Here is a 72,089-nt window from a genome sequence, read left to right as displayed (position 1 = left end):
AAAAGTGAACTGGAAAATTTTTAGTATATTTTGAATTATTATACATGAACTTATTTATAGGTTTTACAGGATGACTATCAATATTGAAATAATATTACAATAGAAATTACAATCAATTCGGATTACAAAATTACCATTGGATGTGCTTTAGTGAATACATCAACAATTTGATTAACCGATAAAGTGGAGACAAGACGAATGGTGTCGCGAAACACATGAGAGTGTATGAAATGGCCATTTATATCAATATGCTTGATGCGCTCATGCAAAACATTATTATGTGCTATTTGGATAGCATTACATCTGTCGCAATAAAGTACTATTTCATTGTTATGACAGACACCCCATTTCCTCTAATAACCATCGCAACCACAATAATTCTGCTGCCGTGTACTAGATTGAGCAACAATAGTATGTTTCTTGCTAGTTGATCTCATATAACATGTATGGAGGATAAAAAATCATTAATAGATTGACCTGTCTACTAATGCATGCGATGCAGATTCCCTATCAGCTAATACTTATGGGTAATATGTGAAGTAGAATATCGGCTGGTGTGCAGATCCTGCGCTTCATTTGCCGTATTAAGACGATCGAACCGAAGTATGATAGAAGGAATCTAAGTGTTCCAAAACCACACAAGGATTTGATGATTCTTGCTATCCCAGTCCTCTAAACCTTCATTAAAATTCTTGGGCCCATAAAATATAATTAGATCATTTAAAAATGGTCCAAATGGGTATTGAAACTTCCAATTTTTTTTTTCATAATATGCAATACACTAGTATAAACTCAGTAGATTCCATAATAAGTTCGAAGAAAACCAATACTTGCAAAGCTGATATGGAGAAAATAAGGCCAAAAATAGATTCAAGACGTAGAAATACCTAAGGAACCGATCTGAAAACACCAAGAAAAACTGGTCGAGTTGGTAAAAAAAGTAGGTGAACCGGTTTGACAAGCACCGCATGAGTCAACCGCTGTCAACGCGGGTCAACAGTGGTCAGCCCAATCAACAGTCACAGTTAGAGGATAACGTGGCTGAAACATGGCGCTGACGTGGAGGATCACATCACCTGCTAAGTGGGCGCGACGGACAACGTGAGAGGCACGTGACGCGTGAATTTCACTCGCAGAGGGGGCTGGTGGCACGTGGAGGCGCGTTCAACGTCAGACGGCGACGATCTTCCCAGATCTTGACTCATCGGAGGATGAAGAAGCGGATGGTGGTGTTGATATGCCGAAATAGGATACCCAAGGTCTCAAAATAGCACTGGAAGTTGTCGAGGTCGGTGAATTCAAGACATGCCGGTGTGTGCCAGAGCGTGAGGGCGTGTGCGGTGGCGTACGGTGATGAAATTTCAGGGTCCGGCTCTTTTGAAGGCGGTGAGTCTGATGATGGTGTCGATTTTGCGAAAGCACCAACCAAAAGCAACATTCAAGAGCAGCGGGTTTGACTAAACACGGATACCAACGCGGCTGACGTAATGTTGCTGCAGCCACTGCCTTGTTATAGACTCAGTGGATGCTTCCTCATTTTATAATGGCTCGGATTCCATATGAAGAATAATGCAAAAAGGTAAATTAAAGAATTTTCTGCATATTTTGATATATTATACATGAGCCTATTTATAAGCTTTATAGAATGACTATTTATTGTAACTTAATATTACAATAGAAATTATAATCCATTAGAATGATGAGGTTAAGATTTGAGAGATGCACAAAATTAAGTAATGCATTTCTGACCGCGACAGTGAGGTCTTATTTTCTTCAAACCTGGGTTGAAGGTAAATCCTTCCACCCGGATCCCTAGTTGGTCATTTGCAGAAAGATTGGCCCTCTTATGCGTAATAGATTAAAAGACAACATAATAATTCAAACGTGACACATCACTCTTTACTGCGAACGATATTGAGTGTATATTAATTTTCTAAGGACAAAATTAGGCGAGTCTATTGTCAGGAGTTTGGTTAAGATATCTCCAAAAAGCTTCCCATACATGGCTAATTGCTGATGCGACCCCATCGTCCGACAATTATGGCCAAATCGATGTACTCTTTTCCGCTGTCCAATGGAACAGAGAGTTATTTCCCAATGAAGACAAGTAGAAAGCACCGTGTTGAGCTGGAAAGAGACCATCCATGTGTTTCACGATGGCGCAAGCCACAAAACAGATTGTGGATATTTTGGGGATAATTATCTCCAAAATGTGTAACAGAGCTCTTCATTTATCCAATTAAATCTTGAAATATTTTAGAAAATATTAAAGCTAAGTCCGATTTACTAACTTTGTTAGTTAAATTTGACGGGAAATAGTGGTAGTGCCATGTGGCAGCATGGCACATATAGGATTTGATCGACTTGATTGAGCATCTACATAAGTTTTAAGACTTTATTTTGATTATTGAAACTACAATTTCAGGATGCATTCATTAACGAAAATCCATGATTTGATATTTTCCTAAAAAGAAAAATATTTTCATAATTAATGAAAATGTTTAAATATATATTTTTATTGATGATAAAAAGGGAGAAGACCATAAAAATCCAAACTATGCCCATTGAGACATATTTAACTTGAACATTTTTTGTGACATCAAAAGTCCCAAATTATGCCCACTATGACATATTTATCATAATTCTTTTCTTTTGACATAAAAAACCCTAAACTTCTATCTATGTGATTCATTTATCCTCCGTCAAAGTTTCTTAGATGATTTTTCAGCTATAATAACGTCGTTTTTATTCCACTTAAGCCTTGAGGGCGCCATGTTAACACTGTTTACTTCTAGCATCTATGTAATCAGATTTTTAACCGTTCTCTTTGACAAATCTTTGACAAAGGATGAATATGTCACACGGGTACTAGTTTGGGATTTTTTATGCCGCTAGAAAAAACAATGAGCATAATTTAAGGCTTTAGGTGGCTTTTGCTGACTTTTTCCCTAAGAAAAATATTTTACATTTACTGATTTTTCTAAAAGATATAAACAATTATTAAAGACATAAGCAATTATTTTCAAAGAACAGTTTTGTAAATTATCACTTTTCTGCTAAACAAACATATCATTCCATTGAATTGCGAGCATAAATCTGAGACTTTTGCTTCGATTGTCTCTCAAATTTGTTCAGTTGACCTCCGATGGTTCTCTGCATGTGTCAAATCACCTTAAGAACTTCTTCCTGTAAAATTGCACCAGGGAATCCCCCAATTCAATCTTACTTGTGAAAAAATTAAAAGATTTAAAATGCGAGTTTGGCCTCGCCCATGGGTTAGCCCGAAGGCAAGGCTTGACCTTGCCAGCCCGGCCCAAAAAGCGTTAGAAAACAACAAACTATAATATTAATTCAATTCTAAACATTTTTTTAGCGAGGTCGAGCCTTGCGAGGCCGTTTTTCATTAGAGGTCCGCCCTCATGGCCTTCGACCTCGCGGCCATCGACAAGGGCCACCCTCGCCAGTGGCTAGGCGAGGCTCGACCCTTACCAGCCCATTTGCTAGCAAGGGTTGCCGGTGACCTCGTCAGCCACAATTAAAAAAGCGAATAAAAAGGAAAGAAAAGAGAAAATAATAAAATAATAAAAATAAACTCATAAAATTATAAAATTTGTCTACGCCAACGCCCCATTAGAGATTTCCAATCAAAATTGGCTAGATGGATTGAATTGGCGTTAATGCAAAATGTTTGGGATTCAATTGGAAAAAAAAAAGACTCAGAATTGAATTGACATAATTACGATAGGTTTAGGCCTTTTTTTTGGTAATTTCCCTGTCGTTTGAGGCAAGGGCAGTTTGAGCTTTTCGACTATGATGTTTCGTGGAAATGCGAGGAGGGTATTTTGGTATTTTCCGAATGCTCTTGCATTTGGGTACACAAACCAAGTTTATGGGCCTACAAATCTGGAAACACCTCCTCCGGATCTTGTCACCGTCGATGATTCACGAGACAGAGCTAAAAGTAAAAATAACAAAGAGCTTAGAAAGAGACAAAGCGGCGCATGAACTCCAAGTGGCCCCCTCGTCGGCCCTGGCAACCGATGGTGGAGCGGCCTAGATCGGTCTAATCATGGTGGCGAAGGAGGTTCGGAGGTGGGTCGCGGGGATGTATAAAATAAGAGGGACACGTAGAGAAAGAAGACAACAAATGCATTTAACATACAACAGATTTGATTGGTACATTTGAAATATGAACATCACCCATATTAATTTTAATTAAGTTGACATGTCCAGGAGAATCATATTTGTATCCAACTAAGTAAAAACTTGCATGGAGAGAAAAACACAGACCTCATATATATATAGCTGTTTAAACAGATGCACCTCCTTGTCCCATTTTATTACCCCCGGCATTGTGTGGCGCTCCACTCTGCTGGCTGTAGCTTCCCTGCGACTGCTTGCTCCGATTATTGAGCTTCCCATAAATCTGGCATATGCACTGACCAATCACTGGCAACGTCCCTGCGATCAGCTTGTAGCGGAACCACACCGACTCGTGTGGCATCACGGCAAAGATCGCCGACGCGTAGGTCACCATCATCGAGGCTGTAGCCACCCATATCTCGAAGTGGAGTGGGTACTTGTAAGTGAGACAGACAATGACAAGTAGAGAAGTGGAGAGCGCGAAAGTGTTGGAGACCAAGAACACATAAAAGGCGATCTGATGAGACGCGTAGATCGCTCTGCCAGCCGAGTGGCCATCTTTGTTGTCTTGCCATATCCCGCCGGGAGGGTTCACGCCTGCCTGGAACGTGACCGCCGCGATCAGGGTAGCGATGATCAGCAGGACATTCCGCACGTCCTCCGGTGATTCGCCTTGGGGATACCGATTGGGGTCGTACTGGAATTTTCGGAACCAGTTTGCTGTTAAGTTTTCTCGGACGGTATTCTTATTGTCATTGCCTTCCTGCATACTTTCAGGCTTGTGTTCGTCCATATTTTTTTTTCTTTTTCAGAGAGAGAAAGAGAGAGAGGGAGAGGGGAGTAAAGAGTGAAGATGCTGGACCGTGTAATATTTCGTTCGTTTTAGTTAATATAGGAATGAGAAGAATCATAAAATTATTGAAGGATGCCTTGAAACTTTTTTCTTGATGTATCCAACAAAAGCGAAGTCCGCGTAGTACTTAGGGGTGTGCAAAAAACCCAGGACCGCCCAGGACCGGACTGGAAACGGTGGTTCCCAAGAGGACCCATCCGGTTCCCGGTTCCAATTTTTTGGAACCGGTGGGTATCGGTCCAGTTCCCGGTTCCAGGTGTGGAACCGCTCACCCGCCCACCCGGACCGGACCAGTAATATAATAATAATATATTTATTTTTTAAAATTTTAATTAAAAAAATCTGACCAAAAAAAATTAAAAAAAGAAAAAGAAAAACGTAACTAGACACTCATAACTCTCTGCTCTCTTATCTCTGGACACTCATTTAATGGGTACCCACTTGATTTATGGATGATGTGGTTAATAGAACTGATCATAGTATAGGAATTATATGGAAAATTATGTTCTTTTCTTTTTGTTCCGTTAATCCGAAGTTGGTCCACATATTTTTTTTTTATTTGTCCCGAAAAACTTGGTGGGACCGGTTCCATGGACCCGCTCGGGAGCCGGACCGGACCGGCGGTCCGATTCCCGGGCGGGTCCATGGAACCGACGGGCGGTCCTCGGTCCCAAAATTGAGGACCAACACTGTGCCGGTTGGTCCTAGGGTTAGGGGTGGACCGGCCCAACCCGGACCATGCTCACCCCTAGTAGTACTCACCTTTGAGAAAAGTCTCTCTTTTTTGGGGTCCTACAGCTTTCATCTTTATTTCAGTCCATGCTATTATTGAGCCCAAGACCTAAGTAAATCCTTAAAAGACTTTATTTCAGTTTTTATTCGGATCTCGAAATTAGAGGGATGTAAAACTTCTAGAGAGTATAATATTTTTCTAGGAAAAACAAAGATACATGAAAATTTAAAAGTACGAGACGTGCGGGTATCGGCAAATTAAAATAAGGAACGCATCCGTAGAGCTTACTCCACATGATGCGGACAGGTCACGGAGGCTCTTGTAGAAATGAAAGCTCCTTTTTTTTCGATGAGATTGAATCTTAATCGAAACACCAAGAATGTAAGGGAAAAGTCTATTTCACCTTTGAGAGAAGTCTCTCTTTTTTGATGTACTACAGCTTTCGTCCTTATTTCAGTCCATGCTATCATTGAGTTCGACGACGAAACAATTCACCCCACTATCCAAGGATAGTACATTTATTTTGGGCTCGGAAATACATTTAAATCTCATTCATTCATACACCAAAGACTATCAATGTTTACACAGCTTAGACCAGTGCAATTGGCTCTTATGATATCCACGAAATTGATCTCCATCGTTTTGATTATAGATACAATCTTTCGTTTGCTTAGGGAAAATATTTTCGGTCCACCTTCTTTAGCCCACTTTCACCCTTAAATTCATGGCCACGCAGATTTACCTTTTCTTCCATTAATTAATAGGGATGTTCCAAGTTCTTGACAAGCGATTGGTGACAATTATCGATGTGCATCAGCATCCATACCGATCTTAATCGTCAATGATGGGTCACGTGCTTAACAATATTCACTACTCTAGTCACGTGTCGACAACCTGGTCATTTTTTGGTGCAAACAATCCTAGCAACCGGTAATAATTTGTTCAATATCCTAGTAATCTATAATAACGGCCAATCCTTTTCTGTAGCGAGTCTAATTTCTGTCCTTCTCGTTCCAGTTCAAATACACCATCACACGGCCTGAAGTTGGATTGAAATAACTCAACGTCAATGTCAAATGTGAACTACAAATAATCTCCGAAAGTACCTAAAGAAATCATGTTCAATTGTTTAACTTTGTTTCTTTTCCAAGTTTCTTTCCTTTGCTCATGAGATTGGAACTAGCAGATTGACAAAAGGAAAAGGGAATATCTATATTCAATCCGAAAATCTACAAAGAGTGAAATATAACTCTACCCTTTTTACATACACTAGCAAAAGTGCACATTTGCCCATTTGCCATTTATATATAAAACATTGGCATTTTGCATAATCGTCTGATTGCGAAGTATTTCAATCTTCAAAGAAGCTATTGACTAAATATGAGAAAATTGCACACATTTATTAAGGGTTAATATCACGAAAAATCTAAAACTGGTACACCTGTAAAAAATTTACCCCAAACTAATTTTTTTATCATAAAAAATCTCAAACTGGTACATCTGTGACATATTTACCCTAAACAAATTTTTTGACCACCAAAAACTCCAAACTTGTACATTTATAACAAATTTACCTTCTGTTAAATTGGATTAATATTACGAAAAATCGCAAAATGGTTCACTTGTGACAGACGGAGGGTAAAATCCCAAACTAGTACACCCGTCAACTATCACGTGTCATCTAACACAGAAATTTGACGATAGAATTTAACGGAAACTAACAGAGGGTAAAATTATCACAGGTGCACCAATTTGGGATTTTTCATGATTAAAAAATTAGTTTATGATAAATTTATTACAAGTGTACTAGTTTTGGATTTTTCGTGGTACTAACCCTAATCGGATTAATATTTCAAGATTTGACTCTCTTTTTTCCGGAAAGTTTCACATTAGATAGTGTGGATCCAAAATTTAAAATTGAAATACACATGAGAGATAAAATATAATTATTAATTTTATGCGGATTTATATCATTAAAAATTTCAAATTGGTGCAAATGATGCATTTACCCAAAATTAATTTTCGTCTCCCAAAAATTTCCAACTAGCATCCCACTAATTTTCATCACATGAAAAATCACAAACCGGTATCTCACGACACATCTACTCAAAATAGATTTTCTAGCAAAAAATCTCAAACTGGTACACCAAATACTACATTCGTTAAAATGCATAGTATCAATGCACGTGGATTTTCCAAGTCTGATATGTCATTCTTTACGTCAGACTCATCTTGCAGTCGTTTGCCACGTGTCGACACATACATATTTCAGTGGAATATTGGACAAAATATTAAAGGATGATAGATTTGGGTCAGGGCACTAGTTTGGGGCTTTTTGTCAAATAAAATTAGTTTTGAGGTAAATATATCACCCAACTATCAATTTCGTATTTTTGTGAGCCGAAAATTAGTTTGGACTAAATATATTATAGATACTCGTTTGGGATATTCAATGGTATTAAACCATTACATATTTTTCTATTGATAGATTATCTATCAAAAAAATTAATTGAGGTTATTTAAGAAGGAGAAAGGAATGTGATCACTTCAAATTTAGAGGCGGCCTCTTAACTTTTTATAACTATAAAGATACAATAGGTAGGTAATAGGTAATGTATCTCGTATGTTTATTTTACCTTTTACATTTATCTTATAAAAAGAAAAAGAATCTGGTTATAGTCAGTACACACGTGGCACGGTATCTTTATATTTATCTTATAAAAAATAAAAGAAACTGATTATAATCCACGGTATCTTTTTCTTTTCTTTTTTTCTTCTATATATCCACGGTATCCTAGGACGCGAATGATAATCATTTTGTTCCAGAAATAGATTTTTCTACTTTTCCATGAACAACTTTCTAAGCCAAAATACGTGTTTGATAATGACACAAACTCGATTCCACGTCTACCCAAGCCTTAGATCTCGGGTTCAGATCTAGCCCAAAGGAGTTACGATCCGAGGCACGAGTCCAGGCTCGTCATCACCATCGTCTTGTTCTTGTCAATGACAGAGGCAAGAGTTTATTAGGGTTGTGCTTTTCTTGAGGCAATCTTATATGATCTTAGGCTTCGTTCGTTTTGTGGAAAATGTGACGTTTCAGGAAAAAAAATTTCAAGAAGCTATTTTCTAGGAAAATGACAATATTTTCCGGTGTTCAGTTGAAATATGAAAAAAAACTGGAAAATATTTTCTGTCATTCGGTATGGAAAATCTGATTTGATTTTCTTCATTGCACTCCTTTTAAAAAAAATTATTTTTATTTTTTTTAAAAATCGAATTTTTAATTATTTTTAATTCTGAATTTTTAATAGTTTTTTGTATTTCTTTTCTTTTATTTTCTTATTCTCTTCTCTCTCTTTTTTTTTTTTTCCTTTTATTCTTCCTCCACTGGTCACCGGCCACAGCAACGGCTGGCGAACGGCCTCAGGGGAGGTCGGTCTTGCTCGCCCGAGGCCGAGCCTCGCCTTGTCGGCCTCAGCAAGGCCTCGCCAGATCCGACGAGGCGAGGCTCGAGCTCGCTGGCCTCAAGCGAGGCCGAGCCTAGCGTCGCCTCGCAAGATCTAGGAAGGCTCAACCTCTCCTCGCTAGATTCGGTAAGGCTTGAGGCCTTGTGATCGGCGACCTCGCCAGAAAAGGAATCGCGAGGCTCGAGGTCTCTAGCGCCGCTCTTGAGCGTCGCTGATCTGTGAGGCGTAAGGCCTTGCTACCGTCTAGCGATGCTTGAGCGTCGCTAATCTGGCAAGCTCGACGGTGAGGCTTGAGCTTGCCTGTGACCGGTCGCCAACCTTCGCCATGGCTGGCGACTAGCCGAAGAAGAAGAAAAAGAAAAAAGGAGGAAAAGAAAAGAAAAGAAAAGAAAAGAAAAGAACGAAAGAATAAAATAAAAAATAAAAAATAGATTTTTAATAAAAAAGAAAATAAAAAAATAAAAAAAAATTAATAATTAAAAAATAAAAAGGTGAAAGAAGGAGGAGGGAAAATGACTTTTGAATATGTTTTTTCCAACGAGGGAAAACGTTTTCTTTGACTTATTTTCCATGAAACGAACGCCGAAAAATTCAAAAAACATTTTTCTAAAAGTTGTTTTCCGCAAGACGAACGGAGTCTTAGTGTGACTAATGACCAATTAGGAATCAGATTGGAGGGAATTACCTTTAACCGAGGTTGAAACATAAAATGACCCCATGCAAGGTCATTTGCGGAAAGATTGGCTTTCTTGTGCGTAAGACGTATTACAGTTCATGCGTAACACATTGCTCTCTCTAACATTAAACAAATCGATTGTATATCTTTTTAATATTCTAATGATAGAATATTTAAATATTAAATAACGTATTTATTTAATAACTTAAACTTTTAGAATAATTAGCAGTGATTCTACAAATTCTCATATGAAATCAAAGCTGGAGGTCCTGATTTTAAATTTTTCAAAGCACCGGCGAAGAAGAAAGAAAAAAACTAGGAAAAGAGAAAAAAGAAAAGAAAAAAAGACAAAAATAATTTAGAATTAAAATTATTTTTGGAGGAAAATATCCTTAATCAACTGGAATATTTGGCCGGCCGGCGATTGACGAGATCAGGCTTTTATTTAAAATCGTCATAAATACTTCAAATCTTTATTTGATATAAAATTTATTTCGAATCTTTATTTAAAAAAATAATAACACTACAAATTCTTATTTGAAACCACACATTGATGCACTCTTTTGCGGATGTCGTCCCTCGGAGCAGAGAGATACTTGTTGAACTGAATTTTCAGGCCAGCATCCATTCTGATGGAATAAAGACAGGTATAAAACAGGACGTGGAAGACAGCGACAGTGACAGTGCCATGTGGCAGTGTGTCACGTGCAGGATTTGGTCGATTTTGTATGAGAAGACTAAATTGAGCATCTGCTGAAATGTTTTCGGATTTACTATTTATCGTGCAAACTGTATATCGTGGGTGCATTCTCTTCATGCAAAATCCATGATTTTGATTTTTTTTGAAGTGGTTATTTGTATCTTTTAAAAAAATTTGTCCGCGGATTGTTTTTCTTGTTAATAATATTTAATGCCTAAACATTTTTGTTCATGACAAAAATATTGTTCATTAGTTCGTTTGCAAGATCCAAACGATCATTTTTAAAAAATATATTTATGCAATTATTTATTTTCTGTGAAACAAATGCATGATAACAATCAATTGCATTTTGAACGTAAATCCAAGATTATTGCTTTAGTTATCCATCGATTGTTCAGTTGACCATTAATAGATATTGGGAGTGGACCTCCAATCAACCGTCGTCTCTAATATCATTTGTTGGCAGTATACAACAAAAACCCAATACCTTCATTCGATGAGATCACCAAGGGAGAGTCCAAGTTCGAGCTGGTCAACATATGTAGTTGGATCCACACTCACTCAAAATATTAAGTCGATCAATTATGGGTTAACTGGATATATTAACTACTCTACATAACCCAAGCTCTCCGATGTCAAGCTTTTTTCTAACACAATTCACACGTACATGTAAACAATTTCTCTTATGCTAGATTTTATAATGAGCATATTATCCACATACAACAGCAAAATAATATAGTAGTCATTAAATTTATTGAAATAATAGCAATGATCCATTTCATTTCTAGTGAATCCATTACCACTCATAAATGTGTCAATTTTCTTGTACTACTCTCAAGGAAGGATTCTTACCAATGTGATTTTTAGGCAGCCTAGGTGTTGTGGTGTAGCAACGCGATACTGATCCTTCATGGTTTGATCTGGAAAAAGAAACCATGGATGAAGGAGAGCGTTGAAAATTCAAATTGAGACAAATTGGTGCAAAAGAATACCTGAATTAAGGAGGAATAGACCTAATATTGAGCTCTCATGTGAGAAAGAAATTGTTGTGATGTACGTATAAGTTGTATTAGGAAAAAGTCTCACATTGAAAAGTTGGTGTTGTGAGGAGTAGTTAATATATCATAATTAGCCCATACCTCATTTGCTTAAACTTTTGAGTAAATGCGGACCCAACTGGATATATTGACTAGCTCTGACTTAGGCTTCCCCTTGACGATCTACCGGATGAAGGTATCGAATTTCTGTTACATGCTCACAAACTCCATATTTTTACAAAATTTGTCAAATATTACCCACCTAGTTTAACACGATTTACCAACTTTTCTCTAATTAAGTTACAACTAAATATCAGGTGCCCAAATCTTATTTAAGTTACTTACCAAAATTTCTCTATTTTTTTTAATTTGCCAAAATCTGTGCAAGTTAAAATTTACCAACCTTAATTAGAGCGACTTATCAACTTTTCTCCAACTAAGTTTACCAAATACTTTTGAGTTACCAACTCTAATTTGAGTAGCTAGTTAATTTTCTTTTAATTACCAAATTTTCTTATATTTCATCAATTTTTTTACCATTATTAACTATGTCTTAAATTTACCAGCTTTTAGACAAAATTCTTTAACTTTGATTTTAGTGACTTATCAACTTTCTTATCAATTCTCATTTGAATCAATTATGCATAAACGTTTGTATTTCTTTTTTAATTTATGAATCTTCTGTTAGGTTAATTGATTAAGAAAATGTTGGCAAGTCACTCAGATAATAGTTTGCAAATAAAAGTGATTTCATATAATTGTAGGGTAGGTGAAAAAGATAAATAAAATTATGTAAAAGACGAGCATTTTTTTATCAGAGATAAAAGAATTTGGAAATTAAAAAAAAATGAGCAGTCGCTAACTAAATCAACTAAGATTTAGTAACAAACTAATTGGAAACTTGATTGAAGAAAAGTTTGCAATCAGTTTAATTAATGTTGGTAATTTCTAGATATGCAATAAATTTATCAGGTTGGTAGCGAGGCAAATAAGAGTTAATAACTCAACCAAAAATTTTGTAATTTTGTATCAACACAAGATAAAACTCAAAGGAAAGTTGGTAAATTAAAACTAGCGACCAAAAAAAAAACAAATAAAGATTAGTAAATTCATATAAGAATCGACAAATTTAAGTGGTTTGTAGTAAGAGAAACAAAGCTTGGTAAACAATAACTAAAGTTGGTAATTAAAAAACCAAAGAAACGTTTCTAAGTAACTCAAATGCGATGGTTACCCCAAACTAATTAGTAATCTAACCAGATTTAAATTAGTAAGTCACTCAATAAAGATTAGGGAATTTATGGAAGAGTTGATAAATTTAAGGTATTGATAAGAAAGATAAATAAAAGTCAGAAAACGATCATAAACTTGGCAATTTACTATTGTCAAATAGCATTGGTAATTTCATAAAAGAATCGATAAGTTACCAATAAGTTACTAAGTAATCAAGTGATTATGTTTTTTTTTTTCAAGTTTACCAACTTTTTCATAATTCTACCAGCAAAGATGCTCATCTAATGGTACAGAATCTTTGCACGGAAATAGTCACTTATTTATTCTAACTTATTTCGTATATCTGATCCATGGTTAAATTCCTACGCCGATTTTAATTAGGCATAATATTTTTGTGGGTGATTTTTCTAGATGTGAAATGAATAATAGTAGTAAATGTAACACCCTAAATTCGACCCACTTTCGTGATCAATGAAATTGATATTATTTCTCATTGCGTTTTAGTAAGTCTCGCCCGGAACTGATCGTTCTCGGGATACTGACCAGTAGGGAATGGCTAACTAGGAAAAATGGTACGTGGACCCAAGAACTCGACCGTGAATTGAATCCGATTCCGAGAAACGACGAGGGAATATTTTGTGCCAATGTGGGCCGATCCAAGGAGAGTGACGGATTCAGTTTGGCCAACGACGTACGATCAGATCGCGGGTGATTCCGCACGACCGAGAGCGAGCGTGGTGAACGACCTTGAACTTACTCCGAACGATCGCGACTCCCGGAACTAGTGATAAATCCTCGTGTTCTCTGGAAAGTCGACATCGTCACGACTCGAGTAACCCTAGGTCAATACGCGTAACCCCTAAACAGCCGCTCGTTAGTGAGAGACGCTAAAACTGCAAATTGAGCGAAATTGATTGTGGAATTGAGTCCGGACTTCGGTGTCGAATTTCGTGGGCATACGCGACTATTTAGCAAGGACGACGTCATTTTTATGTGGCCAATTATATTTGGGATCAATAGAGCCGAAAATTGAAAATTTGACCCGGGACCGGAAAATTACCAAATTGCCCCTGGACCCCTAGCCTTGTATTCCGAATTTTGGGATTATTTGGAGATTATTTTAGAGTTTTATATTGGTTTATCTCAGCCCAATAATGCTGGAATTTTGGACCAAGATGCCCCTAGATTTTTGTTCTAGATTTGGTCCTAGCCTTTGGATTAGGGGCAAGATGGGCAATATGGGAAGTTGATCACCTAACCCACTAAGTCCATCTATGCGTAAGCCTTGCAATGTCTCTCTCTCTCCCTCATTTCCACCCTCACCTCAGCCGGCCATCTCCCCCTCCCACGCCAACTTCCTCTCTTCCTTTTTCCTCTTTGCTTGGCCGTGAGAGGCCCTTCGCCGGAGCACCACCGCCGCGCGCCGTCACCGTCCGCCGCTTGCCCCGCCTAGCACCACCACCATCTCGACCATCCCTCTCTCTCTCTCGTCCGCCACCGACCAGCATTCCCCTCCCCTTCGCCGCCTTGGATCGCCGTTCGCCGGAAAAGTCACGCGCCGCCGCCGTAAACGCCGCCAAGGACCGCCGCTTGCCGCCGCCGCGAGACCACCTTGGACCGCCCATTTTCCCCACTTGTTCAGCCTTGTTAGGAGCTTAAGACTCGGTGAGTACAACCCTAAACCCTAATTAGGCTAATGTACATTTCTAGATGAGTTTTACGGGTTAATTAGGGTAATTTAGGGGTTAACTTGTGGAGGATGTTAGGGGCTGATATTGTGACCAATTTGGGGACTTAGTGTGTTAATTTAATTGAGGTTTGATGGTCTATAGTGTGCTGTATGGTGGCTGAGCATAGGCGCCTTGATTCGGGCTAAAATGTGATTTTGGCGGGTGTAATTTGTGGGCCGAGTGGTGGCTATTTTCATGGTGATTCTTGTGGTCTAATGTGATGATTTGGAAGTGATTTAGTGGCCTAAGGTGGACTGTCCATGGCTGATTTGGTATCGGGTTGATTTGGGCCATAATTGGTTAATCGAGGTTTTAGGGTGAATTGCTTAGGGAATTGTGATCGACCCATGAGGAGGCTGAATTAAGTATAGCTTGATTGTGATTGTGTAATGCCCTATGATGTGCTTGGCGTGGCCAATTCATAAGATGCTTGGTAGACTATCGGCATGAGTAGTTTTGATGTGTTAATTGCGTGAAATTGGGTGTTAAATTACATGTTACGATTGATTTGGACTAATTGGTCTATTGGGCATATTGAGATGTAAGGACCTCGGCCCCACCACGCTTCCACTGCGCCACTCCTTGTATAATATTGTCCGCTTTGGACACTAAGTCCTCACGGTTTTAAAACGCGTTACACAAGGGTTAGGGGCCAAGCCTTATAAACTCACCAAGATCTCACTCCCTAAGCAATGTGGGACAAGAGCAATGCAATCCCCTCGCCATCCGCAAAATCTGCCGGGAGCCGCTCCTTGTCCAAGCCCTCTCTGGCTCCGGCGATCACTCCCTGCCCTCGTCGGACCGGATCATTACATTCTCCCCTCTTTCGAGCATAGCGTCCCCGCTATGGTCCCACATGCGGTCGGGAGTTGGCTCTGATACCATTTGTAAGGACCTCGGCCCCACCACGTTTCCGCTGCGCCACTCCTTGTGTAATATTGTCCGCTTTGGACACTAAGTCCTCACGGTTTTAAAACGCGTTACACAAGGGTTAGGGGCCAAGCTTTATAAACTCACAAAGATCTCACTCCCTAAGCAATGTGGGACAAGAGCAATGCAATCCCCTAGCCATCCACGAAATCTGCCGGGAGCCGCTCCTTGTCCGAGCCCTCTCTGGCTCCGGCGATCACTCCCTGCCCTCGTCGGACCGGATCATTACATTCTCCCCTCTTTAGAGCATAGCGTCCCCGCTATGGTCCCACATGCAGTCGGGAGTTGGCTCTGATACCATTTGTAAGGACCTCGGCCCCACCACGTTTCCGCTGCGCCACTCCTTGTGTAATATTGTCCACTTTGGACACTAAGTCCTCACGGTTTTAAAACGCGTTACACAAGGGTTAGGGGCCAAGCCTTATAAACTCACAAAGATCTCACTCCCTAAGCAATGTGGGACAAGAGCAATGCAATCCCCTCGCCATCCGCGAAATCTGCCGGGAGCCGCTCCTTGTCCGAGCCCTCTCTGGCTCCGGCGATCACTCCCTGCCCTCGTCGGACCGGGTCGTTACATTCTAATCAAACGGGGATGTCACGCCCCGCACCCTACGGCGCGCCACATCCCTCGCAAAGGTCGATTCTGAATGCGACGTCCCAGGACGCGTCGCCGACCCAACGTCCAACACAGCGATTAAAGCACATGCGGAAGTATTAAAACACCCGTACAAAATAATAACACATGACCAAGGATAGCCGCAACAACCAACCACATGAACAAATATACACTTGCATTAATACTGGGAACCATATACAATATTCATATACAGCCTGATCATCAAAAATCAAAAACGGGTCAATGGCCACTACTAACAAAAAGGGGTAAGTGGCCCGGGCGGTCAGGGTTACTAAAGCTAGAAGGGGCTCTGGTCAAAAAGGTACTGGCCTCTCTATCTGGGGTTAAGCCTAAACCTACGGAACCCAATCCGAGTCGGATCCCAATGACTCGAAAGAGCTGTCAGACATCTTAACCTCCGAGTCTAGAGAATCCTGCTCGAACTCGGCCCCAGCTGACTCCTCCTTGGAATCCATCGGCTCGGCCTCGCCCTCCAGCTCCATGTCCTGCTCCATGGGCTTAGGCTCCTCGTCCTCCGAATCCATCGGCTCTGGGTCTGGACCCCCATCCTCCGGCGCACGGTCGGGGCTCGCCAACTCTCCATCGGGACACTGAGGGTCCACATCCCCGCATCGGTGAGCGGAACCTCAAAAGATCGAAGAGGCCCGTAGGTCCCCTCATGGTCCCTGATACACCACGCTATATATCTATGGACCTGGTCAACATCTTCGCCCGCATCCACCCGAACTGTAGACAGATATCTAACGCAAAAATCCCCGTTCCCTGCGGGGTACACCGACTCCTCCCGGTCTATCCGGTAAGGAATCCCAAAACGAATAGGTACGGTCGACATCTCAAGGCCGGGGGTTTGAAAAATTGGTTTTCAACAACAGTGAGAATAAATCTCAGCGAGTAGGTTCCCTAAACCTAAGCTAGGCTAACATGCACCTCCTAATGAGCACTACGCAAGAAACAGATCAAACATAATTGACTCAGGCCCTCGGACCCAAATCCAGTACTTACTTGACCCTGCAGGTTAGGCACATTATAAACAATCGCAATATTGCCACAGAATTCAATCACGGCACATATACGCATATCACTTAGCCACGACGCATGTCATGCATATGATCGTGCTCACACTCATGCTCATGCCTCATCTATGCATTGTCGCACACTTGCATTCTTGCACACTTGCCATTTATCAATTTCTCCTCCGACCCGCATTAAACGCATCAGGTCCGACCGCGTAAAACGCATTAGGTCCATCACTTCGAGATCGATCTCCGGCCCGCGTAAAACGCATCAGGCTCATGACGCAAAACCCGCGTAAAACGCCTCAGGTTGGTCATCTTCCGGTAATCCGGGCATCGTCCCGCGTAACACGCCTCAGGACGGGTTCAATACCCTGCGTAAAACGCCTCAGGGCTTTATGTGATCACACATTCACAATCTCCAATTATCATATGAACCCCGCGTAAAACGCATCAGGGCATTTTAGGTGATCACGCGCTCATGTCATTCGTGCACACTCGTATATGCACATGCCATGCCAATGCTCGAGATGCACACCCATGGCCATAAAGTTCATACTTGGGCACTCACAAATTTCACAATGAGCATTCAATTGCGCAACGCCACTTATTCAATTCACAACACAGCATGCTCAATCCACTTTTCAATATGCCCAACCAACATATTAGCATGACCATGAAAGCAATTCAAAGCACTCTCGCACGGCACATAAATCACACATATAAATCGCACAGTTCGATCAACATGAATCCGCGCCTTCAAGGCCTACTAAGCTACTCCATTCTTAGTCACACTAGGCACATCACACGGCATCCCAAAATTAATCACCACTTAAGACAAATCAGCCACTTAATTCGCCAATCTAACCTCCCCGGTAATTACACAATTAAGCCTCGAATTGAACGATCTTAGTCCAAATCGGTCCCGGTACGGACAGCCACCAAATAGGTCATTCTAGGCCAATAAATATCCTCAATAAACTCCATTTGGCTCCCCAAAACATCACCCAAAACAGCCACCATGAGAACAATGCGAGGCGCGCACAATATTCCACAATTGAACCCGAACTTAACCGAACTCGGGCCAATTCAATCCAATATTTCCAGCCATCACACAGCACATTCTAAGCCGCTAAACCTCGATTAAATTATCACCCTAAGCCACGAAATCAGCCACCATAACAGCCCCTAACAACCTCCACAATTTAACCCCTAAAATACCCTAATTAACCCCTAAAACCCATCTGGAAATGTAAATTAGCCTAATTAGGGTTTAGGGTTGTACTCACTCGGATTCCTATGCTCCAAACTAAGCTGGACAGAGGGCGAGGGCGGCTGAACAGCGGCGGGGCAAGCGGCGGCGATGGGCGGCCTTCACGGAAGCGGCACCGGCAGCGACGGCTTGCGGACGGCGTCCACGGTGGGGGCTGCTCACGTGGCCGAGAGGGGGAAGGAAGAGAGGGAGAGAGAGAGATGGCTGAATGGTGGTGGCGAGGCGAGGCAAACGGCGGCACACGGCGGCGGCGGCACTGGCTCCGGCAAGCGGCGGCGGCGTGAGGCCGGGAGGGGAAGAGCTCGCGGGAGAGGGGAGAGAGGAGAGGGGGAGTGACCGGCTGGCTTGGGGAGGGGGAAATGAGGAAGAGAGAGACAGACTAGAGTGTTTATGCTTGAGTGAGGAAGTGGAGTGGTTGACCAACCAAGCAGGAATGCCCATTTTACCCCTAAACCAAGGGCTAGGATCACATCTAGAATAAACATCTAGGGGCACAATTGACCAACATTTCTAACATTATTGGGCTGAAACAACTAATATAAAACCCTAAAATATTTCCCCAAAATTCGAAACGCTAAAAAGGCCTAGGGGCAAAACGGTAATTTTCCGGTCTTGGGTCAAATTTCCAATTTTCGGCTCCACTGATCCCAAATATGAGTGGCCATATAAAAATGACGTCGTCCTTGCAAAATAGTTGCGTACGCCCACGAAACTCGACACCAAAGTCCGGACTCAATTCCACGATCGATTTAGCTTGATTTGCAGTTTTAGCGTCTCTTACTAACGAGCGGCTGTTTAGGGGTTACGCATATCGACCTAAGGCTACTCGAGTCATGACGGTCTCGATTTCTCAGAGAATGCGAGGATTTATCACTAGTACCAGGGGTCGCGGTCGTTCGGAATAAGTTCGGGATCGTTCGCCGCGCGTACTCTCGGTCGTGCGGAATCACCCGCTATCCGATCGTACGTCGTCGGTCGAACCAAATCCGTCACTCTCCTTGGATCGGCCCATGTCGGCACAAAATATTCCCTCGTCGCTTCTCGGAATCGGACTCGATTCACGGTCGAGTTCTTGGGTCCACGCACCGTTTTCCTAGTTAGCCATTCCCTAATGGTCAGCATCCCGAGAATGATCAGTTCTGGGCGAGACTCACTAAAACGAAATGAGAAATAATCATCTATTTTATTAATCCCAAAAGTGGGTCGAATTCAGGACGTTACATGAGATGTGAATTGAACATGTTGTGGCGTTATTTGAATAAATAGCCAAATCATATTGAGTGCCCAGTGTGAATTTCATGAATGCCGAGTGCGGATATTGTGGCCATGAGTGTGCATCTCGAGCATTGGCATAACATGTGCATATACGAGTATGCACGAATGACATGAGCATGTGATCACCTAAAATGCCTTGATGCGTTTTACGCAGGGTTCGGATAATAATTGGTGATTGTGAATGTGTGATCACATAAAACCCTGATGCATTTTACGCGGGGTATTGAACCCGTCCTGAGGTGTGTTACGCGGGATGATGCCTGGATTACCGGAAGATGGCCAACCTGATGCGTTTTACGCGGATTTGTGTCGTGAGCCTGATGCGTTTTACGCGGGCCAGAGATCGATCTCGAAGTGATGAACCTGATGCGTTTTACGCGGGTCGGACCTGATGCGTTTTACGCGGGTCGGAGGAGAATTGGTAAATTGCAAGTGTGCAAGAGTGCAAGTGTGCGAAAGTGCATTGATGAGACATGAGCCCGAGTATGAGCATGAGCATGAGCATATGCATGACATGCGTTGTGACCAAGTGATGTTATGCATGTGCCACAATTGGGTTCTGTGTTATTATTGTGAATTTATAAAGTGCCTAACCTGCAGGGCCAATTGAGTTTTGGATTTGGGCCCGAGGGCCTAAGTCATTTATATTATGGATTGTGTGTTGTTTAGTGCTCGTCAGGAGGTGCATGTTAGCCTAGTTTAGGTTTATGGGGCCTACTCGCTGAGTTTATTCTCACTGTTGTTTAAACCCAACTTTTCAGACCCCCGACCTTGAGATGGTGGATGCGCCACTTCGTTTTGGGATCTCGTATCGCATAGAGCGATCGGTGACCGAGCACCCCGTAAGGAACAGGGAGGCTTATATTAGGCATTTCGTTATAGTTTGGGTCGACGAGGGCGGGCCACACTTCCGGGCCCATCCTTATCTAGCTTGGTGTTTCCGAGATCAGTTCGGCACGCATGGAACCCTTTGGTCCTTCGACATCCCGTTTGACATTTATGGCCAACCGGATCTGCAGGCTGCCGATGGAGAGGTCGTGAGCCCCGCTGCCACGTCCGAGGAGGATTCCGGCGCCCAGCCAGTCATTATTGAGATGGTTTTCGAGTCCGAGGGAGAGGAGTCGATGGACTGGGAGCTCGACGTCGAGCCGGAGCCGATGCCCATGGAGCAGGAGATAGAGTCGGAGCATGATTCCGGGGCAGAGTCAGCGGATTCCGAGTCCGAGTCGGATTCGATGGATTCTGAGTCTGAGTCGTCGGATGACTCGTCTGAGTCCTCGGGATCCGACCCGGACTGGTTGCCTTAGAGTTTACCCCTAACCATAATTAGGTAGGACCGACACTTTTTGGATAGGTGCCCTTCCTAGGTTTAGTGTTCTGACCACCCGAGCCACATATCCCTTTTTGATGTTAGTGGCCATTGACCCATTTTTTGTTAGCGTAGAGTTTTGTATTGATGGATTTTGTAAATCCTTGTTCATAATGCAAGTATACATATTTGATGGTTGTTGTTCATTGCTATCCTTGGTTATATGATTTTATATTGTACGAGTGTTTGTTACTTCCGCTGTGCATTGTTCTCTGTTGTTTGGGTTTTGGGTCGGCGACGCGTCCTGGGACGTCGCACTTGAATCGACCTCGGAGGGATGATCGCGCGCTCGTATGGTTCGGGGCGTGACAGTCAAATACAGAAAATGCAGAAAATTCTGCTGCAAAACCCCTTATGTTCTCATGGGTAAATTCAAACTTTACATTGATTGAAAACTTGGCACTCTCCGAGGTGGTGGCTTCATTCTCCATAATCCGATCTCTCTCTAGTTCTAGAGTTGGAAGAAACCAAAGTAGGCATGCATACAACATCCCTCAGTCTTAATTAAAATGTGTGTTTGCACTGATTAGTACATTTTATAAATAATGACACAAATGATCCCTGAACTTTGGCTCAACATGCAACTTGATTTTTGAACTTTTAATTTGTTCAAGGTGATCTCTGAACTTTTGGTAAATGTTTAAATTAGTTCACTGACTATATGCAAATATCCAATGTTATTCTTCAATTAATTTAAGTTCAAGGACAATATTGAATATTTTCGTATAACTCAAAGACTAATTTGAACATGTACTAATAGTTCAAGGATCACATTAACAAAATTAAAAGTTCAGTGGCGATATTGCACATTAGGCTAAAGTTCAGGGACTATATTATACAAATTAAAAGTTCAAATATCACATTACATATTAGGTCCAAGTTCAATGACTATTTGTATCATTTTCCCTACGTCTTATCGTTCACCGGCCAATGAACCACATCATGAAAGGCACAGCTATCGAGAGACCAAAGAAGATGTTGCTGACCAAATCGTTGGGACTAAGGGTGTGCATCACAATGTCATATGTACCTATCAGGGCCAACAGCGCGATTCGCAGCTCCCTTCGCATCGGGAATCCCGATGTGAGGATGTCGATCACTTGGAGGGAGGCAAAGAATCCAGCTGTGTTGAAGATCACAAAGCTGATGTACGCTAACTGGTTACTCGATCCCAAAACCGCCTTGCCGGCTTTGGGCGATGCGGTCCCACACTTCGTGGGATCGGTGCTGTTAGTCGAGGGCCCTGAATTGTCCTGCCAACGTCCGCCCGGCGGCTGAAGCACGGCTTGATAGGTAGCAGTTGTGATGAGAGTAGCGACGACCAGCAACACATTCCGTACATCACTCGCGGAGTCCTTTCGTTTGTTGTACTTGAAGTCCTCGAACAATTGGATTCTCTCATAATCGAGCTTCAAGAAACAAGTGCAGTAGTTGGTCCACGTTGATCGGCCGCGATTTCCGCTTGATTGATCGGTTTGGGCTTCGGGGTCTTCAGTCGCCACCATTACCATAGAACTAGAAGGCAATCCCCTTGCTCTCGTGGCTCCAGATCGTGTGAGGATTTCAGCAATTTCCGCATCACCCACTTCATTGTTAACGAGAAATAGGATGTCTAGAGGCGTTAAACCCGCCCCATTTATGGCATTCACTTCGACCAGATCTTTGTCAATTGCATAGCCTGAGAGCAGGAACTCCACTACCTATTCGATGCAATAACATATTTTATTTATCATCCAACATTCTCGTGGTGCAATTTTTCTTGACAGGGTAGCAGAAACATGCATTCGAACCCTAAACATGGATTTTCACACTAACTAGAACTATTATTGATTCTCTTTACAAATATTTTTAATTGTGAGATTTTATGGAAATACTGTCAGCCGTTATAAAACTTAAGCTGCTATCGATTCTCTTTGCAAAAATATTTGTTAATTATTATTGACGATGAAAATATTTTTCGTGAGCTAATTATTTCAAGCGATACAAACAATCATTTTTAAGAAAATATTTTCCAACTCATTTATTTTCCTTGAAACAAACGTTGTCTAATAATTGTATTTGCTTCGCTTGTGAAGAACAAAGGAGAGGAACCGATACGGCGAAATGAAATGGATCACAAGAAGTGGGCACTTGCCTCGTATTGCTTTCTAGCCATCGCGAGGTGCAAGATATGGTTTCCTTGGCTGTCCCGCCAATTCAAGGCGCGCTCTTTGTTCGAACGCTTCAGCTGCTGCACCAGAAACTTGAGTGCCTCAAACCGGCTGTTCTTCACGGCGAGGTGGAGGACGCTCTCCCTCCGAGCCGTCACTTCCTCGATGGAATCAGGACAAGCCAAGACCAGTTCCTTCAGGACTTCGCTCCTCCCCTTGATGGCTGAATAGTGCAGAGGAATCCTTTCCTCTCTCCCCTTCACTAGGCACAGGCGATTGCCCACTTTCAAAAGCTCCCGGACGATATCCACATCGCCCCTCGCCGCGGCGATGTGCAGAGGACTGAAACCGTCCTGGTTCAGCTCGTCGGCAAACTCCGTCTTTAGTTTGAGGACTTCTCTGACGAAATTCAAGTGGCCGGCCATCGAGGCAACATGTAGAGGGTTGTGTCCGTTGACGAGAGACGCTGCTTCGAGGATGAGGGCGTTTTCTCTGACCAAGGAGTTCAATTGATTGACATTCCCTGTGTGGGATGCGTCAAACAACCTAGGATCCATCTGTTGGGTCTGAGAAGATTGTTTTGCGATACTTCTTTGGGTGTCAAAATAAATGGTTAGACTATGCTCTGCTTAATGTGTTTGTCTTTTATAGAAGATTCTGCATTATTTTGCTATTTGATTTGTTGCTTCTATAAAGCAAGACCAGGAATTAAAAATTGACTCTTGAGTCGTTGATTACAATTTCTTAGTCTGATATTTTGCTTTTTTTTTTTGGTTACTTCTGTAAAGCAAGACCAAGAAGTAGGAATTGACTCTTGAGTCATTGTTTACAATTTCTTTGTCTCGGTCTAGAGACTATAAAGAATCAAAGTCGCCTCTGGCGCATAAGAGTGCCTTTTTCATTCATTTAGATTCTGATTGGGATCTACCCACGGTAACCATTCCATGTGCCCATCGGAATCAAGGTTCAGGCCCACAACTGGCGGTGGCCAGCTGTAAAATGAAGTTGATTGTCCGGAGTCCCTAGTCCCTAGCTTTGTGGACCAGGCCTGTGGAGTGGGAACCTAGTGCCATGATGACACGTAAGGAATTTTCTTGGAAAATTCTAGAGTTGAAGTCTACATGAAAGAAACTTGAAATGAAAACAACAATTGATATGTACACCCAAAACCAGGCAGTAACGTGCACCCTGACCGAGGTAGAAACGACTCTAAGGGCGCGTGAAGCAACCGATTAAATAATAATTATTTTTATTTTTTTGTTTTTAAAATTAATTTTGAAATAGAAATTCGTTTGATAATTTTTTTTTTCTCGAATACAAATTTACAAAAATTTATTCACATAATCAGTTTTGGAACAAATCAAGAAACAAAAAAAATTATTTCTTGATTATGGGAATAAGAATTAGAAATGGAAAAGAAATTTTTTTTTTCTTCTTGGTTTGTGATCGGCCGCTGGCCATTGGCCATAAGCCAGGGTTGGTGAGGGTCGCCCTCGCCAGATCTGGCGAGAGCGGCCCTCACCCAGGCCACTAGCCACCCTCTCCGGATTGGGTGAGGGCAACGTCAAGGTTCCAGCTCTCTCCAGATTTGGCGAGGGCGGCACTCGCCCAAGCCGCGAGCCGCCCTCGTCGGATCTGGCAAGGGTGGCGACACCCTCGCAACCCTGGCTTGTGGCTAGTCGCCTGCGCCGGCGACCTGACCATGGCCAAGGAAAGGGAAGAAGAAGAAGAAAAAAAAGAAAAAAATATTAAAAAATTTAAAATATTATTAATAAAAAGAAATTTTGTGCAGTTACTAAACGCATTTATGTTCTTTTTCTATTCTAAGAATAGAAATTTTGGGTAGTTATCAAACACATTCAAATGCTAAGAAATTATTCCCGGGCACGGAATAAAAAAGAATCATTTCTGAACAGAAATTATTTTCGGGAACAGAATGATTGCCAAACGCTCCCTAAGCAACGGGGCCAACGTGAATTGATCACCTTCAATTATTCAATCGCAGTCTTGAACTCACAAAAATCGAGGTCATATCCACCCCGACATCGCTAGCTAGCCTTGGGAGACTATGGTGTGGCTTGCGTCTCTCCTCCTCAGTCAAGAATAGGGTTGATTGGTTCTTGGTCCGATCCGGTTCTAAGGTAGGACCAGGAACCGGATCGGTTTCCAAAATCGGGAACTGGAGATCGGTTACTTAGGGCTTAGCTCATATTTTGCTATTTTTTGTCAATGAATTTATGTCAATAAATTTCACTTAGAGTTTAGTTCATATTTTACTAATTTTTATCAATGAATTTATGTCGATGAAGTTTACCTAGGGACAAAAAGATAGTGGATTACTAAGCAAATAATTAGTACAGACTCTTTCGAGTCATACTAATTGCAACTTTGATGTTTTAATTTAACCAATTAAATATGCAAATCAATTCATTTTGAAGTCGACATTAATATAATACGATCGATTAGAGACAATGTGGGAGAACATTTTACTTTTGCGAACAAAAGATTTCATGAATATAGGGGACTTGATTACGCTAGATAAATCTAACGCCCTTTCGGTACATTTTATCTTTATTTAAAAAATATTATCAATTTTAATCATAGACTGCTATCATGTGATGGATGATCATGCGTGTGTACAATCATGAATTTAACACTCAATGAATTAAAATAATAAAATGTAAGAAAATATCAAACCTCAAATCTTAAGTGAGCCAAATCAAAGTTTCATTGTAATGGGGTTTCTACAAACCACCGGAAAAGTACAAAAAAGTCCTAGACCTATTGCATTTGTACCAATTCAGTCTTAAATCTTTCAATTGGACCAATTTAATACTAAATATTTTCACATTGGTACCAATTAAGTCCATCCGGCCAAGTTAGACCAAAAATTGCTAATGTGAATGCCAGTCGTCCTATGTGGCACAGTCGATGCTGACATGGCTAATTTTTTTATAATTCTTAAATAATTTTTAGAATTTTTTTATTAATTTTTATTAATTTTTTTGTTTTGTTTATTTTTTCCTTTCCTTTTTTTTTTTTTCCTTTTTTCCTTTGGATTGTGGCCAGTACTCGGCCATGGCTGGCAAGGGCGTCAGGGCAGTTCGTGTCGAGTGGCGAAGATGTGGTCATGGCTGGTGATCATGTGCGGGTGGTGGTCATTCCTAGTTGGTGTGTGTGTGTGCGCTCGTGCGCACGCGCATGGGGGGGTGTTGTGGTGGGCGGCGCTTGACTATCGAGATGGATCTTGGGTAAATGGGAAAGAACAAATAGGGACAATAAGTGAAAAGAAAGGGATAAACGTAGAATCACTCGTGTTGTGACCCCCCGACGGGAGATTCTCGGAAGAGTTTGAGGGATTGCTAAACGAGCGCAAATGATTCCTCTTGCGAGGTGGCGCTTATGCTTAGCACAAACTTTCTCAAGAGCTGTCAATCCTAGCTTGGTTTCTTAATTAATTATTCATTTGATATTAAACTTAGGAGTGTCCACTAATTCATTATGGGCTGATTAGAAGTCAAGTAAGATGCATCAGCTCGCCTTATTTCTATGAATCCAAGATTTGTGAGTTCAAGTACTTGGTTACGCTGGTTTTTATTTACGCCCATTATTGGTACCTTATCTCTTTCAAAAAATGTTTTTCATATAATTTTCCCAATTTTATTCCCTAGCATGCATCTAGATGTTCATGCATAAATGCTCAAGCAATAAAAATTACGTAAAGGAAGATAACGTGAGCTGTATCAGGCAAAATTAATTCAAAGCCTTGTTATGACACCCCAAGACAGAATCCATGTGAGTGGTGAATAAAAAGTCTAACTATCCATTTAGTAACCATTATGTTCTCGGAAATAATTTCTGCTCAGAAATAATTTTTTTTATTCTATTCCCGAAAATAATTTCTAAGCATTTAAAAGCATTTGGTAACTGGCCAAAATTTCTATTCTTGGAATAGAAAAAGAACAGAAATCCGTTGATAATTACACAAAATTTCATTTTATATAATAATATTTTAATAATATTTTGAATTTTTTAATAGTTCTTTCTCTTTTATTTTCTTTTCTTTTTTTCTTCTTCCCCTTTCTTGGCCAATGGCCAGACCACCGGCACCGGCACTGGCAACCGCCCACAGGCTAGGGCTGGCGAGGCCACCCTCACCAGATCCGGCTAGGGCGGCTAGCGGCCTGGGCGAGGGCTGCCCTCGCCTAAGGTCCAACCCTCGCCCTCGCCGGCCATGGCCCATCGCCAGTGGCCGGTGGTCGGAGACTGGCGATTGGCGACCGGCCACAGACTAGGAAAAATGAAGAAGACCAATCAAGAAGAAGAAGAAGAAAAAAAAAATTTCTTTCCCATTTCTGATTCTTGTTCCCTTTTTTGATTCTTGATTCTGTTTCAAAACCGATTCTGGGAATAAATTTGTGGCCCGAAATAAAAAATTTACCAAACGGATTTGTGTTTTTTTTTTTGTTCCAGGGAATAAAAGAATATAATCGGGTACTATTTGACAGGTTACCAAACAACCTCTAAAAGTACTCATGTAAGTTTCCTAAAATAAACTAATGCATAAAAGAAAAGTGAATATTGAAGATGTTATGCCATGTGAAATAATGTGTTGAATAAAGTATTTTTCCAGGAAGAGCCATTGTGCAAGAACACATAATTTAACATAATGCAATCTAAAAATGCAATGCAGCCCTAAGAGGATAAATCTAACTATATAATGTGAATATGCAAATAAATTTAAATTTTCTAAATGCGTTCCAAGACATATTTTTGTGAATTTTTTTAAATGAATATGCAATTTATAATTACTAACATGCAAGATGTGATTTTATAATTCTCCTTTTTTATGAGGTGCGATTCATGGAAACGGAAGTGCAAGTATACCAATTAAATAATGTTGCAATCTAAATGTCCTAAGTATACTTGAAAACATTTATTCATGGAAACTCTAACATTTTTTATATAGCAATTATCATGATGCAAGTAATATCGCCAAAATGCTGAGCTGAGAGCTGACGCTAAGTGCTGACCTAAGAGCTAACGCGACCACATTGAATTTTCCAACTGAACTTTCTGGCAGGCATAAAGACGAATACGACAGGACTTGAAGAGCTGGACAGAGACCATCCATGTGTTTCACGATCGCGCAAGCGACAAAACAAATTGTGGATTTTTTTGGAGATAATCATCTCCAAAGAGGGTAACAGAGCTCTTCATTTTGTCTAATCAAATCTTCAATTTATTTAGCAAATGTTGAATCTTAAGTCTTGATTTACTAGCTTTGTCAGTTAAATATCATGAAAAACAGTGACAGATGTGGCGGTGTGTCACATATAGAATTTTGTCGATTTGTATGGGAGGACTTGATCGAGCATCAGCCGAAAAGTTTTAGGATTTAATTTTGATTATGCAAACTTAAATATTAGGGGTGGATTCTTTTCATGGAAAATCCATGATTTGATTTATTTTGAAATAATTCTTTATATCTTTTAAAAAAATTAGTCAACGACAAGATGTTTTTATTTAGTGCACACATGATTATAGCCATTCCTACAAATCGCATGTATTAAATTATCCCAAATGAACTTATATAATAAGTTGATTTCCCTCTGACAATGATATGTGATATTACTCGTTGATTGTTATTATGTTGCGCTCTAAGGTTGAGTGATGAGTATATCTTTCACTTTAGATCTACAACTTTCATTTACTAAGTTTAGGCTCGCTCCAAAATATTTTCCAAATTGATTGAGTTTGGAGTTCACTGACATTTAGATTAGCGCTTCCAAATATCTCTTTAAGGATTGGATCAAAGTGCACAGCAAAAAGTAGGAGTATGTCTACTGTACTGGGAATTTTGATTATGTATAGTGAAAAAAAGTTGTGCACATCATTTGTGGCCGAACTATATATTCGCTTTAAGATTCCAATCGTATGGAAAAATTCATGTCGTGACACTCAGGGGTCGATTCAAGGTTCCTTTTTGTTCTTATCTGATTATAGTAAAGTCATGATTTGTGTTAGATTGAGTATAATGTCGTTTTCTCATGTTAAATTGCTCTTTGAGCTTAGTACATAAACCGACCTTAGAGTTTAGTTTCTTGATAATGTCAACGTCATTCATTTCCTCATTTGCATTGTCTATGCAAATATCACATTATATAGGCATGGTAGGATTATTAGTTGTTAAGTTTGCACCATATGAACATTATTAGATATTTTGTGACCCCGTCCAGCCGAGAATGCTTCTCGGCCCAGCCTTGAACCACGGCAGGTTCAGGGTTTTCGAGGAGCAGTTGAAGCCCTTTGAGGTGTCCCGAGGTGGCTTGGAGCGGTGCCGGTGGCCCAGGGTTGCGTCAACGTGTTGTCAGACTTGTTTGGGATCATTTGGCAAGCGAGGGAGCCTTCGGAGCGCGCGGTCAAGGGTTGGATTGCTGCCTTTAGGGGTCTCGTTTGGCATTGATAATGGTCCCGGGCGTCCCTATTGCCTTAGTATGTCATTTCGGGGTCAAAATTAGATGTTTTTGCCATATCACTATCGAATTGTGTTATCGTGAGTGATTTGTGGTTCATCAACATATTTTAGTGTAAATTAGATGTTTAATCATGTTATCTTAAGCGTGAATGAAAAATATCAGAAAAACAATAAATGGAAAGGATAAAAAAAATTGAATTTGCAACTAGTCATAAATCACGTTTTAAGGAATAATCTCATTCATGTTTAGTCGCATCTCATGTCATTAGATATTCCACTATCATTGTTTAGTTTTGGGATGTATATATCCTTTAATTCAAGGTGTTTGCATTTTTTTTTTTTTTTTTTTTTTTGGTAAGGTAAGTATATATATAACTTTCTCAAAACCAAATACAAGCTATAGCTCCAACCAATACCTGACCTAATAGGACATAACTGTCCAGAAAGGGTCAAGAAAGGTCCAGCAAGGACTATACAAATAGAACAGACAACCAAGCCCCGAGAGAAGAATCGGGAGCACTAAACAAGGCTAATCCAAAACCAGGACCCAAAGGACTCTACAAGCCAGAGGTACACGGCAACCTGAGACACCGGACCAAAGGAAACAAGGAAAAACAAAGGAAAGAACTAAGAAAAAATGGATGATGATAGCCCCCAACTCCTTTGTAATCTCCTATTCATTGGCGTGTCTGCAACTCTTCCAAGGGTTGAAGCTTTATCCTTCAGCACTTTGATCATATGATTGCGCATGCCAGGAATGAAAATACTCTTGTTGCGGAAGATTGAGTTGTTTCTTTCAGTCCATATTATATGACAAAGGGCACCAAATGAGAACCTGGTGAGACGGTGGGCAAATGATGATCCTCCACAAACCTTCATTGCCCATGTTATATGCTCATGCCACGGACGGTTACGCCATGGGAGATAGCATTTAGTTGCCCAAAACAACGCCAAACTTCTTGTAGAGGAGCATTGGAAGAAAAGGTGATTGATTGAGTCCGGAGTAGCACCACAAAAAGCGCATAAAGCGGCATTGATCCTGCTATTATGAATAAGAGCAGTCTGAGTAGGCAATCGACTGAGGGAAATTATCCATAGAAGAAAGGAGTGTCGAGGAGCAATATGGTGATCCCATATAAATGAATGCCACTGAACCGGCAATCCTTTTCTTCTTATATGGTTCCAAGCTGTCGCCACCGAGAAGGTAGAGGATGGTTGAGGAGCCCAGATCAGCTCATCTTCAATGTCCTCCTGAAAAATAGGTGAAGGTTCCGTCCAGCTCAATATAGCATCCAGAGTAAGTGAATGTTGCCATACCGAGTCATAAAAGGCCCGAACAGTGGTGTCCCGGGGAATGCGAGACTGATAAATGTCCGTATCATTGAAGAGAAGGTGTAGGGGGCCTCTATCATGCCACCAATCAAACCACAAGGAGATTGAACGTCCATTACCAATTTTCCAGCGAAAAATAGTCCGAGCATAATCTCGCATATCATGAATTTTCTTCCACGTCCAGGAACAAAAGGTGGGCTTAGGCACAAGCCAGAAGTTAGAACTTTTATTTTGAGAAAAATCTAAAAAAAGTTCGATTTGCATTTAGTTGCGAAATACATGATTAGGGTTAGTTTAATCCATGCCTAATCACATCTCATTACCATTGAATATTGCAATATCATCACTTAGTTTTAGGGAGCGTGCATCATTTAATTTAAAGTATGTACACATTTAATTTTGGGCATAGCTCACGGGGGTCTTGTCCCGGGGCTTTATAATAAGGCAATGTAATATGTTTTGCCCAACTTCTATCGGGTTTTATTTACTGCATTTAATTTCAATATAATGGAATCATGTTTGTCATGCTTTTATCATGTTTATCTAGATGTTGGAATATATGATTGTTTGCTAAATTAGCATACCATGCGGGATCGCCTAGATGTGCGTGCCTAGGAATTAGTGTGCCATGCATGAAATATGTTTCAAATTAAAAGAAACTAGTACCGAAATGACGTTAGTTCGACATAGCGTAATCAATTCCCTAAATCCAAATCGCCTGTTCGGAAAAGTAAAGCGTACTCCCTCGTTTTACTTGACTTCTAGACTGCCTTTAATAGGTAAGTGTTGACTTCTAAAATAAAAACAAATTTTCATAATAAACTGAGAAACCAAATTGCAAGTTGCGACTGGATAGGGTTTGGAAGAATCCGCGGCAAGAATTAATGCCACCTTGCAAGAGAGACCGTTTGCACTCGCCGTTAATTCAACTCGACATAACATATCTATTATGTTCCGCCTCGGGAGGATCGCAATGCAGAGAAACAAGAGAAAGAGTAAAAGGAATGTCCGTACACATAGGGTTAATTCCCGTAGGATTAGTGCCACTATTTTACTTACCAGCTGCTGGTAGTCCTGTGTTAGGGTTAGCAGCTTTATTGGATAAAAGAAGATGGAGAGATCTTAGGGATCAACTAATACTACGATCTACGATCACAAGCCAAGTAAGCTCTTGGACCCGTAGAATGAAGCGCCAGACTAAACATTTAGCGTATCATATCAGGATAATTTATAGGTTGGTTAACACAACCCTGGAGTTAGGAACATCTCTAGACTAAGTAGTTGGAAGAATTTTTACAAAACTATAGACAATTCCATGTGCGAGAAATTAATCCTTTATATCTAACATGCCTAGGAGTTAAACAATGGAAGAACCTACAAGACTATCTAGGGCGATCAGTGCATCTCGAGCTTTTCGAAGGGTTAAGCAGAATTTTACCCTAATGCTAGGTGAACCATCAACATCCGCTAGACTCGAAAGATCACAATCCACTAGGGAATTTAGCATTCCTGAACCTCTTATAGCACCTGATAGTGCCTCAACAAACAGCACAAGAAAACCAAGAAGCGGTTGCATCTCAAAGATTTACAGACCGGAGAGAGCCTAAAAAAGAAGGATCATGGGATATAGACAGATATTCTAACTGTTTATGAGGCGGAGGATGTAAAATTAAGTTGCAAGATGTTGAGAAAACCTCCTAATAGATTTTGAAGTTGACAAAACTATCTATGTGTATTTTGAAAAGTCTGATAATTGCTTTTAAGAATTTTGTTTTCAGGAAATTATTCTTGAAAGAGAAGATATGGCAATCTTAATTTTATTCAAGTTCAGATTGTGGAATTATTTCAAGTTAAAGGGTTCAGACTTTATACGGATAAAGTAGTCCAGACTTTACACTAAAAATGAAATACTCAGACGTTATGAACAACCAATCGTGACAAAAATTTTGAATGGATTACCAAATGATATAAATCCAAATTTTGGCAAAAATTAAGAAAGCACATAACGGCAAGTGATTTGACTCGGATTTCACATGTAAAAAGAATTGATTGATTCAATCTGGAAATTTATTTTACAAATACAAAATATCATAAATTGATTGGCAATCAATCTCGAGGCAAGTTTCCTATTAAATGGAGAAGCTCTACTTATGGAAATCAAGACTTTGATTATATGGGTGACCAGATTCAGCGGGATTCAGACTTTGTCACTTAACGGCTACTCAATTCTTTTTATACAAATCTGTCCAAGGTGAAGATTGGAATATGATCCTCAGAAGACAGTCCAACGGCTAGATTAGAATTGGAGGAGTACAAAAGGAAACCAAGTGTCGAGAAGTAGATTAAGAGACGAAATTCAGAATCTACAATCCCAAAGTTTGAGCATACTCCAATCTTTGCTACTTGTCTTTCATGAGCTACAATCTGTGATCTTGAGAGAAATACTGAAACAATGATTAAGTGAGATAGTGTGACCTATTATTCACCAAATGTTATCACTCACATTTGTAATCTCTTGATTGATCATCTAGTCGAATCCCGCCAGTAGGCTGTCAGCGTGGAAGAGTGGATGTAGGCTTGATCTAAGCCGAACCACTATACGTCTTGTGTGCAGATTTTCTCATCCCTTAAAGCTCATTTTATTTATTACATTGCACACTTGCACAACTACTATAAAAACTGTTTTAAATCTGAACGTTATTCAAACTTTATTCTTGATATTTTACTTCCGTTTTAAACTGGCCAATAATTGCTTAAAATCACATATTCACTCCCCTCTAGGTGATCCTTGCTAGCCACTTCACAAGACTTATTACGAGGTCGGCATGCATACAACGTCCCTCAATCTTAATTAAACCGTGTCGTTCGTGCGGACTCGCTCATTTTCTCACCCATAGACTTACGAGCGCGATTATGACTGGCAACAATATCGAGAGACCGACGAAGAAGTAGTTGAAGAAAGTGTTGGGCGTGAAGGAGCCCATCGCAGTGTCATATGTCGTTATCAAGGCGCACAACGCTACTTGCAGCTCCATTTGCATCGGGAATCCCGATGTCAGAATGTAGATGATCCGGATGGAGGCAAAGAATCCGACTGAGTTGAGGATGAGGAAGTGGATGTATGAAACCGGGTTCTTTGTCGCCAAAACCGCCTGGCCGGCATTGTGCGATGGGGTCTGGTTGTTCATGGCACTGGTGCTACTGCTCGAGGATCCTGAATCGTCTGCCCGGCGGTTGAAGCACGACTTGATTGGTAGCGGTAGTGATAAGAGCAGCAACGATGAGCAAGACGTTCCGTATTTACCCAGGGGAGTCCCTTTCTTTCTTGTACTTGAAGCACTCTAACCATTGGGTACTCTCATCCTTGACCTTCAAGAAACTTATGCAACGGTCGGTCCAAGTTCTGCGTGATTGGTGATGTCTGTTTGATTGGTCTGTTGGGGGTTCTGGGTCTTCAGTCGCCACCACTACAGAAGGCAATCCCCTTGCCCTCGTGGCTCCAGATCGCGTGAGGATTTTGGTGATTTCTGCATCACCGGCTTCATTGTTAATGAGCAATTGGATGTCCGGAGGAGTTAGACCTGTTGGTGTTTGTTTGTAAAAGAAAAAAATAAGGCATTTTCCTTGTCTCAGGTAAGAAACAATGGAAAGTTTTGGTCTCTTATAAGTTAAAGTGTCATCTACTATCGTAAATGGAGAAAATGGGTGAGTGGGCTAGACCCCACAATACCCGCGTGCAGGTACGCGATTTCGTGCGATTATTAGGCGCACTTAGCACTTTGCACGCTTGCGCGCTGTGAACCAAAATAAGCCTTAATCAACAATTTATTATTTATTTTATTTTATTTTATTGACTTATGACTTTTCGGACATGAAGGGTTGTGTCCGAATGGCAGTTTTGACACACGAAGAATTGCGTCCGAATTGCAGTTTTTCGGACATGAAGGGTTGTGTCCGAATGGCGGTTTTCACACACGAAGGGTTATGTCCGAATTGCAATTTTTCGGACATGAATGGGTGTGTCCGTATTGGCAGTTTAGACATCAAGAGGTGTGTTCTATTTGTATTATATATTGGACAATTCTGTTCAATTTTTCAAAACAAAACTTCCTTCATTTTTTCGTCTTTCTTAAAAGAAAAAAATCGAGACAGCCATTTTTTCAATTGTTTTCGCAAAGAGTTTTAGGAGATTTACTGGAATTGCTATCCAGTATTCTCACCGTGACTTAGTTGTATCCTGAAGGGAATTTGCTAGTAACGTATAGCAATTTCGTGATGCAAATTGATCCTAAAAGAGAGTGATTACATGCCTCAAAGTCCAACTATATTTCGATTCCATTTCCTCCAATTTTTATCCAACAATTTTTTGGATCAATTCACACAACAATGGAGTCGGAATATATCAAAGTGATGAATCAGGATATGGTCAAGTTGGATCGGTTCGATGGCAACAACTTCGCACATTGGAAGGACAAAATGATGTTTCTGCTCACGGTCCTGAAGATCTCATATATACTAGATCCTAATTTGGCGCCTATGAAGATCTTGTTCCTACCACTGAAGGAGGACAACTAAATGCCGAAGAAGTGAGAGGGTGAACAAGGCAAAGAAGAAACGTGAAGAAGACGAACTACTCTGTCGCGGGCACATTCTGAATACTCTGTCTGATCGACTATACGATTTGTTCACTGTTGACACCTATTTTTAATTTGCCCAAAATTAATTGCGCAAAATTTAGGAGTTAATTTCGTTAATTCCTAAAACAAAAAATATTTCAATTTAAATGCATTGCATATAGAAATTAGGCATATGTGCATTAATAGGGCCTATTAGAGCATATTTTCTTAATTAATCTTTAAAAAAAAAAAAAAAAATCGAGTCGGGCCGGGTCGGGGCTGGGCCGACTCGGTCCTTTTCTTTTTTTTCTTCCTTTCCCCCGGCGTGGGCTCGGCCCACTTCTCTTCTTCTGTTTCTTCCCGCGCGAGCTGGGCCCGGCCCGGCCCAGCTCCCTTCTTCTTCCCCCTCGCCAGGCCGTCGTTCTCCTTCCCCCTGTTCTCCTCTGTCGCTGACGCAGAGGCGACGAGCGGCTGAGCGCGGCCGCCCCGTCCCCATTCGGCCAGAGCAGAATCGGAGCAGCACGCAACAGATTCTCCCCCCGTTTCCGGTTCTCTCTCTTTCTCTCTCTCTCTCTCTCTCTCTCTCTCTCTCTCTCTCTCTCTCTCTCTCCTTCTCCTCTCTGTCTCTCTGCACATTGAACGGCCCCCCTGCTCTGCACCGGCCTGCCATAGCCACGAAAGTCGTGGGGTGGCGTAGGCTGGTGCAGGCCATCGTCACGCCGACGCGGCCGGGCCCAGACTCGTTGTCGTCGGCTATGAAAGACAGAAAGAGAGAGAGAGAGGGGGTCGGCCATTTTGGGAAGAAAACACAGAGAGAGCGTGAGAGTGTGAGCCGGGAGAGACAGGGAGCCTCCGGCGGCCACCGCGCCTCAGCTTCAGCCATCCATCCCCGTCGCCGAGCCGACGGCGGCGACACAGAGAGCCAAAGAGCCTGGGTCGGCCAATTTTCGGGGTCAGCGAAGCAGTGAAAGAGAGAACAGAGAGAAAGAGAGCTGAGAATAGAGAGAGAGAAAGCAGGTCGGGAGTACGCCGGAGCGAACCATCAGCGTCGCCGTCGCCTTCAGACCCGCCGTAAGCCGCCCAGCCGCGCCGTCGACTGGTGAGCATCCCCGGGTCCCGATCACCTCTGTCCTCCCCTGTTTTTGCACGCGGTCCGGCCGGGACTCGCGCCGGCCGAGTCGCGCGATTCCCGGCCCATGCCGTCGCCGGTCCCAGTCCCCACTCACAGTCGAACGTCAGCCGCAGCCGTCGGAGCTGACCGTACCGCCGGAAGAGGTCGAAATCGGCTGATTTCCACCGCACACGCCCGTGTTCGACAAAATGCCTCAATGAGGCCGGTTTTGTCTCGTCGCCGGCCGGGCGAACGGCGGTCCGACGGCGGCTCGAGTGAGTGGCACGGCCAGAGAAGGTCTAGTCGGGCGATTTGGGGCGGGCCCGCTTTGGTCGGCCCGGCGGACAGCCAATTTTGGCCTCTCCGGCGCCCCCCTCCCCGCGGGTCCGTATGTTCGGGTCGGATTCGACCCTAATCAACAGATCCGACCCGGGTCAACGCCGGGTCGGATCCGTTGACTTCTGGGTCGGTTCCGACCGAGGCCGGATGCAACAGGCCAGGCCGGGTCAACGCCCGGGTTGGATCCGTTGACCCGGGTCGGTTCCGACCCGATCCGGATTGACCGATCCGACCCAGGTCAACGAATGGGTCGGATCCGTTGACTCGGGTCGGTTCCGACCTGATCCGGATTGACCGATCCGACCCGGGTCAACGACCGGGTCGGACTCGTTGACCCGGGTCGGTTCCGACCCGGATCCGACCCGACCCGGGTCGGTTTCGACCCGACCCGACCAGGGTTAATATTATATTATTATTTTATTTTATTTAAAAAAATTTAAAAAAAATAAAAAAATATTTTTTTAAAAAAAATTAAAAATTAAAATTTTTTTGTATTATTATTTTTTTCTTTTTCTTTTCGAAAAAAAAAAAATTAAATTTTTTTTATAAAAAAATTATGTTATATCTAAGTTTTTAATTTATTGCTGTATTATTATGCATATTATTGTCTTATTTAAATTGGACAAGCCTGAGATTGCGCGTTAATATTCTGCATGTTATTTTTATTATCGCCGTATTATTATGCATGTTTTTAATACAATCGCATGAGTTGTGTTTTGAATGTCATCTGACTTAGTTAAGGTTAGAACCTTAGGCTGCATGAATTGTTGTGTTCCTGACTGCTAATCGTTTCTGATTATGCACTCGCTTGATCACCTCACATGTTAGGAGGAAGGTCCTAAAATCAATCCAAATTGCCTGACAAATGTTTTCAGAAATGAACAGGGGTAAAATGGTACCGAAAGGGCATTAGTTATCCAACTAGTGTAACCAAGTCCCCGAATTCAGTTAATCTCTGGTTCGTAGGAATAGGGTGATTCTCCCATCACCCTATTTGGGTTTCTAATCGGCCCACCCCAAATCGATTAGTGGCGACTCCTTGATGTAAACCACTTGCATGTTAAACACTTAAACCCTAAGTCGCGATATGGTATGGGCTTGGGAGAGCCCGAGTTAAGTCCTGAACCTAGACTTAGCACGTACCAGGCGAGCCCCCCTTTTTTGCATGTTGTTTTAAAAAGGGGCTCGGGAGTTCGGTCGCGACAGACTGGCGACTCCGCTGGGGACTTGTTTTTTTAAAAAAGTGGACTTAGGCCAAAAATTTTATCCTGTTCAAAATGATTTTTGTTTGGCAGCAAGGACTCTAGGTATGAACCTGACATTAAGGTGTTATTTGTTCTTGCAGGTTCAAATTGATTGTTTATAATTTGTTGTGCATGCTTTAATGATTTAGCATTACACCGTTGCATACACAACCACGCTGCCGGACCTGGGCCGCGATAGGGCATGTTAGGATGGTGTTAAGAAAGATACGACCTCGAACGCGAGCCCGCGATGTAGAGGTTGCCTTTCTTTTCCCCGAAATTTATTTCTAAAAATCGTAAAGAAGTATCTTTAGCCGCTATTCGCGTGACTATAAGATATTCCTTTCGATTTGGCTGAGGTTAAAGGACTTGACACCAACGCGAGACTGCGACGGTCAGGCACCCTTTTAACTTCATGTTGCTGCGCCAGTCTAGATAGAAATCGAACCTCACTCTTCATGTGCATGTTGTTGCGATTGCCATGGTTCAAGGAAAGGTATATATTCTATCCCTTCTCATTTTTTCATATATACGGCCTACTTATTCAATTGATTTATTACTGTTAGGCCACCCGTTGATTGCATTCTACATACGATGGGAGGAGCTGATATCCAATCCGTCCCCGCTCCTAAGAAAGAGTTTCTAGCATGGTGGGACCGACGAGATGAGGGATACGCTTATTGCAGAACTTATCCGTGAAAATAAGCGGCTCCGAGAGACTGTAGCTTCCCCATCGTTTATAGAATGGGCATCCGGGAATGGCGTCATTTTTGTTAAAAACCCTGTCTTTTTATATTTCCCTGTATTTATGTTTGGGGGTTTTGGTTATCTCCTGTAAAAATGTTTATGGGTTGTACAAATGTTAATATAATTCGGGCCGTTTTTTATGCTTTAAATAAAATTTTTTGCCCCTTTATGACACCATCGCGGCCTTCGGCCCAGTGGTATCCGGGGATGTAGCGTCACGGTCCGAGGCGACCGGGGTACGAACCCCGGGGACGCCGTTTGTAATGTTAATATAAATAAAAACCTTTTTTGCTTCCCTTATTTTTTTTGCAAATAAAGAAAATACGTGATAGACAGATGCAATACTAGCCTCAGTCATGGACTGATCATTTATGAGATTTTATACTCATTCGTTGCCATTTTTTTAATAGGTAATTACGAATTATACTAACCCGCCAAGTAAAAATGGCTGAAAAAGACATGACAACTCGTGTGGCGGACATGGAGACCGAAATGAAGCAAGTCTTCGCATTTCTTCGACAACTCTCAAAACAAGTGGAACATCTGTCAGTCCGCTTAGACCAACTCACCATGACTCCGCTTTGCTATCCAAGACCAGGGATGATAATTCAAATGGAGCCCTTCAGTGTCAACCAAAAGGGTAAAGACGTCATAGCTGACAATGTCCACGAGTCCCCTGATCCTAAGGAATTGAGCACTCTATGCCCAAAGTTTATGCAACATGAACAATGCAAACCCAGTATCCCTCCATCACAAAAGCGAAACAACCGGAGACAGTTCACTCCCCTCCCAGGACCTCCGTCTCAGATGCTGGCAATACTCCGGAAGAAAGGGCTGCTCTCCACCGAACCAAAGCGACCTAATCCCGAGAGCTTTTCAAACTACAATCCGTCTAAAAAATGTGATTATCACATGGGCGAGGTGGGACATTCAACGATGGGTGCTATACTCTTTTAAGCACCGAATTCAAAACCTCGCTGGATACCAAGACTTTCTCATTCGAGACCAAGGTGAAGTGGAATGGGCGCAAGCCCGCTTAGTAGAACTCCTCTCATCCTTTTGCATGAATCCCCCGGAAAAGGGGCTATCCTTGCATTTTGTTTTTTGTAGTCATTTCTTGGAAGAAATGTCTTTTTGAATTCACCCTCTTTTGAGGTTGTAAATCCATGTATTGTAAATAAATAATGTTTTGAGGGCCTGAGGAAGTATCCCAAACCGGCCCGTTGATGATATCCAGCCACGAAAAGGAAAGTGTTCTGAGGCCCGGGCTTCCTCATGTTTCCTCGTTTCTAAACTTTTGAAAATAAAACAAACGTTTTATCATTTTTCAAAAGGGCAAAAAAAGAATAGTGGTGAAAAAGCATGCATGCTCATAGCCCTGTTTGTCTTTCTAACTCACTTACTTCGTGTCTCAGAGCATACTCCTTTTTGATTTATTATTACGAAAGGGACATTTGGAAATGACACAAACTGAAGAGCACATCAGACCCTAGTGATGCTAGCGGACCAACTCATCTGATAAGGGCAGTCTGAGCGAAGATCATCCAATCTTCAAATAAAGCATGGGGCAAATCTCATTATTACCAATGGGTGATATCAGCCCCAGAGAGTCAAAGAGAATGCTGAGCATTCCTTGACTCCATGATGAGCGAAACATCATTTCGTACAAAAGTCGGGGGCAGATCGAGAAAAGATTACCCCTTTTGAAAGAAAAAGGTATGTCTTATTCCTAAACAAATTTTGGAAATGACATTCATCCCTTTTCTTTTGCAGATAAATGAACCGGGGAACATGCTAGACTCTGACGTGCTAGCGAGCCAGACAGAGCACCAATGTTGGAATCTCTCGAATGAAACATGCAAAGAAGTGCTTAATTGGGAGAGCAGACTAGGGGGCATGCGATCTCCCAGTCCATATAAAAGGGTGTATTTCGTTCCTAAAGTTCATCCACTTTAGCATAGAAATGACATATCTTTTCCTTTTACATAGGACAAAATTGAGTAAAGAACACTCATGGTACAAGCAATTGGAAAGGACTTTGCATATGACAAAATGGCGTCAAGGCAGATCCTGACAACCACAGAAGTCTCGATGGTAGTCATGCCCATGTTCGTCAAAGACCTTTAAAGTAGAGATTAGCTTTGCCGCGAAGATCCCCATGCAAGCAATTGCACATACCCTCGGCATGTCGGGAATCATATGATTCCCGAGAAACTCCCCGACGTACCGGAGCCGCATTGACACAGCATCCGCTGACAATAGAACCCTCTATTCGGGAGCACCCCTAATTATAGAGGATTTCACTCGAGCTTCGAGACCGAGAATATGGAGGAGCAGACTGAAACAGAGAAGGCTGAACAAAGTAAAGAGAAAAAAAGACTCTGCTAGCTTTGAAGGCAAAATGGAAGAAGGGTAATTTGTATTGTTCTCAATTTACCCTCAATCATCTCATTTCTAACATAAGCTCCTGTTTTTGTCAGAAGGGAATTATCAACATCCAAGAAAACTCAAGGAGTTGTCAATTTAATTTCAAATGAGGGGAATCACGAAGGGTAATGTTGTATCGTTCCCAATTCCTGTTCCTCAAAGAGCCATTCATTAACATGGTCTTTATTATTACCTGGCAGGTTTGTCTCGCCGCCATTGCAGCACAGGTAAGTATCTCTTTCCCTAAAAACTCTTCTCATAAGAGTAGAACGAAACAAAGGAAGAGGAAACATGTTAAAGCAAACAAATGCTTAAACCTTCCCCCAAGTGCATTGCATGTCTTTTGGAAGGAATTTTGCATGGTAATTTTACCTGTTTAACTCACCAATTCCCTGTGAAAATTTTGACAATTCGACGAATGGTGTCGAACTACTCCGAGGTATTAAACGAGGTGTGTCAGGATGATGAGAGGCAATCCTTAGCCTATACACATTCTCAAGTACCAAACCCATGTAAGATGAGCGAAAATGTTCCACTTCTACAAGGTAAAGGGGTTTCTCGCATAAGGTACGGTAGCCAAAATGACGAGAGGCAGTTCATTTCTTTGCCCCATACACTACCATTAATCCTTTGCTTGACCATTTGAGCCCATACACTTGGAGGTTCTTTTTAAATCACCCCTGTCAAGAACCACCCCACATTGGGGCAGCTTGAGGTAAATCAGTATCACAGGGAGAATTCAAATTCAAAAGGAGCAAGAAGAGCATCCCTCCCTTTCAATCACCGCTCCCGTGGCTTCGGCCTCGTTGTCTTTCACGGATCCGGTGGTCCTCGACAGAGTCTTCCAAGACAAGCACACCATCGACGGCCGGACAGTCGAGGCTAAGAGGGCTTTGTCAAGAGAGAAGCAACAAACTAAAGCTTGTCCAAAATGCCAACATCTTATTGATAACAGTGATGAGCAAGACAAGAAGGATGATGAGTTTGTAATATCTAAAATTTTCTATGATCATCAGCTGCAGCAGCTCACACAAGGTGAAAAGATGAATAGAAATTTTCTTGCTCTCATTTGCATTAATTTTGAGTGTTATTATTGCAGGTGAACTCTCACGATAATTTGAGTGCCCTAAGATGACGAAGAGCAGTTCTTCTTCTATCCCATACACTTATATCCCTTGCTAGCCCAATTGAGCCGGCGATTTCATTTCGTACCAACCCAGTTGGTGATCATCCCCTACACCGGGGCAAGGCAAAAGTCACCACAACTTGAGCATCAGGGTCCAAAGTACCGAATCAAGATGAAGACTCCAAGAGCCTAATAACATTATCTGCTCAAACTTGTTTAGGCTAGTCCTGACAACACCAAAAGAGCAGCAATAAAATGCTAAAAACTAGGGGCATGAAAAAGCAGTGTGCCTGGTAAAAGCAAGGCCAATGCCCATGAATAAAAAACAAAGAAAAAGAAAAAGGAGAAGAAGAAAAACGATGAAAAGACGACCCCAAAGGGTTAAACTTAAGTTCTTCTTCGATACAAATTCCTACTTTAGGAACTCTGTCTTGACAAAGATCTATCACATGATAGATGAAGACGAAACTACTCTTGAGAAAGCAATTGGAACAGAGATAGAATGGTATCCAGGAAAATGCTTGACGCATAAGCTCCTCAAGAAAATGTTGTCAAAGATGCTAAAACACGGGATTATCCAGGGAGTTGTCCAAGAGGATCCTGATGATGAAGAAAAAGACAGGTGATAATGCCAAGATGATCACCAACTCTCACCCTTACACACACATTTTTGAGCCTAACGATCCTTTCGTTTCTCAACCTGTGAACCGAGCCCACGTTACGTCCCTCATGAAGTCTCTTCTGACTAGGACACTTGAATTAACGTGAAATTTCAAATGTTTATAAACAACGCTCGAGGAAGTGCGAGCAAGACTATTTCTATCTCGTTTTGCAGGGTTCTTGACTTGTAAACCCGGAGATGATTGCAGAATATTTTCTTTCATGACCTTGACTTGGACAGTCACCTTCATTAAGCCATTGACCAAGCCTACATTACGACCTTGAAGAAGACCTCTCAGATTGGCAGCGTCGTACCGCTTGCGAGAAAACTCAGACCCTTGCGGATGTGATAACGGTCAGATTGAGTGTTTTCGATGTTCCCGCATTAATGGACGGGACGAATAGCCCTTTTTAATGAGAGCGAGTGGAAAGTCCTTTCTGACTGAGCATCCCTCGTTCAGCATCTCGAGAAGTCCACATCCCAAGCGAAAATTGTCTTGATTGACCCTCGGTGGATGTTTGGTGATGCAAACATGGCAAAATCATCATGCATGAACTTTCAAATACACATTCTGGGATAGCCTAGCTTGTCTATCCTTGATGAATGCATGCATGTTTGCGCTAACTCTCTTTGACAGGTAAAATATCTTCAAAGACTCAAAGAACATATGCCCTTTGGAGCGTCTCCAAAGATGTTACAAAAAATTTCTTCTGTTCCCCAAGCGGAATTGACACAGCATGCTTTTGCAGCTCAAAGTTCTAATCCTTAGTGATAGAACACGAAAATTCGGGCGCTGGAGAAGCCCTCATTATCATTCCAAGAGAGATGCCCTGAAAAAGATCGGGTATTCAGCAGATGATATATCAAACCTCCGGGTAAGAAATCCCAGGTATTTCATCAGATTTCTTTTCAAACTACCCAAAAGGTAAATTGGGTGTTTCTTTGAAAAAGAAAAGCATCTTGACTAGCTGGTCAAGATATTTCATACGATATTCAAGAATAACCTCAGTTGTTTATTTCTCTGATGAATATGTATGTCTTTGCACAAAAAACTTGTCTGACAGGAGACACGCCCTTAAGAGGCAGGAACGTGCCCAGGTAAGTACATTTTACCCATGCCCGATTCCAGAAATCCATGTACCTACGATTGTTATGGTACCCTTTGAACATCGGATTGACCCCTTTGTTCACCCTCTGAACATCGGAGTGACCCCGTTGTTCACCAATTGAACATCGGATTGACCCCGTTGTTCACCCTCTGAACATCGGAGTGACCCCGTTGTTCACCAACTGAACATCGGATTGACCCCGTTGTTCACCCTCTGAACATCGGATTGACCCCGTTGTTCACCCTCCTGAGCATGGGACTGACCCCCATGTTCACATCAAATCCTCGGGCGAGGACCCCCAGGTGCTCATCGTTTGAGCATTTTCAAGCCCTGCTGGCGAGGACCCATCAGGCAAACCAATAAATCCTCGGGCGAGGACCCCCAGGTGCTCATCGTTTGAGCCTTTTCAAGACCTGCTGGCGAGGACCCACCAGGCAAACCGTCAAACCCTCGGGCGACGACCCCCAGGTACTTTGACAAACAAAATCCAGTCAGTCAAGGCGACCGAAGAAAGGTTCGGGTCCTAGACAGACCAAACAAAATCCAGTCAGTCAAGGCGACCGAAGAAAGGTTCGGGTCCTAGACAGACGATTTCCCCAGTCAAGGCGACCGAAGAAAGGTTCGGGTCCTAGACAAACCATTTTTCCGTCAAGGCGACCGAAGACAGGTTCGGGTCCTCGACACACAATATCAACCATCTGGAATTACTCTACCCTTCGGCAAGGTAAGTAGCCCCAGGTATGTTTTTATTTGCTTTAGCACGCATCATCTTATCGCATCATAAAAAATGGGACTCCGGTCTCGCCAAAAATAACATTCATTGAACATGCATGGGCCAAATTTAGGTGCCATTTTATCTTTGAACGTAACCTCTGCGAGCCCAATCTCTGCGAGCTCACCTTCAAAGAGGGGCAGCTGTTGACACCTATTTTTAATTTGCCCAAAATTAATTGCGCAAAATTTAGGAGTTAATTTCGTTAATTCCTAAAACAAAAAATATTTCAATTTAAATGCATTGCATATAGAAATTAGGCATATGTGCATTAATAGGGCCTATTAGAGCATATTTTCTTAATTAATCTTTAAAAAAAAAAAAAAAAAAGTCGGGCCGGTCCAATTTGGGCCGACCCTACCCTTTCTTTTTTTCTTCCTTTCCCCGGCGTGGCTCGGCCCACTTCTTTTCTTCTGTTTCTTCCCGCGCGAGCTGGGCCCGGCCCGGCCCAGCTCCCTTCTTCTTCCCCCTCACCAGGCCGTCGTTCTCCTTCCCCCTGTTCTCCTCTGTCGCTGACGCAGAGGCGACGAGCGGCTGAGCGCGGCCGCCCCGTCCCCATCCGGCCAGAGCAGAATCGGAGCAGCACGCCACAGGGACTGGCCATTAAGGCCAGTCCCTTCTCCCCCCATTTCCGGTTCTCTCTCTTTCTCTCTCTCTCTCTCTCTCTCTCTCTCTCTCTCTCTCTCTCTCTCTCTCCTTCTCCTCTCTGTCTCTCTGCACATTGAACGGCCCCCCTGCTCTGCACCGGCCTGCCATAGCCACGAAAGTCGTGGGGTGGCGTAGGCCGGTGCGGGTCCATCGTCACGCCCAGACGCGGCCGGCCCAGGACTGGACTCGTCGTCGTCGGCTATGAAAGACAGAAGAGAGAGAGAGAGAGGTCGGCCATTTTGGGAAGAAAACACACACAGAGCGTGAGAGCGTGAGCCGGGAGAGACAGGGAGCCTCCGGCGGCCACCGCGCCTCAGCTTCAGCCATCCATCCCCGCCGCCGAGCCGACGGCGGCGACACAGAGAGCCAAAGAGCCTGGGTCGGCCAATTTTCGGGGTCAGCGAAGCAGTGAAAGAGAGAACAGAGAGAAAGAGAGCTGAGAATAGAGAGAGAGAAAGCAGGTCGGGAGTACGCCAGAGCGAACCATCAGCGTCGCTGTCGCCTTCAGACCCGCCGTAAGCCGCCCAGCCGCGCCGTCGACCGGTGAGCATCCCCAGGTCCCGATCACCTCTGTCCTCCCCTGTTTTTGCACGCGGTCCGGCCGGGACTCGCGCCGGCCGAGTCGCGCGATTCCCGGCCCATGCCGTCGCCGGTCCGGTCCCCTACTCGCGATCCGAGCGTCGGCCCGCGGCCGTCGGAGCCGGACCGTACCGCGGAGGAGGTCGAAATCGGGCGTGATTTCCACCGCGCCGCCCACGGTGTTCGACAAAATGCCTCGAATGAGGCCGGTTTTGTCTCGTCGCCGGCCGGCGACAGCGATCCGGCTCAGGCTCGTGAAGTGAGTGGCACAGCCCACGGAAAGGTCCTAGTCGGGCGATTTGGGGGCGCTGCGCTGAGTCAGCCGGCGGGCACGGCCAATTTGGCCTTCTCCTCGGCGCCTTCTCCGGTCATGGCTCCGTATGTTCGGGTCGGATTCGACCCGAATCAACAGATCCGACCCGGATTAACAGAGCCGACCCTGGTCAACGCCCGGGTTGGATCCGTTGACCCGGGTCGGTTCCGACCCGATCCGGATTGACCGATCCGACCCGGGTCAACGACCGGGTCGGATCCGTTGACCCGGGTCGGTTCCGACCCGATCCGGATTGACCGATCCGACCCGGATCCGACCCGACCCGGTTAATATTATATTATTATGTTATTTTATTTATAAAAAAATTTAAAAAAAATAAAAAAAATATTTTTTTAAAAAAAAATTTAAAATTAAAATTTTTTTGTATTATTATTTTTTTCTTTTTCTTTTCGAAAAAAAAAAATTAAAATTTTTTTTAATAAAAAAATTATGTTATATCTAAGTTTTTAATTTATTGCTGTATTATTATGCATATTATTGTCTTATTTAAATTGGACAAGCCTGAGATTGCGCGTTAATATTCTGCATGTTATTTTTATTATCGCCGTATTATTATGCATGTTTTTAATACAATCGCATGAGTTGTGTTTTGAATGTCATCTGACTTAGTTAAGGTTAGAACCTTAGGCTGCATGAATTGTTGTGTTCCTGACTGCTAATCGTTTCTGATTATGCACTCGCTTGATCACCTCACATGTTAGGAGGAAGGTCCTAAAATCAATCCAAATTGCCTGACAAATGTTTTCAGAAATGAACAAGGTAAAATGGTACCGAAAGGGCATTAGTTATCCAACTAGTGTAACCAAGTCCCCGAATTCAGTTAATCTCTGGTTCGTAGGAATAGGGTGATTCTCCCATCACCCTATTTGGGTTTCTAATCGGCCCACCCCAAATCGATTAGTGGCGACTCCTTGATGTAAACCACTTGCATGTTAAACACTTAAACCCTAAGTCGCGATATGGTATGGGCTTGGGAGAGCCCGAGTTAAGTCCTGAACCTAGACTTAGCACGTACCAGGCGAGCCCCCCTTTTTTGCATGTTGTTTTAAAAAGGGGCTCGGGAGTTCGGTCGCGACATTCACGGAAATGAAGTCTACTAGGGAAATTTGGAATGCACTCGAATTCAAGTACAAAGCAAAGGAACAAGGTACTAATAAATATCTGATCGCTAAGTACTTTGATTTCAAATTCATTGACACTAAACCCCTTATGGAGCAAGTCCATGAACTACAAGTTCTAGTAAACAAAATTTGTGCTCTCAAAATCAACATACCATAAGCATTTCAAGTTAGAGCAATTATTGCTCAATTGCCTTCGAGTTGGAAGGACAATGGGAAAAGGCTAATGCACAAGACAGAGGAAACAACTTTGGTTCAACTCTAGAAACATCTTCGCATTGAGGAAGAATCACGCTTGCGTGAAAATTTTGGATTGTGTGAGACCAAAGTGAATGTCCTGACAAGTAATGGATTTCAGTCCAAAAATCACCCGAACTTGAAACACGAGAGAGCAGAATTTTAAGAAGGCACAAAAGAAGAGAAGGGTGGTTGTTTCGTTTGCGGCAAAGTGGGGCATTTTGCAAGGGACTGTAGACACCGCAAGAACAACACTTCCAAAGAGAAGAATACACCAACATTAAATGTGAAGGCAGATGCTAATGCGGTTGAAGAAAATTTTGTCGCCATGGTTACAAACATGTTTTCGAACGTAGATATTTTTGAGAAATTTAATGATACCGCGGCCACGATTACTGAAATCAACAATGCTTCTGTCCAAATGGGTTGGTGGCTAGATTCTGGAGCAACACTCCATGTGTGCAATGATAAGTCCGTGTTCAAGCATTGGGATGAGGCTGTGGATGCTCATTTTCAAGAGGTCCTAATGGCAAACGACAGTCTTACAAAGGTCAATGGCAAAGGCTCCGTGGAGTTACACTTCAGTTTTGGAAAGAAGGTTACTCTTCTTAACATGTTGTATGTACCAGAAATTAGGAAGAATTTAATTTCTGTTGGTCTACTATGTAAGAGGGGATTTTGGGTACTGTTTGAGTTCGACAAGGTTATCCTGTCGAAGAACGGGCTATTTGTGGGATGGGTTATCCCGCTGATGGCATATATCAACTAAGTATAAATAATAAGATTTAATCTTTTGTTTATACTGTTGACTCTTCAATTTTATGGCATAGTAGATTAGCGCATTTAAATTTTTGCTATTTAAAGAATATGAAAAAATTAGACTTGATCAATTTTAATGGCGAATTAGATAAATGTGAAATTTGTTCTAAGTCTAAATTAACAAAGAGGCCTTTTTCGAGTACAAAAAGAAATTTGAATTTGTTGGACTTGGTGCATTGCGATATATGCGAATTCAATGGAATGTTAAATCGTGGTGGTAGAAGGTATTTTATTACCTTTGTTGATGATTGCAGTAGGTATTTATATGTTTATCTCCTAAAATCGAAAGATGAAGCATTTACCATGTTTAAGAAATACAAGGCTGAAGTAGAAAATCAATTGGAAAGGAAAATTAAAGTTTTACGTTTGGATAGAGGTGGTGAATATTTCTTAAATGAATTTTCATCATTTTGTGAAGAACATTGTATTATTCAACAAATTCCAGCATCATACACTCCACAACAGAATGGTTTGGCTGAAAGGAAAAATAGATCTCTTGGAGAAATGGTTAATTGTATGCTTTCTAATTCAAAGCTATCAATTAATTTATGGGGTGAAGCATTACTTTCTACATGTCATATTCATAATAGGATACAATCCAAGAAGAATAACGTAAGTCCATATGAATTGTGGAAGGGTAGAAAACCAAACTTGTTATATCTTAAAGTGTGGTGGTGTTTGGCTTATTACCAAGTACTGGACCCCAAAAGAACAAAACTTGGTCATAGAGCTATTAAAAGTGTTTTCCTTGGATATGCTGAAAATGGTAAAGCTTATAGACTTCTTGATTTAGAGTCAAATGTCATAGTAGAATCAAGAGATGTTGAATTCTTTGAGAATAAGTGTTCTAAGGACTATGAAATTATTGAAAATAATAATTCAAGACCTATAGAAATACTAGTAGATTCTCATGAGAAGATTAAAAAATGATTCGAAAGACATGACTGAACCAAGGAGAAGCACTAGAGCAAGAAAATTGAAAGATTTAGGTCCTGACTTTGTTACTCATGTTTTCCTTATTGGAGGAGACAGAAATAATAACGTGGTAAATAAATAACCCTTATTATTAAACGTAGAAGGCGATCCTAAAAGTTTTGGTGAAGCAATGTCTTCTGGAGATGCTTCTTTTTGGAAAGAAGCTATAAATGACGAAATGGATTTGATTATGTCCAATAATACTTCGGTATTAGCTGATTTACCAAAAGGATCGAATCCTATTAGGTGCAAATGGGTTTTCAGAAGAAAATATAATTTTGATGGTACTATCCAAGCTTTTAAGGCTAGGTTAGTGGTCAAAGGGTTTAGGCAAAAGGAATGAATGTATTATTTTGACATGTATGCTCCTGTAGCACGTATAACATCTATTCAAATTCTATTTGCCTTAGCATCCATTTATAATCTTTACGTTCATCAAATGGACGTAAAAACTGCTTTCTTAAATGGAGATTTAAATGAGGAAATTTATATGGAACAACCAAAGGGTTTTGTACTTCCTTGGAATGAAAAGAAAGTGTGTAAATTAATTAAATCTCTTTATGGGCTTAAGCAAGCTCTAAAGCAGTGGCATGAGAAATTTGATTCAGTCATACTGTCCAATGGTTTCAAACATAATAGTGCTGATAAGTGTATTTACTCTAAGTTCACTAAAGACTATGGGGTCTTGGTTTGCTTATATGTTGATGATATGCTTATTTTTGGAACCAATATGACTGGAGTTAATGAGACTAAGAAGTATCTAACATCGAATTTTAAAATGAAAGATTTGGGTAAAGTAGATACTATATTGGGCATTAAAGTTAAAAATCATAGTGGGGGTTATTCTTTGAGCTAACGAGATTACATTGAAAAATGTTAAATAAATTTCAGCATCTTGGTTTCAAAGGAATGAGTACTCCACTTGATCCCAATGTGAAATTAAATTATAATTATGGTAGAGCAGAAGCACAACTTAAATATGCTAGTGCTATAGGGTCTTTAATGTATGCGATGCATTGTACTAGACCTGATATTGCATTTTCCGTGTGTAAGTTGAGTAGATACACTAGTAATCCAAGTATAGAACATTGGAATGCTATTACCAGAATTTTTTGCTATCTTAAGACACCAAAAAATTTGGAATTGTTCTATAATAATTATCCGACTGTACTAGAAGGATACACCGATACTAGTTGGATTACAAGCGTAGGAGATAAATATTCCACTTTTGGATGGATTTTCACATTAGGAGGATGTACTGTATCTTTGGCGAGGAAGAAACAAACTTGTATATCTCACTTAACGATGGAATATGAATTTATTGGTTTAGCAGTAGTTGTGAAAGAGACCGAGTGGATTAGGAATTTGTCATTGGACATCAAATTGTGGCCTAGTCCTATGCCTCCTATTTCTGTCCATTGTGATTGTGAGGCTACTTTGGCAAGAGCTTATAGTAGCACTTATGATGGTAAGTCTAGGCATATTAGCCCAAGGCATGAGTACGTGAGACAATTGATTTAGGATGGTATCATAACAATTGTCTACATGAGGTCAAGCAAAAATCTGGTTGACCCTTTTACAAATGCACTACCAAGAGAGGTAGTAAAAATGAGCTCAAAAGAAATGGGGTTGAAACCATTTAATTAAAATCACCAGTAATGGTAACCCGACCAAATTTTAGCACATCACTAGTTATATGATTTAATGGGTAAGACCAAGTTACTGAAAGTGATTGTATGATACTGACATAGCCCCGACATGAAAAGTCAGTATCGTCTGTTACATTTTAAAGGTTGAATTATATTCTTAATGAAGTATAATAAATTAATGTATCGTGTTCATTAGTAACAAAAATACGTGATAGATACTTTATCTATATGAGCTTAGAGGTGGTGTTGCTTCTTACGAAAGTTAGGGTTGCTTTCAAGAGAGCTCATGAAAAGGTACAAGCACAAGGCCATAACAGTGCTAAGTAAATTATAAACTTCTTGTTGAGACAAGAGGTTAGTATATGTGCAGTATGTCCGATTCTATTACTAAAAGTACCAAATTTAAAGCCAGCAGCTACTTGTGACTTTGATAGAGTTTTGAAATACTTGCACTAAATGAATGTTTAACTTGAAAGAGACCTTCATGTATGTATATTGATCTCAAGGAAATTTGGCTGTATCTTATTTTTTAAAAAAAATTTAATTATTTGTTTTACAAACAAAGTGGTGGATTACTGGTGTTTGTTTGTAAAACAAACAAATAAGGTATTTTCCTTGTCCCGCATAGGAAAGAAAGGAAAGTTTTGGTCTCTTTATAAGTTAAAGTGTTATCTACTATTGTAAATGGAGAAAATGGGTGAGTGGGCTAGACCCCACAACACCCGTGTGGGGGTGCCGCGGACCAAAATAAGCCTTAATCAACAATTTATTTATGTTATTTTTTTGACTTATGACTTTTCGGACATGAAGGGTTTTGTCCAAATGGCAGTTTTCACACACGAAGAGTTGTGTTTGAATTGCCATTTTTCGGACATGAAGGGTTGTGTCTGAATGGCGGTTTTCACACACGAAAGGTTATGTCCGAATTGCAATATTTCGGACATGAATGGGTGTGTTCGTATTGACAGTTTAGACACAAAGAGGTGTGTTCTATTTGTATTATATATTGGACAATTCTGTTCAATTTTTCAAAAACAAAACTTCCTTCACTTTTTCGTCTTCCATAAAAGGAAAAAATGAGACAACCATTTTTTTTTCAATTGTTTTCGTAGAGAGTTTTAGGAGATTAAATGATATTGCTATCTAGTATTTTCACAGTGACTTTGTTGTATCCTGAAGGGAATTTGCCAGTAACCTATAGCAGCTTCGTGGGGCAAATTGATCCTAAAAGAGAGTGATTACACACCACAAAGTCCAATTACATTGCGATTCTAATTCCTCCAACCTTTTGTTCAACAAGACCAGCCTCGTTTCTAGCATTCACTTCGATCGGATCTTTGTCAATTGCATCGCCCGGGAGCAGGAACTCGACTACCCGTTCAATTCAAGAACATATTTCATTTATCATCCAACATTTTCGTTGCGCGATTTCGCTTGACAGTTTAGCGGAAACATGCATTCAATCCTCATATATCTACAATTTGCCTCGAGTACCACACTAACATGAACCACTGTCAGAACAAAGAACAAATATTCCTAAATTCCATTTGCTTCACCTGTGAAGAACAGAGAAGAGGAACCAATATGACGAAACGAAACGGGTCAAAAGAACTGGGCACTTGCCTCGTATTGCTTTCTAGCCACCGCAAGGTGCAAGATCTGGTTCCCTTGCGCGTTCCGCCAATTCAAGACATGCTCTTTGTTCGACTGCTTCGGCTGCTGTATCAGCAACTTCAACGCCTCAAACCGGCTGTTCTTCAGAGCGAGGTGGAGCGTGCTCTCCCTCCGAGCTGTCACTTCCTCAACGGAATCGGGACAAGCCGAGACCAGTTCCTTCAGGACTTCGTTCCTCCCCTTGATGACTGAATAATGCAGAGGAATCCTTTCCTCTCTCCCCTTCACAAGGAACAGGCGATTGCCCACTTTCAGAAGCTCCTGAACAATATCCACATTGCCTCTCGCCGCGGCGATGTGCAGAGGGCTGAAACCATTTTGGTTCAGCTCGTCGGCAAACTCCGTCTTCAGTTTGAGGACTTCACTGACGATATTCACGTGGCCAGCCATCGAGGCAACATGTAGAGGGTTGTCTCCGTTGACGAGAGATGCTGCATTGAGGATGAGGTCGTTTTCTCTGACCAAGGAGTACAATTGATCGACATTCCCTGTGTGGGATGCGTCAAGCAACCTATGATCCATGTTTCGTGATGCTTCTTTGGGTGTCAAATGAACGGGAAAGACAATTAGCACGATTGATGATTCTTATGTTGGACAATTTATCTTCTACTACTTGTTAATGTATTTGAGTATGAAAAGAACATTCAAACTGAACTCTATTACACACTAGGAAAATGACAGTTGGACCAATCTCGATGAGGTTTAGTCGGAGGAAGTATACACCATAGGATATATATCACGAGGTTATCACCGACTCTTGGTTTTCACTTGCTTGTAAAGAGTTTGCTTTTTCCTGCCCAGGATGTATCCTGGTTCAAAACTAGAATACAATTCATTTCGATAAGGGGAGGTATATCGACCATAGAAAAACATAAGCCTATAGTTGACTTTAACGTGTTTTGAATCCTAGAAAATGCCCTGAAGCGCCATGTGTCATGGACATAGCCCCAAAAAAACACGTGTCACCAATTGAAAATGGCTTAGAATAATTCTGACCAAACACAAAAAATTGGCTTAGAATGATACTGGCAAACCATTGACTTGCAACAAATTACATAAATCCATGACTCTTGGCGAGGAATATGAAATTATGGGACTTTGAAATGGTGTCTGCCTTCTCTAGCAAGCAAAGTCGGTAGATTAATCCCTTGGACAAAAGATTCTCGCATTTAAATTAAATATTCAGATGGTTAATAAGATATCTCTCTCTATAGAAAGTTTGAATCATCTTTTCGTCAATAGTGGGATTGTAGGAAGAATATCATACATAGATAAAGACTTTTAAAGTCTATTCGATATTTAAAAGAAGCTGTAATTGTAGCTTTCGCATCAGCAAGGAGAGATGGAGTGTCGGAAAAGATCATATATTCTTTCATGACTTTGAGATATTGTCGCGACCTCACCTCCCGTAGGTTTGTGGATTACCTAGGGGTTTGGCTAATTGATTATTAAGTCTAAGCCTAACTCGGGCCCTCCCAAACCCTATCAATTCGCGACTTAAGGTTCAAGTTATTAACATGCAAATGATTTTCATTTCGGAGTCGCCACTAATCTATTTACGGTGGGTCGATTAGAAACCAAAATAAAATATAGGGAGATATACTTTATTCCTATGAATCAGAAATTATGAGTATAGGGACTTGGTCACGCTAGATTACTCTAACGCTCTTTCGGTACCTTTTCTTTTCATGAAAACATTTGAGCAGGCAATTTGAATCCATTTTATTACTTCCTAACATGTAGGGTGATCATGCGCGTGCGCAAACCACCAAATTAACACCCAATAATGAAAGCAGTAAATAAATTGCAAGATTGGGAGAATTACGTATGTCGAAGCAACGTAAGCATCTGCATTATTAACTAGAATATCACATCAATAATCCTAACATGATTTCTAATTAACAAGCAATTCACTCAATCTATTTTTTTTTTTGGGTTTTCTATTGATTAAACGAAAATTAACCTATGTGTCATGATGTACAAAGTATGACATGCGATTAATTAAACCTAGCATGCGAACTACATGACATGCGATTAAACGACCTAACTCTAATGACGGGCAGATGAGGTATTTTTGGTGTTTTACAATGAAATTCGGAATTAAAAAAATGCTTAAATTAATATGCAATCTATTCTAGAAAAGATAATTTAATCTATCCTAAAGTGACTCTTTTTTGGGTATTATTATAAAATTCGAAATTAGAAATCTCCCTAAATAAACCATCAAGATTAAAATAATATCTAACCTAAACTAGGATATAAATTACTTTAAATGCTAATTTAAATTGAAAAATTATCCCATCTTTCTAGCAAATCTAGGTTATCCTATTCTTATTCGAATGAAGCTATTTAAACCTATCCTAAACATGCATCATTATCTTAAAAAAAATTGATTCAAATCCTAACTAAACCAACGATCTGATGGAAGGCTATTCGTTTAAATTTGGGAACAAAATAAAATCTATTATCGTATCTAAATGGTTATGGATAGAACAAAGATTTTCCGTGCCGCCGAGTATCGTATCTCATAGTTGAGATCAGATAGTTGTCCAAGCACGTTGTTAAGTTAGGAATTTCCTAACTTAGGATATCTTTAAAAATCTTGCGGATATGCCATGCATCATTCAAATATATCTACTGACCAACTAAAGATAGCAAAATCACTCAAATTAGGAATTTAAATATTTGAAACGATATCGGATTAAGTTTCTTATCTAATTTACGGATAACTTCCAAATTTGAGCTTGACTCCGGATTGGGTTTGCAGATCACAGGACGGCCAACGGTGGTGGACCGGCATCAGTAGTGACGGCGGTGCTCGCGGTGGTGCTTTGGTCAATCTGCAAAATAAGAACACAGGCCACGGCAGTGTAAGGACGCCACAGACACAGAGGCAATGAGTAGCATTGGGATAGACTAGGGACGGCACCGGCCGGTGAACTCACGTTTGGCTAAGTACTATAGCAACATGATTCATCGGGACAGCACCAGAGAGTGATAGGGTTGGCAACGGCAAGGGTCACAGTTAACAACCACAGATCTGGCCGTGAAAGAGACAGAGGCAACGAAGGGCAGCAACGGGCTTGTCGAAGCAGTAGGCACGACACCAGCGATGGTAGTAGGAGCGGCATCGGCACGAGGGATAGTCGGTGGTGTAAGGGAAGCCAGGAGGCACCGGGACAGCAGCTGCTCGGTGTCGGGACTCAGGATGACCAGTGGTGAGCTTGGTCAGGCGTAGACGCAGGCGTAACAGGGGCTCGGCCAGGCGTGGACGTGGGCACGGGCGTAGGCACAACAGTGGGCACAGGTGCAAGCACGGGAACAGGCACGGGCACGGGCACAAGTGCGACGGTCGGCTGTGGGGAGGCACGACCGGTCTCCTTTGCTCTCTCTCTCTCTCTCTCTCTCTCTCACTTGTGCTCTTTGAAATTATGATCGCTCCCCGATTAAGGGGTATAAAGACAAATTTATAATCTAAACCTAGGTTAATTGGCCAGACTTTTATAATATAATGGGCTTTAACCTGGGTTTTTCTTATTTAATTCCTTAGTGGACTGAATTATTTTGGGCTTTTCTTTAATTAAAGTTCAATTGGCTGATTTAAGCTCAAATTAAGACAACCAGGGTCCTTTTACTCTTGAAATTTTCGGCTCCTATCTCCCTAGCTTAGCTGATTACTGCTCGATGTACGAGCTAGATTCGCGCGACTAACTTTAAGTTCATTCGCCACTGCTAGTCCAATGCAAAATGTAATTGAACTACATGATTCTAAACTATATGCTATGCAATCCAATTTCGATATTTTATTTAGGGGTTAAAGATTAATCCCTAATTTTCTATGCATTGATTATTAAATGATTAGCCAAAATTTAGGTGTTAACAGATATATTAAAAACTATCAAAGGGCTAGGTGATGTAATCAAGAAGATAATGTCTAGAGCTATAGCACAAATTGTGGGGTACAAAAGGAAGAGGAGTTTCCTAGTACCTTGTGAATGGCTCGTAGATATTAATCCATTACAAACCTAGCCATGAAATCAAGAATGTTGATGGTGATGGAAAGAATTCAGGCAACTAATGGCCGCATAAACATCAAGAATTCACCGCGAAATCCAATGTTTCGTTCTGTTTTTTTTTTTTTATCCTTCTTTTTCACAGCTTATTGTTGTAATTGAAGCGTGTCCTTGTTATAGACCACCCACAAGCCTCAAGAAAATTAATGTGAGTGTTGTGAGATTTTGGTGGTACCACCGCTAACTGTTCTAAAAGCTTAAGCCGTTAGATGATAGTCTGGTCTTTTTTTACTTGTAAAAAGCGTGGACATATTTAATTGGAGAGACAAATATGGCCTGGAAAGATTTGAAATCAGGACATCCTGTTCTGATATCATGTGAGATTTTGGTGGGACTATCGCCAATTGTTCTAAAAACTTAAGCTGTTAGATGAATGCGTGATTTAATATTTAATTATTCTAACAAGTGTGTTTGTTTGAGTGAAATAATTTTCCGCAACTCAATTGCCTGGACTTTCACGCGTTTGGTTTGCTGAAAATGATCAATCAACGGAAAACCATTTACGATCAAAGAAAATATTCATGCTTAAACTAAGGAAGATGAATTCTCTAATCTGAAAAGTGGAAAGCATTTCCCTTGAAAATGATTTTCATGAAAAGCATTTTTCTTTACCCTAAAGTTTTCCTCAAAACAAACACACGTTAGAGTATGTTGCATGGTTTCCATAAAACTCATTTTCAGGGAAAATGGTTAGTTCTCAATTGTTTGGTAGTATGCTGAAAAGTGTGACTAAAAATGTTATCAGATGTTTGGATCTCGTTTCTAAAAATAAATCTCCTCAATGTAATGAAATAAGTTGCTTAAATAATGATGGTAACCTCTGGAGTTTGCCCCAGTGACCACTTTTCTTACTTGGGAAGGGCGAGGTGGAGTGTTCGATTCCCCACCTTCTCAAGAGGGGCTAGGGGTGGTAGTATGCTAAAAAGTGTGACTAAAAATATTATCGGATGTTTGGATCTCATTTCTAAAAATAAATCTCCTCAATGTAATGAAAATAAGTTGCTTAAATAATGAACCGGCAATGTGTAAATTATAAATTTTTTATTTCTTTTATCAAATGTAGGGGCAATTACATAAAATATAAAATACATCAGAAAAGAGAAATAAAATAAAAACTGCAAGTAGTTAAGAAGAGAAAACCCCAATTTCTTGACACCCTTAAAAGTCAATGCGAAAATACTCATCATTCTCAAAAAGGAATCACCGATACAAAGTAACCATAGAACAGCAAGTCCATCGTTTATATAGTATAAAGAACTAACATGCAAAGTCTTATTCACTTTCTCAATATGGTGCATATTGAGAGTTTTCCTTTTTGAGAATCGCCGTGACCTTCTAAAGGCAGAAACTCCGAAGGGTTTATGAGTTGTTAGGCAAGCACAAATCTCATCTAGCGAGGAGGCGCTTACTCTTTGCTCGGGCATATTGCAATTTGATTTCTTGTGTTTTTTTATGATTAACTTCATCTATAAAAGTCACCACAAACCTATTCTAGAATGGGTAGGACGAGTAAGGCTCGGGAGGTCACCCTACTTTTACGAATAAAAGATTTGGATTATTAAATATGAGTACGCTACATTATCCTCGTCTCTTTTTCTCATTTAAAGAAAACATTGCGGTTGATCTTGATTGATTTTACTTCCTAATATGCACCAACATGATCATGAATTTTGAGGCAACATACAATCAATTACACATAATCAAAATAAACAAAGTAAAGGGCTAATTTCATAAAAGTGCACAAATTGTACCACTTTTGTAAAATATAGCATAAACTTTCAAGTGTCTCGGAAAATACATAAAATTCTTGGGATTGTATCAAATGTGTCATGAAGTTTGTTCCCATCCAAATACTATCCTTTAATTATCCTATTGCCAATCAAAGCTTAAACCCCAACTGACATGGAGGTAAAGTTAAGTACCATGTAATGAGTTTGAACATATTTGGTAGATTGTATCTCTGCCACCCGCAGATCTACCTCCACCTGCAGGTACGTCGTCGTCTTGGAACCTATCCCTAGACATTCGCAATGGCTTTAACAGTACATTACGCATGTCGGAGCATGGCCAGAAGCTTATGAACCAAAGTACGATCCAAATGAGTATTCTCATTTAAGAGTTCCAACTCCATTCGAGATTTGGTTCTCTGTATCATAGATCTACAGCTATACAAAGCATGATTTTTCCCAGTCATACGGCAACCATGAGCATATTCCATGGTAATTCTGACCGTTCAATCAATAAGCATGGGGACCACCTCCTTTGTTAATTTGAGAATCAACCCGACCGCCTACAGAAGTCAATGCGGACACTGATCTATTCACGTCGATTTGTTTGCGAAAATCCAATGCAATTTTTCCGCCTCGATAGTGTAAAAGGTCCTTCAGCAATTCAGGAGGATGTATCAAAAGGAGGAGGACTCCTTCTGTGCAACATATTGAGAATTTCAGATTTGCAGGTTTCTTTGATTTTTTTGTCGCCTATGGATAGAGCGGCAGTACTCACAGGCATAGTTAACCCATCCAAAATTCCAGGATTCATCAATAAGGCATAAAACATTCGTATAACGTTAGAAAATTACTTAATCTATCAGTAACTCATTAACAATAAAAAAAAAAGTAAGAGTGACAGTAAAACAACTAATTTTCTAATGACTGTGATGCTTTGTTTTAAAATCTTCAAAATATCGCTAAGATATTTATCACATGTCGTTATCGATTAACAAGATTGTTTTCTCGTGTATAGTGGCATAACTCCATGTGAGTATGACAATGTGCGTGTAAATGTCAATCAAGATGCAAAGTTCAATCATAGCGTGCAAAAAGGACATGACATGATGATAACCACATGAAGCAAGATATGACAAATTGGATTCAAGACAGGATGATGGAATGACATGACATGACATGACAACAATTACATGCAACGTGACATGGCAAATCATATTGAAGACATGGCAAGAAGAGAGAAGACATGGCAATAATTATATATCACATGACACTGCAAATCACAAGGAGGACAAGGCAACGAGACGATATAACATGGCAATAATCACATGGAGTATAACATGACAAATCATATGCAAAACATGGCAATGAGATAACGTGATATGGCAATAATCACATACAACATGACAATGGCAAATCAAATGCAAGACATAACAACAAGATGACATGACATGACAATAATTACATATATAATGACAAGGTAAAGTAGAGGCAACACATGGTAATGAGATGACATGGTAATAATCACATGCAACATGACATGACAAATCAGATGCATGACATCTGTTGCAATGCACTGGGAGTGAGGTCTATCTCTCCAGGGAACAAGATTAAACTTAATGCTGAAAGTGAACCAACGGTCCTCAATCGACACAAATACTCGTAAACCCTTACCTTGGATGACAATGAGATTTTTATTTTAGTTAGTTAATCCTAAGAGAATTCTATGTGATGAGGAGTAGCCACTAGCCTGTCGGGGTCGGCTAGAAACCAAGTAAGCTATGAGAGAATACCTCACTTTCTACGCAACCAAAGCATCCATGCACAGGAACTTTATTACGTTAGTTATTCAACTAATACCCATTTGATACCCTAATTTGATCGATTTGTTGATAAGTGTCTCACATGGTTTTCTGTTCAATTATAAGTCCTAAATTTCTTAATCAACCAAGTGTCCATGCGATGTTTATGTATTCATTATGATCCTAGTTTGCATCCGAACCATCTAGCTATAAGCAACATAATCAAGGAAAAGACATAAAGGAATAGAAACAAACATATCAAAAGCGTTAATGAAAAGTAAGGGTGCATTTGTTTTGCAGAATCATAAATGATTTGGAAAACATTTATTAAAAATGATCACTTGTATCGCTTACAAAAATGAATGAACAAAAAATATTTTCATTGTCAAAGAAAATGTTGTTGAGAATGAAAATATTTTCCATTGATAATTATTTCAATCGACACAACTGACCATTGTTTGGGAAGATATTTTTCAAATCATTCATTTTCCACAAAACAAACAGAGTCTAGATAAAAAGTAAAGTAACCGGATACAATGTCGAACAAAGAATATTACACGGTCATGTTATGGGTCCCAAGACATGATCCATCACGAGCTTGACCCGATATAAGTTGGACAAAAATATAAAAGGCTTCGTTATAAGCCCAGGGACATGATCCACGAGAGCTTGTTTATTAAAAGTGAATTTTCAACTTAATTCTAAAGAGAAGGCTCTACGGGGCTATAGGGACCGACAAACATCCACGAGATCTCTCAAAAGATCATCTGCTTTACCTCACCTACTAGGGACCACCATGGATCGGCGATGTAATCCGTCCATTTGTGGTTCAGTGGCAAGGTCCAAACCAACTATGACCCGTTTTCGATGAGGGAATCGAAGGGTATCCTAATACTACTGGATATCTTTCTCATATTATCACCTAAGTACAATTTTTTGAAGTGATCCCTAGCTTAAACCAACCTAGTTGGTTTTATTTTTATTATTTTCTTTTAAGATGTCTAAACTATCGATTGAATCTATGTCTAGGTGATTTAAGCTACTTATTTCGTAATTCAACTAAAGACTAAGTCTATGATTAAATATAATCTAAAGTTCAAAGTCTAAAAATATCACTAATCCTACTGTACACTAATGAAAATCTTCAAAGTCCTCCAATCCACCTCCATGGCTTGGTTTTCTCCATCATCTTATAACATGCATACATGCACACTCCATGAAAGCATTAGAATGTTCACATAAAGGAATCAACCACCAATGAATTCAAACAAGTCAAAGGATTGGCTTTTGGGAGTATTAAGGCGCATGATCAATTTACCCAATTCACCTCATATCCGCAATTACTATAGTAATGTCATTTGACTAAATAAGGATCAACTTCCACTAAACAAAATTTGCAAAGCGGTAAATTGTCTTACTAGGCAATTACAAGTTAAACAACTGTTCTTAATCTATCTGCCGATAATCACATGCAATATCAAAAGCATTCACACGTAATTCAACTTTTTATCACAAGTGGACATACAAATCATCAATAATCAATGAATGGTATCAATTGCACTCATCACATCCCGTATAGCAAGCATATCAAACAAGGAGAATCAAGACTCACTTAGTCAGCATCCAAAATAATATAGTAATCATCAAATTTCTTGAAACAATGATCCATTTCATTTCTAGTGAATCCATTACCACACATAAAGGTGTCAATTTTCTTGTACCACTCTCAAGGAAGGACTCTAACCAATGTGATTTTCGGGCAGCCTGGGTGTTGTGGTGTAGAAACGCGATGCTGATAGCAGCCTTCATGGTTTGGTCTAGAGAAAGAAACCATGGATGAAGGTGAGCATTGGAAATTCAAATTGAGACATGTTGGTGTAGAAGATTACATGAATTAAGGAGGAGTAGGCTTAATACTGAGCTCTCACGAACTCCATACATTTGCAAAATTTGTCAAATATTACCCACCTAATTTAACACAATATACCAACTTTTCACCAATTAAATTACAACTGACTATCGGGTGACCAAATCTTATCTAAGTTACTTACCAAAATTTATCTATTTTTTTTAATTTGCCAAAATCTTTGCAAGTTAGAAATTACCAACCTAAATTAGAGTGCATATCAACTTTTCTCCAACTAAGTTACCAAATACTTTTGAGTTACCAACTCTTATTTGAGCAGCTAGTTATTTTTCTTTTAATTACCAAATTTTCTTATATTTCATCAATTATTATTTACCATTATTAACTACGTCTTAAATTTACCAGCTCTTAGAAAAAATTCTTTAACTTTGATTTTAGTGACTTATTAACTTTCTTATCAATTCTCATTTGAATCAATTATACATAAACGTTTGTATGTCTTTTTTTATTTATCAATCTTCTATTAGGTTAATTAATTAAGAAAATGTTGGCAAGTCACTCAAATAAAGGTTGGTCATTTCATATAATAGTTCACAAATAAAAGTGACTATATATAATTGTAGGGTTGGTGAAAAAGATAAATAAAATTATGTAAAAGACAAGAGCATTTTTTTTATCAGAGATAAAAGAATTTGGAAATTAAAAAAAAAACAAATAAGTAGTCGCTAACTAAATCAACTAAGATTTGGTAACAAACTAATTGGAAACTTGATTGAAGAAAAGTTTGCAATTACTTTAATTAATGTCGGTAATTTATAGATATGCAATAAATTTATCAGGTTGGTAGCGAGGCAAATAAGAGTTAATAACTCGACTAAAAATTTGGTAATTTTGTATCAACACAAAATAAAACTCAAATGAGAGTTGGTAAATTAAAACTAGTGAATAACCTAATGGGAGAAAACATGATGTAACATCCTGAATTTCGACCCATTCCCGGGATCAATGAGATTGATGTTATTCTCATTTAATTTTAGTAAGTCTTGCCCGAAATTGAGCGCTCTCGGGATACTAACCTGAAGGGAATGGCTAACTAGGCAAACGGTACATGGACCAGGGAACCGATCGCGAATCGAGCACCGATTTCGAGAAACGACGAGGAAATATTTTGGGCCAATGTGGGCCAATCCTAAGAAGGTGACGGATTTGGTTTGGTCAATGACGTACGATCGGATCGCGGGTGATTCCTCACGATCGAGAGTACGCGTGGCGAACAAATCCCAAACTAAATCCGAACGATCACGACTTCCGGAACTAGTAATAATTCCTCGCGTTCTCTCGGTGATCGAGACCGTCACGACTCGAGCAACCCTAGGTCGATACGCGTAACCCCCTAAACAGCCGCCCGTTAGTGACAGACCCTATAATTGTAATTGAGCGATTTTGATCGCGAAATTGGATCTGGACTTGGACGTCGGATTTCGGGGGCGTACGCAACTATTTTGCGAGGATGACGTCATTTTTGAGTGGCCAATTATATTTGGGGTCGATACGTTTAAAAATTAGAAATTCGGCCCGAACTCGGGAAAATGACGTTTTTGCCCCTAGGCCTATTTTTTGGTATTCCGAATTTTGGGATTAAATTTGGGGATTAAATATTGATTTGTTTCAGCCCAATAATTCAAGGATCGAAAGATAAAAACGCCCTTGGATATTTTGGCTTGGATTAATATGAACCAAGTGAGAGATGGGCAAAATGGGAATTTGGAAAAAGTGGTCAAACCCCTATTAGAGGCCAATAATGTTCTCTCTCTCCTCATTTCTTCCTCACCAAGCCAACCCACACTCTCTCTCCTTCCCCTCTTCACCGGCCGGTTCTCTCTCCTCTCTTCCTCTCTCGGCCGTGCGTGCGCCGATCACCGCCGGAGGGGCCGATCGCCGAGCGCCTCCGCGCGCGAGGCACCGCCGTGCCACCATCCTTAGCCGTCCTTACGCCACCACCACCGACCGTTCCTCTCGCCTCACTCTCTCCCTCCCTCGTTTGGCGTGAGGACCACGCCGGAGCCGCCGCGTGGAAGGAGCCGCCGCCGCCGCTCGCCGGATCGCCGCTCGCCAAGGCTGGTTGCCGCCACCGTCCGTGTGAGCCATCACCGCCACCACCCGACCATCATCCTCTCCCCTTTTGGTCGCGTGGAGACCGTCGAGGACCGCCGGTCACCGCTGCCGCCGCAGTGAGCCGCCGCTTGGACCACCCGTTCCCCATCGTTTCAGCCTTGTTCGGAGCTTAGGATTAAGTGAGTAAACTATCCCTAAACCCTAGTTAGGCTTTCAAGTATTTCTAGATAGGTTTAGGGAAATTTTAGGGGCTAATTAGATTGGAATTATACTCGATTAAGGGCTATTGATTAGTGGATAGTCTGGGGATATATTTGGGAGTTATATGAGCCGATTAGGAGATGGATTAATGCTTTAGGAAGGGCTGAATTGTGGCTATTCCCGTGGACTAAACGGGACTAAGTTTGGTTAATTTAGAGAATAATCGTGAATCCCCGAGCATGTTTTGAATTGTCCAATTCGGTGGCTGAATTATGCTTGATGGGAGGTTGATTCGGTGATGCCACGATGCATGCTTAGTGGGGCCGAAAATGAAGAAGTATGGCGGCCCGTACATGTATATATTTGGATTGTGTTAATCGTACAAATTTAGGTGCTAATGGTATGCCGGGTTCGAATTGAATTAAATTGATGAATTGGGAAGTCTAACCGAATATTTTGACGTTGATTTATGGCCGAGAATGACCGAAATTAGTGGCTGCCCAGGCGATGATTAATCAACCTAAGTTCGGAAGTTTAGGGCTTAATTGTGAAATCCCGAATACGCCGTGTGATTGTCCATCGAGTGGTTGATTCCTGCTTGATTGGGCGTTAATTTGGGGTTGCCACGTCGATTGTCTTATGTGGCCGAGAATTGATGAGCATGTCGGGTTTAGAGAGCACGAAGTTATATTGTTTTAATCGTACGAATTGTGTACGTTGATTATGTGCCATGCAATATGAAAATGAATTGCTTTATGGACATGCTGGTATATTGATTGGGTGTATTGTGATTTATGTGAGCATGTCAAGTGATTAATTGAGCACGTCGTGGCATTTATTGAGTATGTCCTGGCATTGATTGATTACGTGCCTGAGTTGAAATTGTATGCTCATTGTGCATTGCGTGATTGCCCGAGTGCTGGATTGCATGGCCACGCATTTCGCTTGTTGAGCATTGGCTCGAGATGAGATTTGTGCGAGTATGCGTGCCTGACATGAGCATGTGATCACACTAAAATGCCCTGATGCCTTTTACGCGGGGTTCAGATAAAACCGGCTGTGTGTATGTGTGATCACTAAGGGCCCTGATGCGTTTTTACGCGGGTCGATTAATAATGAGAAATTGGCAGTGTGCAAGTGTGCATAATTGAACCGAACCATGAGCATGACATATGTGTGCCAGAGTGTGTTGGCAGTTATGCGTACCGGTGATTTGTGTGCGAGGCAGGCACGGATGAGTTTGAGCATGCGTATGGCGTACATGTGACCAGGTGTGTTCGCGTATGTGCCGTGATTATTATTGTGGATTTTCTAACCTGCAGGGTCATTGTGTAATTGATCTGGGTCCGAGGGCCTGCATGTTAGCCTAGTTTAGGTTTATGGGGTTTTACTCGCTGAGATTCGTCTCATTGTTGTTAATACCCAATATTTCAGACCCCAGCCATGAACCCAGGAAACCCGTCTCCTGGCTTTGGGATCCCCGGTCACGTGGATAATCAGCGGGTGGAGTACCCTCTAGGAGATGATCAAACTTATGTGAAGCATTCGAGTGTGGTTTGGGTTGACGAAGGTGGATTATACCTGAAGCCGTATTCGTACGTGGTGTGGATGTATCGAGATGGTATAGAGGAGACCGGCCCACTGAGGAGTTTCGATCCCCCTTATGATGGCATTGGTGCATGGGACCCTTCGGCAATCAAGCCTCTCGATGGCGAGATCGTGGATTCCGAGAAGCCGGATAAGGAGCCGCTCGTGGTGCCCCCAGTGGAACCACTGGCTGTACAGCCATTACAAGCGATTCCTCCGAAGTACGAGTCAGAGGACTCGGGAGATGGTAGGTTGGAGGATGACCCCTAGGTACTATAGAGCTAGTTTAGCGGTTGCGTAGAGTAGGTCTGACTGGTCGCTTTTGGAAGATAGGTCGACTTATAGTGAGGTTAAGGATCCAACCACCTATCCCTTTTTGTCGTGCCGGTGGCTTTTGGATGCTCGTGTTGCCGAGCTTGATTGTAATGTTGTGTTATGCTCGGGTCGACTGATAGTGTAAATATTCCCTGGTTAATACAAGTATATATTTTATGAGGCTATTGTTTGTATGAGCTATCCTTGGTCATGTGTTTGTTTTGTAAGGGTGATTTATAAGTATATTGCTTCCGCATGTGCATTGATCTCTGTGTTGGCGTTGGGTCGGCGACACGTCCTGGGACGTCGCATTCAAATTCGACCTAAGAGGGATGCCGCGAGCTCGATGGGGTTCGGGGCGTGACACATGATAAGTCAACCAAATAAAGATTAGTAAATTCATATAAGAATCGACAAATTTAAGTGGTTTGTAGTAAGAGAAACAAAACTTGGTAAACAATAACTAAAGTTGGTAATTAAAAACCAAAGAAACATTTCTAAGTAACTCAAATGAGATGGCTACCCCAAACTAATTAGTAATCTGACCAGATTTAAATTAGTAAGTCACTCAATAAAGATTAGGGAATTTATGGAAGAGCTGATAAATTTAAGGTATTTGTAAGAAAGATAAATAAAAGTCGAAAAAAGATAAAAAAAAATTTGGTAATTTACTATTGTCAAATAGCGTTGGTGATTTCATGAAAGAATAGATAAGTTACCAATAAGTTACTAAGTAATCAATGTGGTCTCTGACATTTTAATTTGTTCAATGTGGTCCAAGAGCTTTAGCCAACCATGCAATGTCCTCCTTGAACTTTATTTTATTCAATGTGATCCCTGAACGTTTGATAAATGTTCAAACTAGCTCCTGAACTATATGAAAATATTTAATGTTATCCTTCTATTAGTTTAAGTTCAAGGACAACATCAAATATTTTCATATAGCACAGGGACTGATTTGAACATATACCAATAGTTTAAGGATCACATTGAACAAATTAAAAATTCAGGGATAATATTGCACATTAGACTAAAGTTCAGAGACCACATTAAACAAATTAAAAGTTCAGAGATTATATTGCATATTAGGTCTAAATTCAAGGACCATTTGTATCATTTTCTCTACATTTTATGGTCCCCCTGCCGAAGAACCACATCATGGAAGGCACAACTATCGAGAGACCAAAGAAGATGTTGCGAACGAAATCGTTGGGACTGAGGGTGTGCATCACAATGTCGTATGTACATATCAGGGCAAACAGCGCGACTCGCAGCTCCATTCGCATTGGGAATCCCGACGTGAGGATGTCAATCACCTAGAGGGAGGCAAAGAACACGGCTGTGTTGAAGATCACGAAGAAGATGTACGCTCCCTGGTTATTCGATCCCAAAACCGCCTTGGCGCCTTTGGGCAATGCGGTCCCATATTTCGTGGCATCGGTGCTGTTAGTCAAGGGCCCTGAATCGTCCTGCCAAAGTCCGCCTAGCGGCTGAAGCACGGCTTGATAGGTAGCAGTTGTGATGAGAGCAGCGACGTTGATTGATCGGTTTGGGGTTCGGGGTCTTCAGTCGCATTTCCCGTCAATGTTTGTATGCCAATTTATACGTCAATGTTTGTATGTTTCATTGGCTTTGCGTTAAGATAAAATTTAAACGCGTGGATCGCAAGATTTGAAAAGAAAATGTAAATATTATATAGTACAACTATTTCAAACACACCAAAAAACAAGTAGAGCATATAGTCAATTAAACTTTTTATATATTTTTTCAAGAATATCAATGGTTGGGCTTTCTTGGTCCAGAACTTCGTATGGCCCCTGCCCAATAGAAAATCACGTGGAAAAATATCAAAAAAGTTATAAACCTATTGTATCTATATCAATTTAGTTCTAAACATTTCAATTTGACTAATTTAATCATAAACCTTTTTACATTAGTACCAATTGAGTCCATATGGCCAATTTAAGCTTGAAATTGCTGACGTGGATGTCGGCATGGGACGGCTGGCCTTGACGTGAACATATTTAAATTTTACATATTTTTTCAGTTTTTTATTAAAGTTTTATTAATTTTTTCTTTTCTTTTCCCTTTTCTTTTTTTCTTTCCTTTCTCTTTTTTCTTTATTTCCCTCCATTAGCTTCCGGGATGGCCAATGGAGGTTGCCGACTGCCAGCGAGGGCGTCCGCAAGGGCGAGGGCTAGGATACCCTCACTGGCCTTTGGCGAGCACTGGCGAGGGCTAGGCAAGGGTCCCCTTGCCGGACACGAGGTAGTCTTCCTCTTTTTTCTACTACGGCTCTAGGGTTTTGTCTTGCATCGGTTTCTTCCCATCTCTTCCTTGTCCATCCTCTTCTTCACTAGAGGACACTATGTAACATCCTGAATTTCGACCCATTTTCGAGATCAATGAGATTGATATTTTCTCATTTAATTTTAGTGAGTCTCCCCCGGAACGGATCCTTCACGGGATACTGACCAATAGGGAATGGCTAACAAGGAAAACGGTATGTGGACCAGGGACCCGATCGCGAATCGGGCACTGATTCTGAGAAACGACGAGGAAATATTTTGGGCCAATGTGGGCCGGTCCTAGGAAAGTGACGGATTTAGTTTGGCCAATGACGTACGATCGGATCGCGGGTGATTCCGCACGACCGAGAGTACGCGTGGCGAACAAATCCCGAACTTAATTTGAACGATCGCGACCTCCGGAACTAGCGATAATTCCTCGCGTTCTGCCGGTAATAGAGATCGTCACGACTCGAGTAACCCTAGGTCCATACGCGTAACCCCCTAAGCGGCCGCCCGTTAGTGAGAGACCCTAAAATTGTAATTGAGCAATTTTGATCGCGAAATTGGATTCGGACTTGGACGTCGAATTTCGGGGTCGTGTTCGACTATTTTGCGAGGACGACGTCATTTTAGTGTGGCCAAATATATTTGGGGTCAGTACGGTCGAAAAATGGAAATTCGGCCCGAAATCGGAAAATAACGATTTTGCCCGTAGACCTATTTTGGGGTATTCCGAATTTTGAAAATTATTGGAGGACATTTTGAGGATTTAATTTGGATAAGATCAACCCAATAATTCAGATTATATTGGACAAAATTGCCCTCAATTATTGGATCTAACGTTTAATCTCCACCATAGGATTAAGGGGCAAGATTGGAATTATTGGAAAATTAGGTCAAATCCCCACTATTAGAGGCCAATAATGTTCTCTCTCTCCTCATTTGCGACCGGCCACCACTCTCTCCACTCTCTTCCCTCTCTCTCGCTGGTTCTCTCTCTTTCCGGTAGTGTGAACCGCCGGCCGCCGGAGCGCCACCGCTCGCACCGCCGTGCGTCCGCCGAACCGCCGCCTCGCCTTGTCCCACCATCATCATCACCATCTCGTCTCTCTCTCCTCCCTAGGCCGCTGGATCAGCCCATCGACCGTTCGAGAACCATGCCTGAACCGTCGTCGCTAGGGGACGCCGCCGGCCGCCGTTCGCCGTCTCGCCGCCACGCCGCCATGCCATTCGACCAAACCGTCCTCTCCCCCTCTCATTTTTCTTCCACCGACCAGCATCCCCTCCTCGTCGCCGTTCGGTCCAGCCAAGGACAGTCTTGGACAGTCGCCGCCGTGCGCCGCCGTGCGCTCCGAGCACCGCCGGAGCGCCGCCAAGGACCAGCTCGGTCCGCCCGTTTTCCCCGCCTGTCCAGCTTGATTTTGGAGCTTAGGAGATTGTGAGTAATCCCCTCTAAACCCTAATTAGGACAATTACGCATTTCTAGAGGGGATTAGGGTGTTTTAGGGTTTAATTAGCGTGATTTAGGGGTAACTAGTGACCGGTTGGTTATGGTTGAGGTTGTGGTGATTTTGGCGGATTAATTGGCTGAGTGTGTGGACATTTGGTGGCCTAGACAAACCTGGCTCGTGGCTGTCCACTTCGGGGATTAATTGGACTAAGTTTGGACAATTGAGGATTAAATTGTGTAATTGTCGGGAGAGCCTAGATGTACCGGTTATTGGCTGATTATGTAGAGATTTATTGGCCGAGAATGAGCTGATTGGTGGCTGCATTTATCAGGATTGATTGGGACCAAGTTCGGCTAGTTTAGACTTTAGTTGTGAAATCCCGAGCACGCCCAGATTGATGGGTGTAATGGCTGATGTTGCGACAATTTTGGTGGATTAGTTGGCCGTATATGTGGAGAATTATTGGCCTAGAGTGACCTAAATAGTGGCTATCCATAACGGGAATTTATTGGACTAAGTATGGACAAATTGGCATTAAGTTGTGTGATTGTCGGAAATGCCCGGAATGACCTAGATTGGTTGATTTGTGCTTGATTGTGCTCAATTGTATATTGCCATGCCGCGTGTTCGTGTGGCCGATTAGTGCTGCGTGTGATTGGCCAATAATTGACGTGAATTATATTGCCCAAGTATGTGATTTATGTGTGCCAAAGTCATGCCATGCAAGATTGTATTGCATTGAATAATTGGGCTTGCTAGCATGTTAATTGGGCACGTGTGGTTGAATTGGGCAAGTTCTTGGTGGCACTGAGTACGTTGTATCGCACATTGACCTTGGCATGAATTATTTATGTGCCTATATTGAATTGAATGCTCATTGTACATTGCATTATTGCCCGAGTGCGGGAATTGCATGGCTACGCATTTCGTTTGCTGAGAATGGACATGAGACGAAAATTGTGCGAGTATACGTGCCTGACATGAGCATGTGATCACCTAAAATGCCCTGATGCGTTTTACGCGGGGTTAAGATAAAATTGACTGTGTGCACGTGTGATCACATTAAGCCCTGATGAGTGTTACGCGGGGTATCGAGTCCGTCCTGATGCGTTTTACGCGGGACGCTGCCCGGTTCTACCGGAAGACGGCCAGCCTGATGCGTTTTACGCGGGTTTTGGTTCGCATATGCATATCGGTGTTGCGCCTGATGCATTTTATGCGGGCTAGAGACACTGGGCCTGATGCGTTTTACGCGGGCAAGGAAGTGTTGGTATTAAATGATAGACCTGAAGCGTTTTACGCGGGTCGAGCTCTAATTGAGAAAATGAGCAGTGTGCCAGTGTGCAGTGTTGAGCTAGATCATGAGCATGGTCATAATAATGGCATGTGTATGCAAGAGTGCATTGGCAAGTGTGCGAGTATGTGCGACTCGGCGATTTGTGT

General features: G+C 41.4%; 1 protein-coding gene and 1 pseudogene across 1 annotated transcript; both read right to left on the bottom strand.

Annotated features, from left to right (window-relative positions):
* Nucleotides 1–21,959: 21,959 nt before the first annotated feature.
* LOC115694264 (ankyrin repeat-containing protein BDA1-like) lies at nt 21,960–23,828 on the bottom strand. Its single transcript, XM_030621386.2, has 2 exons — nt 23,203–23,828; nt 21,960–22,768 (listed from the first exon to the last, which is right to left on the bottom strand). Exons 1-2 carry the CDS (start codon nt 23,777–23,779, stop codon nt 21,993–21,995), a joined length of 1,353 nt encoding a protein of 450 aa, XP_030477246.1. The 5' UTR covers nt 23,780–23,828; the 3' UTR covers nt 21,960–21,992.
* Nucleotides 23,829–33,911: 10,083 nt separating this feature from the next.
* LOC115694265 (ankyrin repeat-containing protein BDA1-like) lies at nt 33,912–53,739 on the bottom strand (annotated as a pseudogene).
* Between the last annotated feature and the right edge of the window lie 18,350 nt (nt 53,740–72,089).

Source organism: Syzygium oleosum, unplaced genomic scaffold, assembly GCF_021117445.2.
Source record: "Syzygium oleosum isolate NSW1041296 unplaced genomic scaffold, Sole_v2.1 Sole_v2.39, whole genome shotgun sequence".
NCBI lineage: Eukaryota > Viridiplantae > Streptophyta > Magnoliopsida > Myrtales > Myrtaceae > Syzygium > Syzygium oleosum.
The sequence above is the reverse complement of the archived record's forward strand: the minus strand, read 5'-3'. Positions and strand labels throughout refer to the sequence as shown.

Excerpts from the sequence above, each read along its gene's own strand:
- LOC115694264 (XM_030621386.2), bottom strand. The coding sequence starts at position 23,779 with ATGGATCCTAGGTTGTTTGACGCATCCCACACAGGGAATGTCAATCAA. Across the intron at positions 22,769-23,202 it reads TAGAAAGCAATACGAGGCAA|TGGAGTTCCTGCTCTCAGGC; the intron begins GTGCCCACTTCT and ends TCGAATAGGTAG.